We start from the raw sequence: 72,089 nt of genomic DNA, 5'->3' as shown, positions 1-72,089 counted from the left end.
AACACCAACAAAAAAATGCTTCAGGTTATGTAAAATTATTGTAGCTATGAGTAGTTTACATGACATAAAGTTATTTTAAGATAATTTACATGGCAGATATTGTAGGAGTTAAACATGAGTTTTAATTCAATTAGGATCCTAGGATCCTGGGTTCGAATCCCGGTCGATCGCTGAATTAATGCCAGGGGGATTGACTCAGCCTGTCATCCTTCCGAGGTCGGCAAATTGAGTACCAGTTCACTGGTAATTCCCTGTGTGTCGTAAAAAGGCGACAAACAGGGTTGGCGGCAGGAAGGGTATCCGGCCGTAAAACATTGCTTCAAAAAGGGGACCAAAAAAACAACAACAACCACGGTCCCAGAAAAAGGCCAACCCCCGCTTGCGGGCAAAAATGGCCTCTAAAGGTGTTTTTTTTTTTTTTTAATGGTGTGGAATAAAGTCACTTGAAAACAATGTACATGTCAGATATTGTTGTAATTAAGCTTGTGATGTACAGATAGATATATGCCATCTTGATTTAATTCCAATCTCCCATCCGCTCGACATAGGACCGTTAACTCAGATGTTTGTGAAAAATAACTGTTAATTTAAGCCTTTAACATGATTGGTGAAGAAGGAGTCACGTGACCTCTCAATTGCGCTAATCATTCAAAAACCAAAATAGTACTATACATCGTTTTAAAGGTAATTTTTACTGCTCATCTAACTTCACTCCCAAGGATGAAAAAATAGTTTGTAGAAAGAAGGATCCACGTGACGCCAACTACAAACCGCCACTTGACAACGGGTGAACCTCCAATGATTACCTCATCCTCACAACAAGGTGAGTTGTTGTTTTGCTCTTTGTTTGGGATCATACTGCTTTGAGCTCCCAAGGTTAATCACAACGAAACTTTCTACCATCAGATTTTTAACCACGATGTACCTGAATAGGGGTGTTATGCCGTGATGAGGATGTCATTTGGCCCGTTATTGTCATGCTGCACTCACGAGTTAATTTATTTATGAATCCAAGGTAATTTCTTTACTTCAGCTTCACTATTTTACACCCTTTAGACCCTTTCCACCCCTTTAGACCCTTTCCACCCCTTTAGACCCTTTCCACCCCTTTAGACCCTTTCCACCCCTTTATACCCTTTCCACCCCTTAGATCCCTCTAGAGTCTAGACCCCATATACCCATTTAGACCCATTACACTACACACCTTAAGTGTAATGGTTTCTATAAACCCTTTAAACCCCTGAGACCCTTTTCGACCCTTTACACCCCCTTTAGACCCCTTTGACCATCTACACCCCTTTAGACCCCTTAGACCTTTTTACACCCCTTAGACCTTTACACCCTTTCATACCGATTTCGACCCTTTTGACACATATACACATTTTTGTGACACTTTTCAGATCTATTGACTTTTTAAGAGGAATTGGACAATTTTGACCCCTTTTGCTCTTTCGTCCTCAGACACCTTTAGATCACATTTGGCCCTTTTAAGAGCCTTGAATCTTTAAACACTTTAGACCCCCTTTATGACCCTAAAATACTTTAGACCCCTTCGAAAATTTGAAAAGATTTCCTCCCAAAATCGGTTTTGCCGACCTTTTCTGTACACTATTCGCGTCGCATCATAAGTTGCAATGACGAAACCTGATATCTCAAAGTGAAACTGATGTTGAAACATGAAACTGAAACTACTGATATATGGAACATCGAATGGGAAACCAGAATGAAATAGCTGAAATGAAAGCTATGGGGAGTATAGAGAGAGGGGGAAGGTCGGGAGCTGAAGAAACGTTGTGAAGAGGGATAGGTGCCTGGAGGTGGTCGGTTGGTATGGAAAGAACTTTGGTGATCTTCCATCAGGCTGTAGGCCCAAAACATGCCTAAACCCATTTCCCAGCTGAGCTTTCATAATATCACCCTTACTCCTGAGCAGTACTTTGGAAGTAGAACAATTATAGAATGGAAATCTTAGCTGATAGAATGGAATGAGGTTGCTTCAGGTTAACAGCTTCACCCACTGCCACATATGCTCACTCAATATTTACACTGAATTCCCATTTCTATCAATACACACTCCAAAGGAAATCGCTCATTTCAGGTGAGACATCTACGAACCCCCGTCATTGACAGGTACCTTTGCTAGTACAGTATAATATATATAAACATACACACACATACACACACACACACACACACACACACACACACACACACACACACACACACACACACAGCTCTTCAAGACAAAAATCATATACTGGATACAATTTTTTTTTTTAAGCTTTATGTAGAAACATTTACAAACTGTATGGGACCTGTCAAGAGGATTGATGCATTCAGGACATGTGATATGTCATGGTATTGTGTCACTGTGAGCTTCAGAAAAAGGTAGGTGTCTACACAAACACAGGGCTTGACTCACATAAGAAGGTGGTTAGAAAGTCGGGCTGGTTGTAATGCACAACACCCACACAGATTGCGTTGAGTGTTACAAGGCAGATCACGATCCAGAAAAATGGCTGCGACTTGACAACGTGCCTCACAAAGAAGCGGCAGTGCTTCTCTTTCCGTCGCAAGTAACAAGAGAGCTGGTCGGGCTTGCCACCGCCTTTGAAGGCTGATCTCGCAAATGGGGAGCCTGTGAAAAAGTCAAGTGGAATACTAGGAAGTTGTTTGATTAGGTCAAGCTTAAGTGCCTATTGTTTCAGACTAGAGCACTAGAGTTGGGCACCTTAAACCAAATGAATCTTAGATGTTGTAGGATGTGATCGGATCCCATATGTGACATGCCACTAATTATTTCATCTCAAAAAGTCGGAAGGTTCTACTGATTTTCCACCCAGCTTTTGTAAGTGTTAATTCTGTATGCTCTTTTGACTAATCTAGTATTACAGTGATTCGGAACGACATATAAAAGTCCAAACATGGAAGAATAATAAGGTTTTATGTATTGAAAAGTTAGGGTGCCTTCACATACACGGATTATTCTTACGAGTCCTTACGGATTGCCAACTCGTAGTCAATCGCAAGCATCCGTAAATAACGGAAGATGATTTTTGACATGTCAAAAGTTGTTGCGAGTTGTGACGAGTTATCTACGGATACCAGCGAGTTATTTACGGATGCTTGCGATTGACTACGAGTTGGCGATCCGTAAGGACTCGTAAGAATAATCCGTGTATGTGAAGGTTGCATTATTCGTGGTTTTCCAAACGTAGCCTAAGATGGCCAATTACATGTGAAATGCAAACACGTGCGAACATGAATTTGTTTATCGTGTAGCAGCTGCACAGTAACCACACTCTGAGATAGCAAGCAGTGTAACCAACCTAGTGGCAAAGGATATCCAAGAATACCAGAACACTTTATGTCTGCAGTTTCGGGCAGAAATTTGAATTTGTTTAAGGTGGCTGCGATCGGCCAACTCTTAATTAAAGACAACTTCGATCTTGAACATCTTCTAACTAATGCCAGCGGATGGGACACCCGGCTTAACATGGGCACAAAATGACAGCCTCTTGAACAAGTACACACCACCCATCGCTATCACCAATGAGTGGGCCGATGAGTGCACCGGACTCCCCTATTAAAACCTGTGAAGGTTTTTATGTGTGTCTGAAGGAAGCGTGCAAGTTGATAAACTGGAAGGAGATAAAGTCATAACAAGGTAGACTGTGTTACCTTGTTACCTTCGGATGGATCATGTTGTAGTGAACCAGAAGATCCTGGAACATGCAATAATCGAGTGAGGGAAAATGGATCAGTGAAATGGAGGCGGATGTCATATGGCTTGGCATAATCCATATGCTTGCCTGTTGTCTCGATGAATGATCATTAATAATAATAATAATAATGCATTTATTTTATATAGCGCTTTTCAGGAAGCCCAAAGACGCTTTGACAGAGTGCAAAACATAACGCATAGCAAAACATAAAGACAATTGCAAAAAAAGAAGAATCAATAGGGAAATATTCAAAGCACAAAGGAGGGAGAAGGAGAGGAGATAGTCAGGGGTTAGATGCTGTGGGTTAAATGTTGAATGCAGTGTTGAACAGGTGGGTCTTGAGTGATGTTTTGAATGTGGTGAGTGAGGAGGAGTCTCTGATGGTGTGAGGTAGCGAGTTCCAGAGGGTGGGAGCAGCGATGGAGAAGGCCCTTGGAGAAGGAGAAGGCATTGATATCAGATATTTTGTCCGTGCATGGGGGATCAAAACTGGACAGATTCGTCCCTTTAAATATGAATCGGGGTTATCTATGTCTCGTGCTTCCATAGGAAACAAGCGAAACCCCTTGTTTGGGGGCTACAGCCCTCAAACATGCTACATGCTACAGCCTCTTGAACAAGTACACACCGCCCATCGCTATCACTTAATTGACCCTTTAAATACAGATCGGCTGTTGTAAAGCCAAACAGGTTGACAGCTCCTTAAAGTGCATCTCAACCTGAGGTGTACAAGACCATGACTTTGGCCAACTAAGGGAGAAGAATATATTTTTGGAATGTGATGAGACAATGGAACATGGAAAGAGTGCTTGGCAGAGGGATTGATTTTTGCCTGCATTTTTCAAGTTTTCCTCTTGAAGAACTTCAGTCATTGAAACTTTAGGATCTCACTATCAGCTACGATTTGTCTTGGGCAAACCGCACTTCAAAATTGGCCCCCAGAGACAGTTGCCGACAGGGTATCCTCAGTCATGCAAAGCCCTTCCTTGGCACACCTGAACTCTTGTCCACCTACAGGGCCTTCATCTGCAGCTTGGCGTACTGCTTTCCCATCTGGGCTTGTGCCCCTGCCTCACAACTTGCGCAGCTTGATGACATGGACACCAAGGCCTTCAATATCAGTGGAATCCCCCACAAAGAAGCTGAATATCTGGGTTCAGCACTTTCACATCACAGACAGGTCGGTGGCCTCTCTATCTTCTCCCACCTCCTCTCTGATGTTGCACCCTCTGATGTCTCAATGCTTTGTCCCACCTCCCCTCCCCCAGATTTCTGCAGGGTGCACGCAGTCCAGCAGCAACCCCCTTATGGTAAAACTGCCAAAATCCAGAATCACTGTTTACCTCCACTCATTTGTTCCTCTTTATCCTGCCTGTGGAACCACCTTTGTCATTCTCTTCAATCTCATTCTTCCCTCTGGGTATTGGTCTTCAATAAAGCTGTTCCTCACCATCCCAGATCATCCCCCATCCAAAACAATGATATTTTCTACCCCTTCATCGAAAATTTTCAAGTTCATCGGACCACCGACGGCCGAGATCAGTCAGGGAAAGCTCAAAATCATCCAGTTCAGTTAGGAGTAAACCTCCCCAAGCCCACCTCCTTCCAAATGTCTAAGTTTTTCCTTCCTGAGAATTAGCATCAGTATCCATTTTGGCAAACGCATGCGTCATTCCCTACACATCATTCTTCCATTATATGTTCTAGCTCCTCCCTGAGCCTTGGCCTTGTATACAAAAAGAAGAAGGAAAAAAGACACGATAATGTAACATGATGCCTGTGATGCACCAATCTGACAGTTTATAGTCAGGCCGGGAATCAAATCCAGACGAAACAGCTCATAAGTCCACAAATGTCTGCACCAATCTGTCGAATTTCAGCATTTCAATCAAATCTAAATGAACATTATTTGCATAACCACCACATTATTAGGGAAGAAGCCCTTTCTGTCACAATATCCAGATATCTTAAAGAGAGTGTGATGTTATAAAGTAAAATGTGTCACTGTAAGTACTGTAAATGTAAGCAAAGTTTCAAAACTACAAAATTATTTTCAGATTACATCAAACATGCATATATTATAATCAGATAACATTAAGTCAAAGTCTAACATTAAGTCAAAGAGTTGAGAGAGCTTTTCCTCAACAAATACGGGAATTTACTCACCAATAGAGGAAATGTCTGTAAACTGGTCATCCCCATCCTGCGCAGGCTGAATGATGTCATTTCGGCTCCGTAGACTAGCGGCACGCCGCAGAGCTGAGGGGATAATTTTTTAGTGACCAATATCAAAATAAGGAAAACGGTAATAGAAGAGTATTTTAAGACATGCAATTCAACACAAGATACAAAACTCCAAAATTAAACGTGCATTGAAAAGCCTTCATATAATGATACTGTTACGGACTCGGGGTTCGGGGTTTACGATGAGGAGGACTTCTTGGACTCCTCCAGAACTCCGGCCCTGCAGGCCGCGTGTCACAGATAAATCCGCCGCACATCGGGTTTGGCAAGCAACTACGGACGCCGATTGATACCATAAAACCTGGCAGGGTCCTCACTCTTTTACAAACACATTACCTTTCCGGTGGATTGATGATGCCAATTGGGGCATGTACACTCAATGCAAACTCATCTATTTATTAAGGTATAGTCAAACGGAACTGTGGTCAAGTCCAACTTGATCGTTATCAGGAAGGAAAGAAAATGGAGGACTTAGAAGAGAGAGTGGTGATTTCGAGAAGATAATCTGTGCCATTGAAAACTCATGTAATCCATTCAGATAAAGCCTCACATTTGTGGCAAGGATGTGGGCACATGCCGATGAGCAACAAATCAATCATTCCTCGGAAGAGGGTTGGGAGCTGTCAGATGGTTCCTACGATATTGTCTGGTTCAAGTGTATGCATCTCCCCGAACAGCTCAAGCTTATGACCAACTGGATAATGACAGTGATTGCGACAGTGACGATACCTGGTCTCTATCATCGGAGGATGAAGGTGACTGACCATCGATACAATTTCAGATGTCGATCATACCATGTACATCCATTTGCTGTAGTTTCATCAGGAGTGCTCGTCTTATCTGGCAGAACTTAGGAACGAACTTTGCAAATGTTGAATCACACCATTGAGAAATTTGTTCCCAAATGTATAATTTAACCAGGCCTAGCTCCCTGTTTATTACTCCGATGTGAGCATGTGCGCTCGGGACGAGATTCTGTACAATTTGCCAAACTCGGCCCAAGTACTGCTAAACTGTAGGTTCATGTTCCGAACAATGTTCTAAAGTGTTCAAAGTATAAAATTCAATTGAAATCAAGTAGTTTCATGATCATAGACTGGCAGACAGATAGAATGAACCAATTGCTTAACTCTGCTATGCTTTACACGTGTGGGGTATTAAGGCATATTTTTAAGGCATTGCTGCTCCACGAACACCACAGAATGCTGAAAATGACATATCAATTAAATTAAACAAGTCAAGAATGAAAAAGCATCATTCAAGTCAAAACATATAGTGGAGTCAAAATATGGAAAAATGGATGCGTACCCAAAAAAAATTGCAAGAAAACGTTTTATGGTATTTTCTTTTCTATTAGGTCTACAGAACAACATATTAAAAGTTTCCAAAAAATGGACTACCAGAACGGGTCTAAATATGAGGTTAGAAAAAGATGGCAGGGAATATTAGAACAGGTCTGATATCTACTGGTGAATTGAACACTTTCCAAGCACTTTAACCCTTTGAGGTTAATTATTTTGGGAGTAATATGACTTTCAGTGAGCTAATACATCCTAAATAAATAAAATAATGCAATAAAAAAAAAACTAAATTGCCGACGCCTGCGCGTCTTTCACGTCAGACCGGTATGGCAATGCCACCGTTGTCTTTGATGGATATGATGGAGGACCAAGTGCAAAGGACAATACGCATCAGCGACGAAGTCGAACTCTGGTTTCAAACAAGGTCAACATATCAGATACAACAACATTCGTTGGTAGAAAGGAAGATTTCCTCTCAAATGATATGAACAAACAGGCCCTCATCCACTTGATCTCTGAACGCTTGCGGCAGAAAGGCTGTCATATCCAGATATCCTCCAAGCTGAAGGAGATGCAGACCTGGACATCGTGAAAGCATCCGTCGCAATGACATCCTATAATTCAACAACCCTGATTGGAGAAGACACAGATTTGCTGGTATTGCTGCTGTATCAGGCAACTACGAAGGACTGCAAGGTCCTGCACTTTCGGTCAGACAAGGAAAAACCGAAGGTTTATAACATCAAAGTTCTGAAACGGTTGCTTGGTGACGATGTCTGCTCTGATCTATTGTTTGCCCATGCCTTCTCCGGATGCCACACGACTTCGAGAATCTTTGGGGTGGGGAAGGAATCTGTTTTCCAAAAAGTCAGCAAGGATGAATGTCTTGCGTGCCTGTTCACAGGTCTTTTGCGCACCAATGGTAGATCAATTTACTGTAGAAACCACTGGTTGTAAGGCGATGGTGTCCTTGTTTAACGGGACCCAATCTGACTCTTCAGCATCATTACGCTACAAGTTCCTTTGCAAGAAAGTGGCCACAGCAAAGACCTTCGTTACACCCGAAAGACTGCCTCCAACAACCTCAGCCACAAACCTTCACTCTCGGCGGACGTACCTACAAGTCATGGTTTGGATGGACAAGGAAGATGACATGGACCCTACTGAATGGGGCTGGGGTGTGCAAGGGGAGAAACTTATTCCATTCATGATGCACAATATCCCTGCACCAGACATTCTGCTCAAAATGATCCACTGCAACCGCACTACAGGATGCAGCATACTGAAATGTAGCTGCAAAAAACATGGCCTTGAATGCACCAGAGCTTGCGGACCTTGCCAGAAGGCAACTGCAGTAATGTGGCTACTGAGCCAGTTTCAGATGATGAAAATGAAGACTAAATATTGGGGGAAGGTACGTTGGAACATTCGCTCTACAGAGCGAAACCAATTTCTCGAGGGTAGACCGTTTGTGTAACTCTTTTGGTATTTTGGAGTATTTTTTGTCAGTTTTTGTTTTTTTGTCAATCGTACATTTTAGTTATTTTTACTAATGCCATATTTAGACCCTTTCTGGTAGTCCATTTTTTGGTAACTTTTAATATGTTGTTCTGTAGGCCGAATAAAACAAACAAAAAAAAATACCATAAAACGTTTTCTTGCTATTTTTTTGGTGTCATGTCGTATATTGATCCAACTAATAATCATCATAATCATCATAACATGTCAAGATATAACAATGACATAATCATTTCACTTCAAAGAAAGTGCAAAGTGTGCAAATCAAGAAGCGCAGCCAAACCTTTGCATGTAAAAGAGCATCAAAGGAAAATTACCTTCAAGAGCTGAGTGATCCTCTGCATCTCTATCCTCTTCTTCTAGTAGAACTTCCTCTGCAGTTCAGAATGTTAGACAACGCTAATGTTAGTCAGACATTAAATACAAAATGAATTATAGATTATATACAGTGCTGTGCAAAAGCTTGGGTTATTCCAATGATATTCATACTTTAAGGTTAAAATTCATCAAATTATCAGTGACATGTAATATGTGTTTGTTATTGCAAATTAAAAGCCATTGTAAATGTGCGTGAAACAAACTGCGTAAATAACGACAGCGTCATTTTATAGTATCAGTCAATAATTTATGTGTCTGCCCTTTGCCCTCTTGTGTAACATAACTCCATCACCCATGCTTCCTGTATACAACTAAAACACTCTTACACTGCGTTTACACGTTGTCCCCGCCTCTCGGGGACACTGCTTATCGCGCATGCGATCAAGACTCTTGTCCCTTGTCATCGTGTCTACGCGTACCCCATGAGCCGGGGAATAGCTCACGAAAGTTTGTTGACCTCATATACCCTCGAGTCTCTTCGCGCAGGCGCAAACGAGTGAGCGGAAGTAGTCCACTACGTCCGTGCTGCAAAGGTCATACCCGCGTGGCACGTACGGTCGATTAATCTGCGGTTTATGGTCAATTCCTTCGTCGATGGTCAATTAATCAGCGGTTTACCCCCTGGGGCCATCTTTCTCCCCGAGAGCCGAGGAGTTACCCTAACTTTTTGCCGGGGAATGATTACTCGATTGTGTCTACACGTGGGTCATTCCCCGGCTCTTGGGGAACTCTCCCTGCGAGACGGGGAGAGTTCCTCGGCTCTCGGGGAGGTATAAACATAGCCTTAGACGAACACCGTGTCAAATATCCTGAAGGACATTCCACAGTTCTGTAATGTTAGTTGGATTCCTTGTGTTCTTCTCTGTTTCCAGGTAATCCCACATGGCCTCGATGGGACTCATATCTAGACTCTGGAGTGGCCATTCCAACACTCGGGGCACACCAGCTGTCACCTTGTTCTTCAAATACTGTTTTAATACATTGGAAGGGTGTTTTGAACCATTATCTTGTTGGAAAATGAATGCTCTGCCGACTAAACGATTTCCACTCGGAATTATACGGTGCCGTAGTACAGTGCCTTCAGAAAGTATTCACACCCCATGACTTTTTTCGAATTTTGTTATGTCATAGCCTGAATTTAAAATGAATTAAACTGAGATTATTTTGTCACTGATCGACACATAATACTCCATAATGTCAAAGTGGAAATTTTTTATTTAGAAAATTTTACAAAATAGTTAAAAATGAAATACTTGTACAGAAATATCTAGTTTACACAGGTATTCAGTCCCCTGAGTCAACACTTCGTAGAAGTGCCTTTGGCAGCGATTTCAGCTTCGATTCTTCTTGGGTTTTCTCTGTATCAGCTTTGAACATCTGGATTTGGGGAGTTTCTCCCATTCTTCCTTGCAGATTTGCTCAAGCTCTGTCAAGTTGGATGGGGAGTGTCAGTGAACAGCAATCTTGAAGTCTTTCCACAGATTCTCAATGGGATTCAAGTCTGGGCTTTGGCTGGGCCACTCAGGGACTTTCACGTTCTTGTTCTGAAGCTATTCCATCGTTGCTTTGGCTGTATGCTTGGGGTCATTGTCCTGTTAGAACATAAATCTTCCCTGCAGTCTGAGGTATTTTGCACTTTGAAGCAGGTTCTCCTCAAGGATTTACCTGTATTTGGCTCTATCTATTGTTCCCTCTATCCTGGTGTTGGGCTAGCGGCTGGGGTGCCGGCTTAGGATCCTAGGATCCTGGGTTCGAATCCCGGTCGAACGCTGAATTAACACTAGGGGGGTTGACTCAGCCTGTCATCCTTCCGAGGTCGTGCTAATTGAGTACCAGTTCACTGGTAATTCCCTGTTTGTCGTAAAAGGTGACAAAAAGGGTTGGCGGCAGGAAGGGCATCCGGCCGTAAAACATTGCTTCAAAAAGGGGACCGAAAAACAACAACAACCACGGTCCCCGAAAAAGGCCAGCCCCCGCTTTGCGGGGAAAAATGGCCTCTAAAGGTTTTTTGTTTTTTTGTTTTTTTTATTGTTCCCTCTATCCTGACAAGTCTCCCAGTTCATGCCAGTGAAAAGCATCCTGATAGCAAGATGCTGCCACCACCATTCTTCACTGTAAGGCATGGTGTTAGATGGATGATGAGCTGTGCTCGGTTTCTGCCAGACGTAGCGCTTTGCATTCAGGCCAAAGAGTTCAATTTTCATCTTATCAGAGCAGAATATATTTTGCCTTATGCTCTCAGTCTTTCACATGCCTTCTTTTTTTTTTTCTTTTTTTTTACAAACTCCAAACGTGCTCTCATGTACCTTTTTCTCAAGAGTGGCTTCTGTCTGGCCACTCTCCCATAAAGCCTAGATTTGTGAGGTGCTGCAGAAACTATTGTCCTTCTGGCAGGTTCTCCAATCTCAGCCAAGGAACTCTGTAGTTCTGTTGGAGTGGTCAATGGGTTATAGGTCAACTCCCTGACCAAGGTCCTTCTTTTCCAGTTGCCCAGTTTGGTCGGATGGCCAGCTCTAGGAAGAGTCTGGGTAGTTCCATATTCTTTCCATTTCCTAATGATGGAGCTCACTGTGCTCTTGGGAACTTCCAACACTCCAGAAAATATTTTATACCCTTCCTCAGATCTATGCCTCCTCACAATTACATCTACGGAGATCTACGGACAGTTCCTTGGACTACATGGTGGAGTTTCTGCTCTGACATGTACTGTCAACTGAGAGACCTTATATGGAAAAGTTTGTTTCTTAATCATGTCCAATCAATTGAATTGGTCACAGGTGGACTCCAATCTCAAGTTTTAGAGACATCTCAAGGATGATCAAAGTAACTTGGATGTACCTGAGCTCAATTTGGAGTGTCGTAGCAAAGGGGGTGAATACCTATTGACTCAAGACATTTCAGATTTTCATTTTTATTTATTTTGTTTAAAAAATCTGAAAAAAAATAAACGTCCACTTTGACATTATGGGGTATTATGCGACATTACATTATGGGCAGTATCTGCTTCAGGTTGTGACAGAACATCACAAGAGGTTTCCGGATTGCAGGAAATCAACACTTATCGGGCACAACGCTTATTGGGCACAAACATTGAGTGGCTGGCAACCATGAGGCACTGTGCAACCCCTAAAACTTGATGTATTCTCAAATATTTTACAGGTGGAAGATTTACCTCAATACCAAAAAAATTAAAGGTTAGGAGTAAAACAATTCAATTTTTTTTTTTTTGACTTATTTGCCTAAGAACCACCCTACTATTAAGTTATTTTAATTATTCCTGAAGCCTGCGTTCATGTGGATTCATGCCATCATTCCCATGTAAATCCTTTTGGTTTGATTGATGACCCTCAGAGGAAATAAATTGGGCTGATTACCCTAATTAATAACTGACATGATTTAGGCATCATTTGGAATGCAAAGCACACTCTACACTCAGGTGCATTTTGCGTTAATTAGATTTAAGCATGGTCATCCTGTGGATGGATCTCCACTGCGGTCAGCCTCTGCGCCAGCTGTGGTTATGATTTAAGTGGTTGATGTGTGGGCTGTATATACACACGACAATATACATAAATGTAAAAAATATTTAGGGAAAAAACAAACACTAGAATAGTATTGTTTGAAAACAAAATTTTGGGTACACAATGTTTTTTTAGGGTTTTAATCTAACAGTTTGAGAGTCTCAGATTAGAGATGAAGGTTCCAATGACTTATCTCTAGCTGCTGCTGTAAAACATACCTGCTTTACAAATCCATTCCAAGTATCCATTAAGCTCACGCTCGATTTGCTGCTGCCGACGCAGACGCAGAAATTCTCGCCGGTTTTCAACTCGTTCACGTTCCTTTGCAAATTCACTGCAGGTCGACAGGATAATTAATCTTTCATTTTTTTGAAGCATGGTTCTAGCATAATTAAACAACTTAAGCTTTCCCAAATAAATCTCAATAAAGTTGTAGTTCAAGCATGTCATATGGTTTCCATCACCGAGCACGTGGCAGAAAAAGGTTTACTTTTCACTCAACTGCCAGCAACGTTTTCAAAAAATTAAGAGTTATAATTGGAAGACAAGGAGTGAAACAGCATTAACTTGAATAAAAAATTTGCTTTGACGTCACCCATGAGTCACCAAGCCATGAGCAGAGGTTTGGTTGGATACTAGAGTGTGAGAGTGTGTTGAGCAAAGTAGGGTGTCAGACTGTCATATATGGTTGACATATGGTACAGAGTACAGAGTACTCGACATATCATATATGCTCAGGTACAGAGTGAAGGCAGCATGGAAAATATAGAAGGGGGTTTGTGATGTCATCTGTGATAGCAGGATACCAGAAAATATAAGATCAGGGATTAGGAAAAAGGGTGACGGTTTGCTATAAGTTTGAACAAAACTGGCATATGCATGTCCGAGAAATGGTTGAGGATGTGTTCATCATCAGGGTTTTTACAACTAAAATGGCCGCCAATTAGCCATCTTTGATCGCATCGTGAAACAAAATGTGGTGCATATATGTCCCGTCATGTATCGCCTTTCTTCCAAGTATGAACAAAATCGGTCCATACAACTCCGAGATATGGTCGCGGATGCACGGACAAACAGACGAGACCAAATCCATAAGCCCCTGTTGCGGACTGAGTCCAATGGGGGCTAATAGCCAGATGAAGACAAAGATTATGATGGATGGATATAGTGGGAAGAGAATTGAAGAACAAAGGATTGAGAGAAGAAGATACAGAAGACAGAGGCGAATGGAGAAGGTGTAGACCGTCTACACGTAGGATCGTGGAGCCGACTCCTAACTGTTGGGATTAAGGCTCCAGAAAGAAGAAGGTGAAATGTTTTGTGGGTACCTGAAAATTCTGAATGTGTGACAAGCGCCCCTCTTGGATAGGACTCTTCAATAAAGTTTTGGTGTGCCACAAAGGTACCATTCCAGTGTCGAGGTGCAATATCCAGAGTGTTTCAAACGAAACAGTACAGTAGAAATTGAACACCTCTTATGCAAAAAGATGTCTTTCAGAGTAAAGTATTTATTGTCAGAGTATTTACTGTCAGTGTGACTGTATCTATTTACTGTATCTCACTTGAGCAAGTCAATTATACCTGCAAGTAAAGCATAGATATAAAATTTAATACCAACAAACACATGGAACGGAAGAATTTTGTTCAGTGCACTGTTACTTTTGAAACACCCTATGTTTGTGAATATTTTTATGGCACTGGAGTTCGAGCTCACCATGAGGGGGCTACTCCTCGGGATCTGCTCAACCTCCACTTCTGAGGTTACTGGTTGCGGATAACTTTGCTGTCCAGTAGGCTGCTAGTCAACCACGAACGCCAATCAGTGTACCAGATCTCCCAGGATGCTCTGCCTAAGTATCGTTTACCTGAAGATAAGGTGATTGACCTGACCGGGGATCGCTCCTCGATGCGTCTCTGCCTATCTATTTAATCAGTGGGGCCACCGAGCGGAATGGCCAGACAAGCACTGGCTATGTGATGGAACCAAACAGTTGGGGAATAACATCCACTAACACTCATGCAGATTATGCTGTCTCAATGAAGGAAAAGACACTGCAGAAAGATTGGAAAAACAATTAAATGGGGTATATTTACAGGTGGGTGAGGAGTGGTCATGGGGGAATGTTTATACAGGTAGTTTTATTGAGGGATGGGCAAACACATCATGCAGAGGAATATTTATGAGGGGATAGCAATATATAAGCAACAAGTAAAAGTGCTGTTCTTAACCCAGTCTAAAGATCCCTTTAACAATTCTACCTACATTAAACAAGACAATGGCGCAAATCAGACACACACCCAAAGAAACTTAGACAAGCAAAGAAGAAAGAAATCAGAGCGAGGCTTGAAGCCCTCTTAGTGGATGAAGAGGATGAGGTTCCCTCAACACCAAATCCAACTAAGCGTCTGAGATTTCATCATGCCGCAGAACTTCTCAGTCAATAACGTCAAGACCAACAAACATTTTGCCAAACATCTGCATGATTTGTAGGAAGGAAAACCTAAGAGAGGGCCACAATCAAAATGTGCAACTGCCAAGCTAGCTAAAGCAGAGACAAAGTGATGCAGGTAAGGATGGCAGTTGATGTAATAATAGGTTGTATTTGGATGGGTAAATAGTGAGAATGAGGATTAATAACTTTGTTACATATTACTGCCCCAGCCTTGAGATGAAGCACCAGGTGAATTTAAGGCAAATCCTAATCGATTGACAGTTTGCACAAGCAGTTATTCAATTTTGTGCGTTATCAACCTGCTCTGATTTTTTTTTTCCATCTATCTTCTTCATGTCTGTAACAGAGAGCAGCAACAATGAAGCCTCATATACTGAGGAAGATTAGAGACAAGGACTGTATTGCCATTGAAAAATATTACGGAACTTGTTATCGACAGTATACCAGAGGCTGAAACCTGCAAGTTAATATATTTTCCACTGCAGTACAACGACCTTTTAAAAATGCTGATTATTCACTTTATTTCTTTCATGAAGCGTGGGTGTAATTCATGTGCAAATGCTTACTTTCCTTCGTCAGACATCTACTTCAGAAATAGTGCATGGGTTCCAGAAGTCCTTTGACCTGTTTTGTGATGAAGTTGTTCAGCAGCGCATCATCGAAAATCAAGAAATCCCATGTTTGTCCAGCCTCTTAGATATATTCAACTTTATGGCTTGAAACCATGAGGGACTTGACGCATCAAGCTACAGGTCTGAAGTATATTGAAAATCTTGTTTTTATGCCTCCACCGACAAAGTCGCCGGAGGCATTATGTTTTCGGGTTGTCCATCCATCCGTCCGTGCTAAACCTCGTTTTTCTCAGCAACCACATGTCCAATTCAGACGAAACTGTCAGGGTAGGAGTGACACCCATGCAGAATGTTTCTATGATAATTCTGACGTCATAGGTCATGTGGTATGGCAGCCATCTTGGATTAAAAGCAAATCATTAAAAAATTATTTCTCAGAAACTGCTGAATGGAAAAATTTGAAACTTGGCACATTGTCAAGTACTCCCAATGGGGAACAAAAGCATGATAAAGCTGACATCATAGGTTAAGTGGTATACCAGCCAAAAATGTTTTAATCTAATTCCTTATCCTAAAAATCTGAAATTGCATGCACATGATCTATGACCCATTTTTATTGAAATATTAAATTTATGACATCATAGGTCACATGGTTTGGCAGCCATATTGGATTTAACCTAAAACCTTAAAAAAACATCTTCTCCCAAACAACCAAATCGATTGACTCGAAACTTTGTGTGTCATTGACTAGGCATGGCGATTAAAAGATGATCACGGAAACATCATTGGTCACATGGTGTGGCCATATTGGATTGAAGGAAAATATTAAATAATTATATCTCTGAAACCGCTCACCCTATCCATGCGAAATTTTACAAATATCATCTAACACCATTGTTGCATATAGTTTGAAAATTATGACATCGTAGGTCATGTGGTTTGGCAGCCATCTTGGATAGAAAAACGAACCTTTCTGATCAACACTAAACTTCACAAATGTGATCCCCTTCCCATACATATGCAGAGTGTACATTTGTGATGTCATATGTCACGTGGTGTGGCAGCTATATATTAGTTTGAAAGCCGATATTTAAAAAAAAAAAAAAACCTTCTCTGAAACCGCTTCACCGATCAATGTGAAACCTGTCATGGCTGGCGAAAATGTGATACTTGAAAACAGCTGAAGGGATTTAAATCAAACTTGTTTATTTTTAGGACAGTGAACGAGGGCATCTACCCATTGTGGGACTATGCAGAGGCATATTGGCGACAGTTGCATTGCTCTAGTTGCGTATGCTCTGATGCTACGTATGGAATTGGCTGGTAGTCAAGGTTTAGCTGACCTCTTCTTCCCCATTCTTTGTCTATCCCCACTCAGAGCAGCCAAAAATTAGTCGAGTTATGGTAAAAAAAATAAATGGTAAAAGACATTCTATAATTTAAGACCAGAGTGGACGAAGTACTTTAGTCACAAAATAACAGAATGCAAAATTATTACAAACATGGATTGTTACCATACAGGCGATGGAGTTCCTGGTTCTAAATCACTTTGCCCAATAGGTGACTTAAATACTTCTTCCACTCAGATCTTCAATTAAATCTGACTTTAAAATTAGGACAAGGTCAAAAAATGTATGTCAACTGCATATACTTTTTATTCCCAATTGATGTAGAATTTTATTCCAAAGGTCCCAGTCAGCTCTGAGACACAACTCAGACATTGGCAGAAAAAAGGAAGAAAAACCCCCTTAATGGTGGTTTGCTACTCCTTGACGTCTTAGACCTTGACCTCTCAGAGGGGTATATTGTAAATTTAGCATAAATGCACCTTGCTCTAGGCTATCTAGAGTTAGCAGTTTTGTTCCGATCAGGCAAACCTTATTTGAGATATGGTGAAAATGCTAAAATGTCTGTAATTAGCTCATGACCTTAAAATTATGTCAAGGTCAAAAAATTGAGAACCCCGCATACTTTTATTCCTATATTGATGCAAAATTTCCTTCCGAAAGTCCCAGCCGGCTCCAAGATACAACTCGGACATTGGCAGAAAAACATGTAAAATAAAACCGAAATTGTGGTTTAGTACTCCTAATGGTCGAAGAAACTCTGATGTACCATTAAAAATTGGGGGCACTAATAAAGGACTTTCGAAATGACGTATGAATGCCAATCGAAGCCTTTTGTGCATGTGCTGTTTCTGTGTATTTAGTGACTCGGTTATGCTCGCAGAGCACTTTTAACCTACCATTGCTAGTGCAAAATCTGTAATACAAATAGTATATTTAACATAATTTTCAGCACTTAGAATAGGGGTTCCCAACCTGGGGTGCCCGCACCCCCAGGGGGTGTGAGATGGAATATCTGGGGGTGCGACAAAGAGTGGCTTGTGTCCTTGTCGTCGTGTGTCACGAGTCATCACTCAGCCATCTGCCAGTGTGCCTTTTGAACATGACATAAAACTTTTAAGTTTCTCTTTCTCTCTCTCTCTCTCTCTCTCTCTCTCTCACACACACTACAAGAAAAAAAAAACAGAAAAGAAGGATGGGAGATCAACCAAGATTGTTGTCATTAAACGCGTGCTTCGTTGAACGGTGACTCATGAGGTAAATGCTCAAATTTTCTTCAAATTAAAGTTTGACCACTCAATAATATTAAAATTGTGTGTATTTTTTTTCATCAACCGCTGTCACAACGGGAACCCAACGGGGTCGTCTAGTTGATTTATATAATTTTTGATGTGGAGCTTAAATTGCTTCCCCATGACGAAAAATCACTGCACGCCACTGCAAACAACGTCTCAAACCAATAGTCAAACATGTTCCACTCCGTATACTTTATTCATTTTTTTTTTTCTCTTTTTTCAGCACAAACTCTTATCGTGTAGCAACTTGTTGTAACCCGTATACACCATTGTATACCTTTTACATATTTTTTATATTTTTTCTCGTATTAGCTCATATTTTTCTCTTTCTGTTTTGTCAGTCAAAGAAAGTGTCAAATGTGAGAAAATGTCAAATGATGAAGAACTGAAGGAAGATCTTATTCATTTGCAGACAAATCGAGCTCTTGAAATGCAATTTTAAAGCAAGACTTTGGAGGAGTTTTGGTGTGCAGCACTGGATATGTTCCCAAGACTTGGTGGAAAAGCACTCCGTGTCCTCATTCCATTTGCAACGACATACTTGTGTGAATTCAGTTCTCTTCAGATAAAAACAACAACTGGAGACATTCAGTTCAGAATTCAGTTCTCTTTTGTCAATCAAGACAAAATCTAGGAATCGCCTGAATCCACAGGCAGACCTGCGGATCGCAGTCAGCAAGAAAGTTCCACGTTTTGACAAAATCATGAAAGAGAAGCAGGAACAAAGAAGTCATTGAATTTTATGTTCACAATTGGGATTGATTTTACTGTTTCATTTTTTTTCTGAATAAATTAGAATCGAATTGCTCAATTTATATTTGCATTTCATGCACTGAGTTAAAATCTTATTTTTTAGTTCAATTTGTTCACCCACAGTATTGTAGGTGGTTCAATTTGTGGTTCAAAAATTTGACTTCTTCATCTTCAAGTGTGATATTACTTTTGTAGGGGGTGCGAAAATTAATCAAATATTTCCTAGGGGTGTGGGGCATAGAAAAGATTGGGAACCACTGACTTAGAAGAAAGCGTGGAAAATTAAAAACGAGTCACCATAATTGTTCTGTTCCTGAATGCAAATCGGTCTCATGGAAAAAGAGGAAATATGAGAAATATCAGTGGGTAAGAGGTATCGAGTTCCTATATTTTCCTGATAATACAATTATCAAGCAATGGCAGTGAATATGACACACACACACACACACACACACACACACACACACACACACACACACACACACACACACACACACACACACACACACACACACACACACACACACACACACACACACACACACACACACACACACACACACACACACACACACACACACACACACTTCTCCTTTTAGCAATAGATGCAAAAGGTTATTATAATTATCCTCACTAGAGGAGAGGGTATTGCATTTGGGTCCGTTTGTTACTTGCGAAAATCGAAGATCTTTCAAGTATATTGGTTGGTCTTGTGCGTTATTCTGTTTGTCTGTATGTCAGTCGCCTACAGGTCACAATTTTTAACCGATCTTCACGAAACCTAACCAAATGGTAGAGTTGGTCATAAGCAAGATGCCTATTGTTTTTAGGGTCAAAAGGTCAATCGGTCAACATAGGCCAAAGGTCACCGACTTTGTCGAATTTCTAAAATCTTAAATTTTCATCCGATTGACTTGAAATTCTTGGTATCTATGCAGGAGGACGAAAGTCATAGTCTTTAAGTCCTTGGTGCTTCCAGTCTTGCTTGGTCCTCCTTCCAGACCCTCACCAAGCACCAGAAAATGAGACTTAACTCCTTCGGAACAAAGTCTCTTCAGAGAATCCTTGGCTATCGCTGGTCGGACTTTGTGTCTAACGAGCGGATGCTGAGAGAGACTTAGATGAGATTTGTTACATGTATGGTCCGTGAGCGTCAGCTGCGGCTGTATGGACATGTGGCTCGTTTCCCGGACACTGATCCAGCTCACCAGATACTTTCAGCAAGGGAGCCTCGTGAGTGGAGGAGGCCAACGGGTCGACCGCGTGCCTCATGGTTGCAGCAGGTTGATCGGCATCTCAAGGAGATAGGGATGGGCCAGGCATCAGCCTGGGGGATGGCCAGATGGCATCAGCCGTGTCAGGTCACGGAGGCCCCTGGAGTACTGTCGGAAAGTGGATGCGGCGACGCGCTGCTCCGGCGCATGTTCCCATACCTGACATGACCTGACTTGAAATTTGAAGAGGATTTGCATATCTGGTCACTGAATTCAACCACCAAGTATTTCTGAGGCCAACATAGGCCAAAAGGTCAATATCGGCCAAATTTCTAAAATCCTCAATTTTCATCTGATTAACTTGGAATTTGAAGAGGATTTGCATATCTGGTCACTGCATTCAACCCACAACTATTTTTTTAGGTCAACATAGGCCAACAGGTCAACAAAGGCCAGATTTCTAAAATCCTCAAGTTTCATCCGATTGACTTGAAATTTTAAGAGGATTTACATACCAGGTCACTGAATTCAATCACCAATTATTTTTGAGGTCATCATAGGCCAACAACTTATTTTAGGAATTTCACAAGTATCGTGCTATGCATGACATATTTCTTGTTTGTTTGTCTGTTTGGTCGTTTTGTCTGTATTTCTATTTTGCACAGAATGTGCCAACAGAGGCCACAATTTTAACATGTTATCCTTTTTCAATGAGTACCTCTATACAGTATACTACAATTGGAGTGTGAGTATGTCTGTAAAGTATGTACTATAAAACCACACACAACAAGTCCTGGCGAGTGTCTGCAATCTTTGATTGCTCATTCTAGTTTCTCTTGTGACCCCAGAACCAAACAGAAAATGTATTTTTTATATCTTACTGCACTTGCAACCCATACAACTCACACTCCCACCCCAATTCCCCCATCCCCTCATCCCCAACATGATTAATAGTAAACATCGTTTTAAAGTTACTCTGTGCATCGACATGCCCCAGATATGACCTTCAAATCGGTTTTAAGAAACAACCAAACCATATATGGTGCTTCACTCTGAGAAGTCTGCCTGACTGTTGTGAATGACGGAATCCTCTTTCTGATTGCAGACTCCATTAAACAAGTCACCAAGCCTGCTATGTTCACTTAAAGTAATCCCACTCGGCTCAATGTCCACTTACTGGCAGTGATGGTCGAATGTTTCAGTATAACGTGTCCATCTATGAACCTTTGGGCTTGCACCGATCCACGCGGCCTTGGGTGTTTGCAGTACGGGAGCTGCAGACTATCAGCTGTTTCGCAACTTCAGAAAGTTCTCCAACTCTTTTGTTGTGCAGATTCACCCCCCCTTTCTCGCTGGAATGTTTCCAAGTACTTTTGGCTCCTTTTAGAAGCCGTGTTAGCTATTTTAGGTAACAATCCTTATCTCACACACACCATATACATCTGCTGCCCTGATGACCCCTGTTGCTAGGAGTTTCTGTGAATGCGCACTGAACATTCTGGAGCAGATGACATCATTTTGAAAGTCACATATTGTAAAAACAAGCCCTACATCAGGTATAAGCCTCCCCTATCCTATCCTATAGAGGGAAGTTTTAAAAAAGGCAAAATAAAAAGGAAAACAACATGAGGCTCATCTGCAATGCAGCTTCAAACTAATAGTTATCGACGCCATATTAAATAACAAAGAAAAAGAGAATCCTATATACACAAATCCTCTTTATCAATCACTGACTTGTATCAGGAGGGGGCGGGATGTGTCTGAGGTGTAATGTTGTACAATGACCAAACTACTTGTTCTTCAATGGCCCAAATTATTCCTATGTTCTTTGTGGGGTCAGGTGAGAAACATATTTTGCCTGTTTGGACATTTGACTGAAGCTAATTCTGACAGGACCTTTAGAGTTTGGCAATGGTGTCAGCGATAACAAGCTTACTCTTTAAAAAGGACACCTATGGGATGTTTACCATCCACAACAACCAGTGCTGGTAAACATGCCCTCCAGCTTAACATCGTTCCAATGGACAGCACCACATATCAATGAATCACCCTGCTTGTGAAACACCAGGATGACAGTTTGTCATTGGGCTGGGATTCAAACTCAGGCTAGAAATCCCAAATGCGAGTGCAATAGCTCTAAAATATGCTACTAGTTTTTGCAATGGACAAACATGATCACTCAATTAGAAAATATTTGTTGGTTGGAACATGCTTGTGTTTGTTTGTTTGAAAAGGCTATATTAAAGGAACATGTTTACCGTCATGCTTGTGGATACCGTCATGCCATTATGCTTGTGGATAGCCATTTCAATTTTCATTGCATATTCACAAAGTTCACAAAGAACCCTGGTGTTGGGCTAGCGGCTAGGGTGCCGGCTTAGGATCCAATGGATCCTGGGTTCGAATCCCGGTCGATCGCTGAATTAACGCCAGGGGGGTTGACTCAGCCTGTCATACCTTCCGAGGTCGGCTAATTGAGTACCAGTTCACTGGTAATTCCCTGTTTGTCGTTAAAGGCGGCAAAAAGGGTTGGCGTCAGGAAGGGCATCCGGCCGTAAAACATTGCTTCAAAAAGGGGACCGAAAAACAACAACAACCACGGTTCCCGAAAAAGGCCAACCCCCGCTTTGCGGGGAAAAATGGCCTCTAAAGGTGGTTTTTTTTATTTTTTTTATTCACAAAGTGTAAGAATTTGTAACATTAGCAGAATTTTTTTTTGTTGTGTGTTGTAATAAATGCTAAAGGAGTGTTGCCTTCTTAAAAGCAGGTAGATGGCTGCCATGGGTAAATGTGTGATAAAGGCCATGCCCTTCCCTCTTTCCCAGGGTAAGATATATCATGCCAAAGAAAGTACACTGTGTGTGAAGTTCAAAGGCATGCAGTGCTTCTCACTGTTACTGAAAAAGCTGAGAGACTCAGTGGGAATACAAACTGCAGGCCTTGCATGCCCATTGACTATTTTCATTGTGTGTATTTCCATTGTGTGTATTTCCATTGTGTGTATTTCCATTGTATGTATTTCCATTTTGTGTATTTCCTTTGGGTGTATTTCCTTTGGGTGTATTTCCATTGTGTGTATTTCCATTGTGTGTATTTCCATTGTGTGTATTTGCATTTTGTGTATTTCCATTGTGTGTATTTCCATTGTGTGTATTTCCATTGTGTATTTGCATTTTGTGTATTTTCATTGTGTGCATTTCCATTGTGTGTATTTCCATTGTGTGTATTTGCATTGTGTGTATTTGCATTGTGTGTATTTCCATTGCGTGTATTTCCATTGCGTGTATTTGCATTTTGTGTATTTCCATTGTGTGCATTTCCATTTTGTGTATTTCCATTGTGTGCATTTCCATCGTGTGTATTTCCATTGTGTGTATTTGCATTTTGTGTATTTCCATTTTTGTGTATTTGCATTTTGTGTATTTGCATTGTGTGTATTTCCATTGTGTGTATTTCCATTGTGCATATTTGCATTGTGTGTGTATTTGCATTTTGTGTATTTCCATTGTGTGTATTTGCATTTTGTGTATTTCCATTGTGTGTATTTGCATTTTGTGTATTTCCATTTTGTGTATTTCCATTTTGTGTATTTCAATTGTGTGTATTTCCATTTTGTGTATTTCCATTGTGTGTATTTGCATTTTGTGTATTTCCATTGTGTGTATTTCCATTGTGTGAATTTCCATTGTGTGTATTTCCATTTTGTGTATTTCCATTGTGTGCATTTCCATTGTGTGTATTTCCATTGTGTGTATTTCCATTGTGTGCATTTCCATTGTGTGCATTTCCATTGTGTGTATTTGCATTTTGTGTATTTCCATTGTGTGTATTTCCATTGTGTGTATTTCCATTGTGTGTATTTCCATTGTGTGTATTTCCATTGTGTGTATTTCCATTGTGTGTATTTCCATTGTGTGTATTTGCATTTTGTGTATTTCCATTGTGTGTATTTCCATTGTGTGTATTTCCATTGTGTATTTGCATTTTGTGTATTTTCATTGTGTGCATTTCCATTGTGTGTATTTCCATTGTGTGTATTTGCATTGTGTGTATTTGCATTGTGTGTATTTCCATTGCGTGTATTTCCATTGCGTGTATTTGCATTTTGTGTATTTCCATTGTGTGCATTTCCATTTTGTGTATTTCCATTGTGTGCATTTCCATCGTGTGTATTTCCATTGTGTGTATTTGCATTTTGTGTATTTCCATTTTTGTGTATTTGCATTTTGTGTATTTGCATTGTGTGTATTTCCATTGTGTGTATTTCCATTGTGCATATTTGCATTGTGTGTGTATTTGCATTTTGTGTATTTCCATTGTGTGTATTTGCATTTTGTGTATTTCCATTGTGTGTATTTGCATTTTGTGTATTTCCATTTTGTGTATTTCCATTTTGTGTATTTCAATTGTGTGTATTTCCATTTTGTGTATTTCCATTGTGTGTATTTCCATTTTGTGTATTTCCTTTTTGTGTATTTCCATTGTGTGTATTTGTGTGTATTGTGTGTGTATTTATACCAGTTCACTGGCAATTCCCTGTGAGTTGCAAGAGGCGACTAACAGGGTTGGTATCAGGAAGGGCATCCGGCTGTAAAACATTGCTTCAAAAAGGGGGACCACGGTGCCCAGAAAAGGCCAACCCCTGCTCTGCGGGGAAAAATGGCCTATAAAGGTTCCAAGCCATTGTGTGTATTTGCATTTTGTTTATTTCCATTGTGTGTATTTGTATTTTGTGTATTTCCATTGTGTGTATTTCCATTTTGTGTATTTCCATTGTGTGTATTTCCATTTTGTGTATTTCCATTGTGTGTATTTGCATTTTGTGTATTTCCATTGTGTGTATTTCCATTTTGTGTATTTCCATTGGGTGTATTTCCATTGTGTGTATTTCCATTGTGTGTATTTCCATTGTGTGTATTTCCATTGTGTGTATTTCCATTGTGTGTATTTCCATTGTGTGTATTTCCATTGTGTGTATTTCCATTGTGTGTATTTCCATTGTGTGTATTTCCATTGTGTGTATTTCCATTGTGTGTATTTCCATTGTGTGTATTTCCATTGTGTGTATTTCCATTGTGTGTATTTCCATTTTGTGTATTTCCATTGTGTGTATTTCCATTGTGTGTATTTGCATTTTGTGTATTTGCATTTTGTGTATTTCCATTGTGTGTATTTCCATTGTGTGTATTTCCATTGTGTGTATTTCCATTGTGTGTATTTCCATTGTGTGTATTTCCATTGTGTGTATTTCCATTGTGTGTATTTCCATTTTGTTTATTTCCATTGTGTGTATTTCCATTGTGTGTATTTCCATTGTGTGTATTGCCATTTTGTGTATTTCCATTTTGTGTATTTCCATTGTGTGTATTTCCATTGTATGTATTTCCATTGTATGTATTTCCATTGTGTGTATTTCCATTGTGTGTATTGCCATTTTGTGTATTTCAATTGTGTGTATTTCCATTTTGTGTATTTCCATTTTGTGTATTTCCATTGTGTGTATTTCCATTTTGTGTATTTCCATTGTGTGTATTTCCATTGTGTGTATTTCCATTGTGTGTATTGCCATTTTGTGTATTTCAATTGTGTGTATTTACATTTTGTGTATTTATTTCCATTGTATGTATTTCCATTGTATGTATTTCCATTGTATGTATTTCCATTGTATGTATTTCCATTGTATGTATTTCCATTGTATGTATTTCCATTTTGTGTATTTCCTTTGGGTGTATTTCCTTTGGGTGTATTTCCATTTTGTGTTTTTCCATTGTGTGTATTTCCATTGTGTGTATTTCCATTGTGTGTATTTCCATTGTGTGTATTTCCATTGTGTGTATTTCCATTGTGTGTATTTCCATTGTGTGTATTTCCATTGTGTGTATTTCCATTGTGTGTATTTCCATTGTGTGTATTTCCATTGTGTGTATTTCCATTGTGTGTATTTCCATTGTGTGTATTTCCATTGTGTGTATTTCCATTGTGTGTATTTCCATTGTGTGTATTTCCATTGTGTGTATTTGCATTTTGTGTATTTCCATTGTGTGTTTTTCCATTGTGTGTATTTGCATTGTGTGTATTTCCATTTTGTGTATTTACATTGTATGTATTTCCATATTGAGTATTGCCATTGTATGCATTTCCATTTTGTGTATTTCCATTTTGTGTATTTTCATTGGGTGTATTTTCATTGGGTGTATTTCCATTGGGTGTATTTCCATTTTGTGTATTTCCATTGTGTGTATTTCCATTGTGTGTATTTCCATTGTGTGTAGAAACATGTGAAGGCTATGCAGCCACATACACACATACATACATACACACATACATACATACACACATACATACATAGTGTTGTGGTTTTGGAATAAAGGACAATTCCCCCTCGTAAGTAGATGCACCACAACATGAAGCCTCGCGATAGTTCAGTTATTTCTTAGTAAATGTAAGCGTAGTCCTTTCATGTGTTTAGTTTTGCGTTGAGTAGGCCAGTGAGCTTAGGTGTTCTTTTGGCGATAGCATGCCATGTGGCAGGCCTGAACAAGTCTACCGAGGCCGAAGGGAGGTGCTGCAGGAGGAGTGGTCGGTAAGCACGAGCCGCCAATCAGGGCTCGAGGGGAGTGGCTAACCACGACGACCAGAGGCGGGGTTTGGAACATTCGAGTGAGACTTTGGGGCGGGGTCATAAAACCCTGCCCCGAGTCCCCCGACGGCAGATGAGAAGAGTTCGGGTCGAGACGGCAGTTGAGTGAGACGAGGTCGGTCAGAGTCGTGTGCTGAGTTACAGTTCCCTGTGAGACGAGTTACAGTTCCCTGTGAGAGTGAGTTGGGTTGAGCTTGAGAACGCGAGTGGAGCTGCAGAACGAGCGAATTGAATTGCCTATTGTACACAAACTTTCCCCGTGCCCTGCGCTCTGCGCTGTATTAATCGCGCGCTCGAGAGGACGACCCGTGCCGGGCCACAGACGCGCGATTTCCTCCTGCCTGCCTTCGCCTGCATATGTGCCATGAACATCAGAGAGCCACGCCGGGCGAGTTGCCCTGGAGGGACTGACGGCAAAGCGCGCTTGGCGCGCGAACGTTCTTCTCTTCTTTTCCCCGTGTGAGTGAGTGGGCCCTTTGTCTGGGCTATAAGTTAACATTGTTAAGCATCTGCTCTGTGTCCCCTTTCCTTTATCCTGATCATTGTACAGTAATAATAAATTTTGTTCTTCCTCTGATTTGACCATTCCTGTTCCTTCCATCCATTGGCTTCGCATGGTACGAATAGAACCGCTCAAATCAGGTTCCAATAAAAGTAACAGCACGAGTCACGTGATACGCATACCGGTTGGGCGTACTCGATTAAGCATGGCTTGTGCGAGGTTCGATCCCTGCTTTCGTGGCAGCGTGGGTGAAAGGTACATGAGAAGTTGTCCCGATACCCTTTCTCACGCTTGCTCCGGAAGTGGCGATTCGGCCTCGCGGACCCGAAGACCCAGGGGGGGGGGGGGGGGGGAAGGGGTTTAATCCCCCCTTTGTAACAGGAATGGGCTTCGGGAGATCGGCAACAATACATACACACATACATACATACATACATACATACACACATATACACAAACATACACGCATACGTACACGCATACATACATACATACATACATACCACATAAAAATTCAATACACACACACAAAGTACAAAGCCAAAATCAAATAGAGAAGACACTTAATCCTTACTTTGGTTAGTGAGGAAATCAACACCGGTGGTAGCAGTTTACAGGTTATAAGTCTAGCTCGATTGGCATAGAGCAAAGGCGCCATGGGTTACTGCCGACGGTAGGAAGGATCATCGCGTCCTATTGGTCAGTCACCACCCGCCTCAAGCTGGGCAGCCTCCAGCCAATAAGGTACTGTTCCACCAACGTCTATCTTCCCCTCTGGGTGCGTGGGAATTATCGTAAGGGAAACATATGAAAATCTGTTAACTAAATTGTTACCAAAAAATTTCTTCACCAATATGTTTGTAAAGGTGTGTAATAACATGTGTTAAAATGTTGAAGGTCAACTCCCGTGGGAAACCCAGAAAAAAAGCTGTTGAATTCGGGTACCGAAAAATTATTTTCGAAAAAAATTTTTTTTTTAAATCAGCCCTTAAGTAACTTATGAGGGGTCAAATAAGGGTTTTTCATGATTCTGAGTTGATTGTTAACATTTATATTTCACCACAGACACTCCTTTGTGGAAAAATAATTTCTAAATATATCTCATTTTCTACTTTGCAGGACATGGAGTCCAGCAATATGGATGAAGACGTTACTCCACCTGTGCTCAATTGCTTCATCTGTGCACGCTCGGATACATCAGCTGAAAGGCTCATACAGGCAACTCCAAAGGGATACTCAACTTTATTGAAACAAGCAGAAACTGTCGAAAATGTTACTGTTGTGGAACATATGAAGGAGGCTCAAAAGGAAGGAAAACTGAGGTACCACCAGAAGTGTAAAAATGATCTGTACAACAACTTTGTTGCAACCACCAATAAGTCAGCTCAAGCATCAAAGGCAGAGAAAGAGTCATCAAAGTTGAAGAGAAGACGCACTACTTGTGAGTTCAGTTCATCAACTGGCTGCAGTTCTAGAAGATCACAGTCAGTTGACCTCCTGTATAAGGATGTATGCATTCTTTGCAACCAACCAGCCCAGCTCTACAAAAATAATCCAGCACAAGCTAGAAAGAAATACAGAGTGCCAGATAATTTGACTGCAGATACACTGAAGGCAAGCTTGCTGAAGACAGCACGGAGTCGCGGGGATGACTGGGGCACTGAAGTCACTGGACGCCTGGAAGGGATCAACGACTTGGTAGCAGAAGAAACACTGTACCATTTGCGATGCAAACTTATGTTTGCGAGAGGTGACAGTTTGTCCAAGACTGATGAGGAAGGAAAAAGGAAGAGAGGACAGAGGAGTATTGATGAGGAGCGAGAGGCAGTTTTTATTGAATTCTGCGAATGGTTAGACTCAAAATTAGAGCATGGGGTAATGAACATGGACCAAGTCCATGAAAAGCTGCAGGAGTTTGATCAGTCACCAGAGAAGAGCCTTTCTTATTCAAAGCATTGGCTAAAGATAAAACTTCTAGAGAAATACGAAGACACCTTGTATTTCACAACACAGGAAAGAAGGGCAGATGTACTCTGTCTCAAAGATGGCACCGACAATATTCTGCGAGGGCATCATGCTAATCATGACCATGGAGATGGAAGACTCAGATCATAAAGACGGCACTCAAGTTCATATCCAATGATATTGCCTTGATTGATTTAGGTCCAAAGTCATACCCCACCACACACAGTATGACTGACATCGATAGTCAGCTGACACTTGTTCCTGCAAGCCTTCAGATGTTCTTGAGACCGATTGTCAAGACAGACGAAAGAGTTGCCGTTTGGGGGCAGAATTTTATTAAGGCCTGTCGACCTCGGTCTGGAGTATTGCCACACCAAATGGGGCTTGCCATACAACTTGATCATAGATTTGGGTCAAAATGGATGCTCAACAAGTTCCACCGGCTGGGATACACCGAGTCTTACACGGAGACACAAAACTACAAATACTGCTTCCTTAATAGTAGGAGTGGAGATGATGTTCCAGATACTTCTGGCACTCTTGACACCATTGTGGAGGAAACCGATGAACAGATCAATGATGAGGTTGCGGTTGATGCTGCACTTGAGGATCAATCAGTGATGACAGCCAAAGTGCCAGCCAGTGAAAGTGAATTGTCAAGTAATGATCAGGTGGTCTTTATGGAGGTTGGGGAAACAAACAATGCAGTCACTCAGTTTGTTGGAGACAATATAGATTTAAACATTGTCTCTATTCACGGAAACACTCCCTTTCACTCAATGGGTTGGATCGAAGTCACCTCTCCGGCACCACCTTTGCCAGATCCACAGACAACAGCAGCTTTCCCCCGGGTGAAGTTGAAGGCACTCGACAAAGCTAAGATCCTGAGAGGAACTGAAGTAAAGATTATTCCATTTACGAACAGGAAACAGATAGGAACGAACGCGATCATGTTTCTCCCCCTCGCTGAGCTTTCCTCCTCCCTGGCTCATGATCAGCCACTCCTCACTCCAGGTGACACACTCTGGGCAGCGGGGTGGGTGATCAAAGCCAACGATCCTGAGTTCCCACACTCCAACTGGAATGGCTGGATGAAGAGAATCCCTGCTAATGATGCAAAGCAGAGCACACAGATCGAGTTCCTCCCAGTTATTGAAGGAGACCCTAATGACCTCAACACCATCTTCACCACTCTGAAAGAGTGCATATGGCTCTACCTCCAACAGAGGGTGCAGCTGCACAACATTCACTCCGTGCCTACCTGCAGACCCGGGACTGGATCCTTCTACAGAGCATGTCTCTGAACCCCAGTGACTATGGATGGACAATAGGTGTGCATGGGTATGAGCCAGTTCCAACACTGGACCCCACGGCTCCTGAGGAGCTATTGCAGTTCACGAGCTGTAATTGTCATGGAGATTGCAGCAACCGGCGATGCAGCTGCAAGAAGAATGGGGTCACGTGCATCTCGGCCTGTGGAGTCTGTAATGGCATTACATGCAGAAACTGCAGTCATGATGTTGTTGAGTCTGAAGAAGACATAGACAATGACTGTTGAAACTTCTGACATTGTGAATGAGAAATAACTCTTGAGTATTATATATGTATGTGAAATAAAAGCTACTTTGTGTGTAAATGTAAAAGTGAAAATATAAATGTTAACAATCAACTCAGAATCATGAAAAACCCTTATTTGACCCCTCATAAGTTACTTAAGGGCCGATTAAAAAAAATAAAAATTCTCGAAAATAATTTTTCGGTACCCGAATTCAACAGCTTTTTTTCTGGGTTTCCCACGGGAGTTGAACTTCAACATTTTAACACATATTACACACCTTTACAAACATATTGGTGAAGAAATTTTTTGGCAACAATTTAGTTAGATTTGTGAAATATCTCATAAAATGCCCTTACTATTAGGGATCTTTATCCTGACAAGTAGACAGTAAGAATGTACCTGGAAAACAAAGAAAAAAATTATCTGGCTTGGTATCTGGAACCTCAGGACTATGTGTCCTGGTATGAATGAAGAAGACTAACTTTCAACATCAAATGTACATAAGACAGCACTGAATGATCAGGAGCTTAACAAGCTTAACATTGACATTGCTGCTCTTCAGGAGACAAGATTGGCTGACACCTGACATATTCAGAAGACCAACTACACTTTTTACTGGCATGGCAAGAGTGCAGAAGATCACCATCAACATGGTGTAGGCTTTGCAGTCAACAACAGAATGACGCAGTCAATTGAGACACCTATGGTGACATCTGAACATCTTATGTCTCTACGCCTTTCATCAAATGGAAGTTTCATCCCTATCATCTGCGCTTGTGCCCCAACTCTGTGTGCCAATGCTGAAGACAAAGATTACTTCTGTGATACACTTCATGAAATTCTCGAACATGTCCCTCAGGGGGAAAAGCTTTACATTCTCGATGACTTCAATGCACGGGCTGGAACAGACATGGACTCATGGCCAATATGCCAAGGCCATCATGGTTTTGGCAAAATGAATGAGAATGGGCAATGGGTGTTGAAGCTGTGTGCCCAAAAGGAGCTCTGTGTCACCATCACGTTCTTTCAAACATCGTCATAAAGTGTCCTGGTGTTACCTGAGGCCAGGCCACTGACACCAAACTGACATCATCACCAGGAGATGAGACCTGGCCAGCACTCTTCATACAGTACGGCAGATAGGTGCAGGAATTGTGCCTTTGACGATACAAGCATGGCATTTGGCACACAGTCAGAGTATGCCCTAAGAAAGATATTTGGCTCTAGGGCCATCGCAGATTCGTCCTTTTTTGAAAAATGGCCGCCATTGTTGTCACAGGACAAATCTGCGATGGCCCTATAGCCAAATATCTTCCTCAGGACATACTCTAACTGTGTATCAACTCTCGTGCTTGTATCATCAGTCACAATTCTCCCAAATATTTCATCTATCTGCCGTACTAATACGTGTCCCTACCACAGTGCAGATTGTGATACTGATCACTCCCTTGTCATCGACAAAGTGGAAATGCAGCCCCAGAAGCTTCACACTTCCAAGCAAGGAGACCTGCCAATTCCCAGCATAATAAATGATGACAAATGCAAGCAGTTTTTGGACACACTCCAACAGTCCCTACCTACTGAAGGCCTAACTGGCAATGTCGATGAAGTCTGGAAGTCACTAAGATTAGTCATCTACGTGAGTGCAGTAATCACATTTGATGAAGGAAGAGCGAGCAGGAAAGACTGGTTCGCAACCTTTTCGGGAGAAATGGAGCCAGCCATCGAAGAAAAGAACGCAGCTTACTTGATGCACAATATAAACACAAATGGCCAAACCATGCACGACTTGAAGTTAAGGCTAATGTGCAAAAGAAAACAAGTTTTTGTGCAAACAAATATTGGATCAACCTTTGCCAAGATTTTCAGATGGCCTGTGACAACATAAACCTTCATGCCATGTATGATGGAATAAACAGAGCACTTGGTCCGACCATCACCAAAGTTGCTCCTCTGAAATCAGCAGACGGTGAGATATTTACCGACAGGAGTAAGCAGATGGCTCGTTGGGTGGAACATTACCTGAAACTGTACTCCCATGAAATGGCTATTTCTCAGCCTGTGCTCGACGCTCTTCCTCAACTATCCGTCATGGATGAGTTAGATGCAGAACCATCATTAGCTGAGCTTGTGAAAGCAATCAATTTACTGGCAAAGCAGGAAAGCACCTGGCAAGGATGGAATTCCAGGAGAACTGCTCAAGTATGGAAAGCCCCACCTGCTGCCTTACCTATGTGACTTCCTCCTCCTCCACTGGAAGGAAGGATCTGTTCCACAAGACATGCATGATGCAAACATCATCACGTTGTACAAGAAGAAAGGCAATCGGGGAGACTGCAATAATTACCGTGGTATATCATTCCTCGGTGTTACTGGGAAGGTATTTGCCAGAATCATCCTGTAGAGACTCCAGCAACTTGCCAACTGAGTGTATCCTGAGGCACAATGTGGTTTTCGAGCAGGCTGATCCACCGTGGAGATGATCTTCTCAAATCTTTCATTACCATTCACAGTGAATGAATTCACAACTAATAAGTGTGGAAATATTTTTCGCGAAGAGAAAAATAAAATTCACAGCGCAAGATTTGCTTCTTAATTCATAAACACAATTTACAGTTGTGATGATCAAAGGTGGAAATTATATTAAACAATGAAAGGTGTGAGTCGTTATTCACGTGTCTTTAAATTATCAATGCCAAAACTTGCTAAACTTTGCCTCCAGATAATTCAGTATGATGATGTAGGTGCACGTGTCTCCAGGCCTGTTAGCAAAAGGAAACGTCCCAGCTGCCTTTCCTCCAGGTCCTAGTCATCACCACCATCGATTGCTATCCTACCGTTCTAATGAGCACTTTGGAACAAAATTGATTTGTGTGTGTTTTGCTGTGTGCTGTGCTAATCCTTGAGGTAATCAATTCCCTAAGCGTCTATCCAAGGATAATTAACCTTGACAAGGTTTTGAATGTACTAAATAATGTCCAGGTGTATGGGCTAGAGATGTAAAGCACAAGCTTCGGATGAGAAATTATAAGGGACCATCGATATCATTAATGCTATAATTTGAGAAATGTCTTTGTGGCTTTGTTTTGTCTTTTTGTTTGTGTATTTTTGTTTTGTTGTATACAATGTCGAGGCTCGCAGGGGATCAAGAACATATAACAGATTTGGATTAACACAACAAAAGTAATAATAGAAAGAGAAGTGGAAGGGAAAAGGGACAAAATACAGGGAGACTTGGATAAATTTAAGGGATGTGGGAAAAACTAAGGGCGAGCGGAGGAAATAGGAGATGGAGACAAGATGATTCCAACCGCAAAGTCTCAGTCAGGAAAAAAATTAAATTTGGAAAGAGTTGGCCTTGGGAATGGTTAACAGGGTTGAAAAGAACATGGTTTGGGATGGAGAATAATTTGAGATGGTGGTGTACAGCCATCTTGAAGTGCTGGGGAAAGCATGATTGAAGAGAATGTGGAAGTTGGTTCGACAGGTGGGGGAAAAAAAGGAAGAAATGAGTGAAGGTGGGCAGGGACTTTGGGGTGTGTTTGACTTCTATGCACTCATAAATTGCTCGATGGAATGAATTGAAAACTGGTTGAAATGAGTCAATATATATATATATATATATATACATACATACATACATACATACATACATACACACACACACACACACACACACACACACACACACACACACACACACACACACACACACACACACTGACCTTTTGAAATTTCTCCGAAAACACCGACTGGAAAACCCTCCCATCTACTTTCTCAACAATCCTCTCCCAGAAGTGATGTCGCTCAAGCTTTTGGGTCTCACTATCTGCCATGATCTTTCTTGGGAAAACCACATTTTAAATCTGGCCTCCAAAGCCAGTCGCCGACTGGGCATCCTCCATCGTGCGAAGTCCTTCCTTGGCACACCTGAGCTCCTCACCACATACAAGGCTTTCATGCGCAGCTCAATGAAATACTGTTCCCCCCTCTGGGCCGGTGCTCCTGCCTCACACCTAGCTCGGCTTCACGCTGTTGAAACCAAAACTTTCAGAATCATTGGAATCTCCTGCGATGAAGCTATCTCCGAGGGCCTTTCACTCACTCACCGCAGGGCAGGTTGGTGGTCTTTCTGTCTTCTACCGACTCCTCTCTGGCCTTGCTCCCCCAGCTCTCTCTGTGCTCTGTCCCCCAAATATTCCTACAGGTCACACAAGATCTGCCAGCAACCCTCTTATGGTTAAACTGCCAAAATCTCGGCTCTCTGCTCACCTTCACTCTTTCATTCCCCTTTTCTCCCGCCTCTAGAACAAACTCCCCCACTCCCTTCAATCCCACTCCTCCCTCCAGGTCTTTAAAACAGCTGTTCACCACCATCTCTTATCTTCACCCATCCAAAACCTTGATCTTTTCTACCATCGCTAATTCACCCCAAATACACTTTTTTGAAATTCCAACTTCTTTCCTGGAAGTCCTTGCAGTGTCCATATGTTTTACACCTCTCCCACCTCCCCCCCAAGCCCTCTCCCTCCCACAGTTCTCGATGTCCCTGCTCTCAAATGTTGTGTTTGTGTCCTTCCCCCTCTCTCCCCATCTTGTCTACCGCTCCCCTTATTTTGTGTTTTATGTGTCGGTTTGACTTTTTGTGTGATTAATGTTAGCTCTTTCACGAGCCTCTATCTTGTATACAAAAAGAAAAAAGAAAAAAAATTCGATTTTGGTAAAGTTTCTTGAAGATTGGTTTAAAATTGTGACCTGTAGGCAAGTGCAAGTGAGCAGACAGACAAACAAACACACGAACAAACACACACAAACCGGAGTGATCAACATACTTGTCAAAAACTTTTTTTTGCCAAGTAACAAACAGACAAACAAATGAAAAATCACTCAGAGCGATACTTGGCAAAACAGAACAAAGCAGAATGGCACGCAGTAGAGCATCCTTTTGACCTCACAAATAATTGGTGGTTGAATTCAGTTAGCAGATATGAAAATCCAATTCAAATTTCAAGTCAATTGGATGAAAATTGAGGCTTTTAGAAATTTGAAAAAGGTGGTTGACCTTTGGCCTTTTTTGACCTTTTGGCCTATGCTGATCTCAAAAATAGTTGTTGGTTGAATTCAATTTCACTGATATGTAAATCCCATTCAAATTTCAAGTGAATCGGATGAAAATTGAGGATTTTAGAAATTTGAAATTGTTGTTGACCTTTGGCCTATGTTGCCCTTTTGGCCTATACTGATCTCAAAAATAGTTGGTGGTTGAATTCAGTTAGCTGATATGTAAATCCTCTTCAGATTTCATGTCAATTGGATGAAAATTGAGGATTTTAGAAATTCAAAAAAGTGGTTGACCTTTGGCCTATGTTGACCTTTTGACCCCAAAAATATATAGGATTTTATCGGACCACGAACTCTACCATTTGGTGAAGTTTCGTGAAGATCCGTTTATAATTGTGACCTGTAGGCAAGTATAAGTGAGCGGACAGACAAACACACAAACAAACAAATACACAAACACACAAACAAACACACAAACACACAAAGCGGAGTGATCAACATACTTGCAAAAAAAAAAAGTTTTTTTGCCAAGTAACAAACAAACAGACTCAAAAGGAAATAGCCTCTCCTTGGGCGAGGGTAAAAATGGGACTGGACTATATGGAATTAAAAGAAAGGCATGATGATTGAAAATAAATAGTTGAAAAAGCAGAAATAAAAATTGGGAAAAAAAGAAAAATGAAATGTTACTACCACAAAGCTATCTGTCTGTATTTGTATAGGTACAATGGTACATAATAAATAGATAGCCACAAACACTCAACAATCAAATAAATATAGAATGATTGAGGTCAGTTAATCACGATATTGATTACGAATGAAGGGATGCTAAATAATTGGCAGAGGGAAACATCCATCTGGCAAAGGAAGTGCAGCCATTTCCACATGGGTTTCAACCTCACAGATGAAGTGCTCCAAGAGGTTATACTGACAAATACTCACCCAGACAGCACTCCCAGCACGAGGTTGAGCATGAAGAAAGAACCAATAATAATGAGAGGGATGAAGTATAGCCAGTTCCAGAAACTGCCAAATGCGTCGTTTGTCTGTGGGAGGCAACAAGTCGCCCTTGATTATTTATCCATGGCCCGGTGCACCATATTGGGGCCATGCATTTGTACATTTCATTTATTTCTTGTATAGCACATAGCTTCTTTTTAGCATTTTTTGGGGGGGGGGAGGGGGAGGTTGTTTAGGGGGAGGTGTGGCTGAGCTGCTGCTACTGCTGTTGATGCAGTGCTCCCTGTAAGTTCAAGCAGGGATTTCCAATTTTCCCAGGGTGCTGGCAATAACTTTCTGACACTTTGCGAAGAATACTGAACCATGGAATCCTTCACATCCACAAACTAATGCTGGCAGATGGCACACCCAGTTTAATGTCCATCTTGGTGACGACACACAATTTCTACCTGTGAAACACGAGGATGGCATTTTATATCTGGATCGAGATTCAAAGCAAGTCTGGACTGCTTCAAAATGAGTGTCGTTTGTCCATTGCTCAGCCTCGATTACTTCCAAATGCTCCCATTTTTCAGCATTATCTCCAGTTTTCATATACTCGGAGCAAAAGCCAATGATTCACCAGAGCCTGATTTATCAGCATTCAGCACATCTTTGCCACCATCTTCAAGCCCAACTGGGCCTACATACATCGCAGGAGCACTTTCCCTCTGCTGACACCACATATTTCTAAGGGCCAAAGTTTCACCAACAGGAACAGTTGTATGAACAGTCTACTAGACTATTCATGTGTTGCAAGTCAATTGCACCCATTCTTTTACAAGAGCAGTGTTCAAGAAGGTGTACAAATGATATGCAAGAGACGCACAAACTCATCAAAATGTAAAAATACATTTATATATTTTCTTTCAAATCAGGTATACTTGTCCAATCAAAAATATAATATAATAAGTTCCATTGTCTTGGACTATTGCGAGTATCTCATTAGTAGAACCTTTGGAAGGCATACGGTGACCTCAAAATGGGACACTTTTCTCTTATGCAAATGAGCCATGGACCGCACAGAACATATTCAGGAGAAATCAGCCGAGTTGTGATGAAACAATTAGAGGAACATAGGGATGCAATAACTCTTTGTACTTTGACTCAACAACCAGCCCTATATATTATATTTCTCTCCGATTCCCTCAGATTAGGGGTTCCCAACCTGGGGTGCCCGCACCCCCAGGGGGTGTGAGATGGAATACCTGGGGGTGCGACAAAGACTGGCTTGTGTCCTTGTCGTCGTGTGTCACGAGTCATCACTCAGCCATCTGCCAGTGTGCCTTTGGAACATGACATAAAACTTTTAAGTCAGTCTCTGTCTCTGGGTCTGTCTCTGTGTCTGTCTCTGGGTCTGTCTCTGTGTCTGTCTCTGTGTCTGTGTCTGTCTCTGTGTCTGTGTCTGTGTCTGTGTCTGTGTCTGTCTGTGTCTGTCTCTGTGTCTGTCTCTGTGTCTGTCTCTGTGTCTGTCTCTGTGTCTGTCTCTGTGTCTGTCTCTGTGTCTGTCTCTGTCTCTGTGTCTGTCTCTGTGTCTGTCTCTGTGTCTGTCTCTGTGTCTGTCTCTGTGTCTGTCTCTGTGTCTGTCTCTGTGTCTGTCTCTGTGTCTGTCTCTGTGTCTGTGTCTGTGTCTGTCTCTGTGTCTGTCTCTGTGTCTGTGTCTGTGTCTGTGTCTGTCTCTGTGTCTGTCTCTGTGTCTGTCTCTGTGTCTGTCTCTGTGTCTGTGTCTGTCTCTGTGTCTGTCTCTGTGTCTGTCTCTGTGTCTGTCTCTGTGTCTGTGTCTGTCTGTCTCTGTGTCTGTCTCTGTGTCTGTCTCTGTGTCTGTCTCTGCCTTCCAATCTTTTACACGACAAGAAAAAAAGAAAAAAGAAAAAAAAGAAGGATGGGAGATCAACCAAGATTGTTGTCATTAAACGCGTGCTTCGTTGAACGGTGACTCATGAGGTAAATGCTCAAATTTTCTTCAAATTAAAGTTTGACCACTCAATAATATTAAAATTGTGTGTATTTTTTTTCATCAACTGCTGTCACAACGGGAACCCAACGGGTTCACGGGTCGTCTCGTATATTTATATAATTACTCCCGCCAGGGAGTAATGCATTCGATCGTATCCGTACGTGTGTGTGTTCATGTGTTCGTGTGGTTGTGAACAAGATATCTGGAAAAGTTCTGAACGGATTTGGATGAAAGTTGGTGGGATGATTGCCCTTGGGATAAGGAAGAATTGATTAGTTTTTGGTGAGGCTCAGGATATTATTCCGGATCCAGGAATTTTTTGAAGGATTATTTACCATTGGAAGATAGGGCTCAGCAGCGGCCACCCACGGCGGGAGTATGCGCTCTACTGAGTGGCGTTCTAGTTTTTTATGTGGAGCTTAAATTGCTTCCCCATGACGAACAAGTACAAAAAGTTTTAATTAAAACAAAAGCCGCGTCGATGTTACACAATGCCTAGATGCAGCTATGCCTATAACGTCGATGTTATAGGCACAGGACATTCCTATTGATTCGATTACTTGATGTTATTTTTGTGCAAAGTGAAAATATATCTCGGCAATTTCCCGTGTGTGGCGACGAATTTTTAATATATCTCAGCATTTTCCCGTCTGTTATTTCAGGCGGTGTATGACTGACCATGCCGCGATTGAAAAAAAGATATCTCCGCAATTTCTCGTGTGTGGCGACACGTGAACGAAGCTATGCTCCTCTCCCCACATTATTGTGACGACGTATAAATTAAATATTTCATCGTGACGATTGTCATCAAATGGACGAATTTTTAATATATCTCGGCATTTTCCCGTCTGTTATTTCGGGCGGTGTATGACTGACCATGCCACGATTTAAACAAAATATATATATCTCGGCATTTTCCCGTCTGTTATTTCGGGCGGTGTATGACTGACCATGCCGCGATTTAAAAAAAATATATCTCAATGGACTTGAAGTTACAGGCCTTTGAGAATTCATTTCGTTCTATAAAGGGAAACTTTCATCGGATTTTCTTCACGTTTTTTTTCAACCGAGTCTAAAACTATGTTAGCGACTGTGAAAAATGAAATGATATATCGAATTTGATTTGAAAGAAAACTGTGTGAGAGAGCAAGACACCACGGGCCTACAAAACAGGCCTCAAAGCTATGCGAGTTAATAAAATGGTGGATATTTGTTTATATGAAGCCTCTCCCACAATGGGTGGAGCTATGGTTCCCAGAATGGGTGGAGCTTTGAGGTTTTGTCTTCTCTGCAAGAACAACAACAAGAACAAGAAGAAGAACAACAACAACAGCAGAGGGCACTCTATGAGCAGCGTCTGCGACACGGCTAAAAATCACTGCACGCCACTGCAAACAACGTCTCAAACCAATAGTCAAACATGTTCCACTCCGTATACTTTATTCATTTTTTTGTCTTTTTTCAGCAGAAACACTTATCGTGTAGCAACTTGTTGTAACCTGTATACACCATTGTATACTTTTTACATCTTTTTATATTTTTTCTCATATTAGCTCATATTTTTCTCTTTCTGTTTTGCAGATTAACCCTTCATCATGTCAAAAAGAAGGAAATGGAATGATGACTATGTGTGCTTTGGTTTCACTTGCATAACGGGAAATGATGGCTTGCAAAAACCCCAGTGCACTCTTTGTAGCGTTGTGTTTTCCAACTCAAATCTGAAACCATCCAAGCTTCAAGAGCACTTCAAGAACAAGCATGGCGGAGCTGATGTTGAAGGACATGATGTTGGGTCATTGAAAATCAAAAGAGCTCGTTTTGATTCTGAAGGAACTCTTCCAAAGTTGGGTTTCGTTTCTGTTGAAAAACCACTACTTCTTGCTTCACACCAAGTGGCACATGCAGTGGCCAAATCCAAGAAGCCCCATACAATTGCAGAAGATCTCATCAAGCCATGTGCACTGGAAATGGCAACAACTATCCTGGGCAAAGAAGCAAGAAAAAAATTGAACAGGTGCCCTTATCAAATAATGTCATTCACAACCGAATCAGTGATTTGAGTGAAGATATTTTGGACCAAGTCATCTCAGATATCAGAGCTAGTCCTCTTAAAATCTCTATTCAGTTGGATGAGTCAACTGATTTCTCCAGTTGTTGTCAACTCATAACATTAGTGAGGTATGTCAATGATGGTGCTGTGAAGGAAGATTTCTATTTTTGTGAAGATTTGAAAACAAGCACAACTGCAAAGGATGTGTTGCAGCTGGTGAAAGACTTCTTTGCCAAACATGATTTAGATATCAAAGTCATTGGTTCTGTGTGCACTGATGGGGCACCTGCAATGCTCGGAAATAAATCTGGCTTTTCTGCATTGATGAAAAAGGAGATTCCAGACTTGTAAGTTACCCATTGTTTTCTTCATCGGCATGCTTTGGCATCAAAAACATTACCTCCAAATTTGAAGAAAGTCCTTGATACTTGTGTGAAGATCATCAACTGGATCAGGGAGCGAGCTTTGAACCATCGCATCTTCAAATCATTTTGTGAAGATCTGGGAAGTGAGCATTCAGTTTTTCTTTTTCACACAGAAGTCCGTTGGTTGTCACGAGGACAAGCTTTAACCCGCTTCTTTGAACTGCGGGAAGAAATCAAAGTTTTTCTGGAAGAGCGTGAATGTGATCTGGTTGGGGCATTGGAATCACAGCAATTCGCCCAAATACTGGCTTACTTAGCTGACATTTTCACTCGTATGAACGACCTGAGTGTTTCTCTTCAAGGAAAAGGGATAAACATATTGAAGGCTTGTGAAAAGTTGAATGCCTTCAAAGAAAAGTTACGTCTTTGGCATCAAAGGATGGAAAGAGGCAATCTCTCAAATTTTCCTTCACTTGAAGAGATGGTTGATGATGCTGAATCCATAACTCCTACTGTGCGTGAAGAAATTGTGGCTCATTTAGAAATACAGTCAGAATCGTTTGATGGATATTTTGCTGCTAGAGACCTGAAGATTTCAGAAGAATAGATCATGAATCCATATTCCTACAATATGGAGAAAATGTCAAATAATGAAGAACTGAAGAAAGATCTTATTGATTTGCGGACAAATCGAGCTCTTGAACTGCAACTTGAAAGCAAGACTTTGGAGGAGTTTTGGTGTGCAACACTGGATATGTTCCCAAGACTTGGTGGAAAAGCACTCCGTGTCCTCATTCCATTTGCCAACGACATACTTGTGTAAATTCAGTTCTCTTCAGATTTCAGTTCTCTTCAGAAAAAAACAACAACTGGAGACATTCAGTTCAGAATTCAGTTCTCTTTTGTCAATCAAGACAAAATCTAGGAATCGCCTGAATCCACAGGCAGACCTGTGGATCGCAGTCAGCAAGAAAGTTCCACGTTTTGACAAAATCATGAAAGAGAAGCAGGAACAAAGAAGTCATTGAATTTTATGTTCACAAGTGGGATTGATTTTACCGTTTCAAATTTTTTCTGTGTAAATTAAAATCTAATTGCTCAATTTATATTTGCATTTCATGCACTGAGTTAAAATCTTATTTTTTAGTTCAATTTGTTCACCCACAGTATTGTATGTGGTTCAATTTGTCGTTCAAAAATTTGACTTCTTCATCTTCAAATGTGATGTTACTTTTGTAGGGGGTGCGAACATTAATCAAATATTTCCTAGGGGTGTGGGGCATAGAAAAGGTTGGGAACCACTGCCTCAGATAGTATGATGAGCATGGCGCTGCATTTGTTTTTTGTTTCACAAACCACATTTGGGAGATGGAACCCCAACATGAGGACAAGACCACTCACCGTCTTCTTTTTTTCCAGGAAGTTATTTTATTTTTTGCATAAACAGTCAAACAATGTAAATGTGTCAACTATGGTTCCGACTACCCAAAGTAAAATTGACTTCAACATGACCCGGTGTTTAACTAGTGGAGCATGTACTAACACTCAGTGTTTTGTCAAACCACTCAATTCAAACAAACAAAGGTTTTTTTTTTCCTGCATCATGCTCTTGACAGTATCGGTTCCGCCAGAGCAGTCTCTTGGCAGGAATTACAATCCTGGACGTGTCTCCACTCCAACGCAGGATACTCGACTGAGGGTGCAGGAATTTGGAATTGTTCAGGGTACTCCCCACTCTTGCAAAATACACCATGGGGTCTTTAAAATCAACTAACTAATGCTGGCAGACAGGACACGCGGTTTGATGTTCATCTAAGGGACGACACACACTGATGAATCCCCCTGTCTGCGAAACACAAATAGGACAGTTTAAAGGTGTCAAGAATCAAATTCCAAGATAGACAGCTCAGAGGTAAGTAGTGTGCATACCTGCCAGGCCACATATACAAGCAACATATGTAAAATGAAAATCAGGAGGATCAAGATCGTTGTATATGATTTAACGACAAGAACGCAAGGGGACTGTGGTGAAAATGAAGAAGAAGAAGAGCCTTCGTAGGTGTGGAGCATCTCGGATGCCTATTTATGGGCGAACGCTCGGTGTGCGAGAAAGTCAGCATCTTGTCTGCTGAATGAGTTATGCTGAGATGACCGCTGGATCTTATTGGTAAGGAGTGACTGGGATTGATGACTAATGTCTTAGCATGCTTGACTTTGCTTTATAATGCTTTATTAGATTTGTAGGACTGATTAAATTATTGTCTGTTGTGTAGGATGCCAAAGATCGATTTGAATAAAGCCTCGTATCTTGAAGTGAGGTCTGGAAGCTTTTTCAATACAGGGACTACATAGAGCAATGGACTGTGTGCAATTTGATCCTGCAGTTATCGCATCATTAATGAAGTGCATCAACATGTGAAGACCAAAGAGGCAAAACATTTTCTGCGTGGAAGGCAAATGCGGGTTTCATTTCTCACAACAAAGTGCCACCACTGGCAGAGTATCAAGTGAAATAAGTGCTTAGTCGCAGGCTTATTGTAGCCTTGTATTGCCCTCGCCAGAGGAGAGGGCATTGCATTTGGATGAGTTTGTTTGTTTATCCAAGCAGAACATGTTTGTTTTATTTTAATCGAATGAACACGAATCGGAATATGAATAGGAAGACAAGTCTGTCGTTTTACCGTAGCTTGGCTCCGAATTTGGCCCAACAGCACATGTACAGAGAGGAGTGAGATAATATGTTTTACTCTGTCTGCCTGACACTCAAACTAAATAGAAAATCATTCCAAACAGGAAACTTAATGTTTTAAAGAAACTTACAAAGGACACAAACAAAAGGTACAAATAACTAATGTGACGTGTTAGACAGGATGGTGTAATAGACACTGCAGTAAAATCTGGAATTTATTTATTTATACGTTATTCAACCTCTTTAACCCTTTATTTAAATTGAATTGTGGACTTCAAGGATGTAGAACACAAATAGCCTTCATAATGCTTCCCAAAACCATAAACCATAATGATGTATAGCATTAGACGGCATATCACGTGAGATAGTATAGTATTAGGGGTTCTATAAATCTCCTAAACTGCATCTCAACGTTGTCTTATTACAGTGTATAAGGTGATGTATAAGACTGCTTCAGTAGTGCTAAACTTCCGGATTTTTTTAAACGATTTTAACACGTCGATTGCCATCTCTTGTAGTATACACCACTCATTTCTCGTCCATTGTTGGGGAAACCCCACATTAGGAGAAAACTCTTAACAGGCAGTGGGACAAGATTTTCAATTCCGTATACCAGGTGCGAGCTCTCTGGAAGGACTATTTTATCACTAATTTGACGTTGGTATTACATCATTGGGAATAGCAGATCGTGTGCTAAGTACCATGTGTTGTTGTTTTTTTGGTACTTGTCATTACCCTTCAAATTGCACATATGAATGCAGATGAAGTGGCAAAACCTCTCATCAAAACTGATGAGTATCATAACGATTACATATATGTACACCGAGCTGCCAGCAGATAATTTGTTGGATTATCTGGAACTAGCAACGGTACCCACCCCTACGGGCGGGGCTTCAATTGGGAAGTCCAAATGAAAAGGCAAAATATCAGGAATTGAAGGCTTTTTAATTTTAAACGATTTATATAAACATCCGTTAAATCATATCACACGCAAATCATCAAAATCTAAACAGTATTTGTAGAATTTCAATAAAAGCCACATCACTGTTCATATCAGTAAATATTATTCCATCGTGTTTGGAAAAACTGGAAAATTTGGAAATTGGAAAAACAATATAGCCTATTTTACTCCAGGCGGTCCCAGGATTCCCCACCCAAAATTTTGTTGCGATTGGTTCAGCCGTTTTTGCGGTACCTGGGAACAGACAGACAGACATTTGGTGAATTATAGTAAGATGGCAGCATATTCTGTTTACAATACAATAGCATACTGTGCAGTGTATTGTGTTCTATGAAGTATTTGGTTTACCAATGTAAATGTGGCTGAATATTTAATTCTCATGAACCTCTCTGTCCATTCAAACCACGTACATATCAATTTAACCATCTCTCTCTCTCCATCTCTCTCTCTCCATCTCTCTCTCTCTCTCCATCTCTCTCTCTCTCTCTCTCTCCATCTCCATCTCTCTCTCTCTCCATCTCTCTCTCTCTCCATCTCTCTCTCCATCTCTCTCTCCATCTCTCTCTCCATCTCTCTCTCTCTTTCTTTCTTTCTTTCTTTCTTTCTTTCTTTCTCTCTCTCTCTCTCTCTCTCTCTCTCTCTCTCTCTCTCTCTCTCTCTCTCTCTCTCTCTCTCTCTCTCTCTCTCTCTCTCTCTCTCTCTCTCTCTCTCTCTCTCTCTCTCTCTCGCCCCCTGCTGGCCGTTTCGTGTGTTGGGCGTGGCAAGATGGCGCGTGCTCGTGCTTGTGTGTTGTAGCTCCTGGCTCGTGTTGTTTTTCATCCTCTCCCCACCAACCTTTTTACCTTTCCCTTTCCTTTGTTTTTTTTTCCTTTTGTACTCTTGTCGTGTATGTTGACCTTTTTCCTCCCTTCCTGCTTCGTTACCACCTGTCCCTCGTTTTTTTCTCCTCCTTCGAGACAGAGAGAGGGAGAGCCAGCACGGTAAGGGTTTGTTTGAACCACGTTTTTTCCTAACGTGGTTTAAACCGTGCTTTCGTTTTTAGTTACTTAATATATATATTTTTTTCTATTCTTTTTTTTTTGGGATTATACAAATCTATTTGCTTTCACTTCGTTTCTCCTTTGACGATATGGCTAATAGGAGTAGCCAAAGGCCTGCCGATCGTGTTACCGATGAGGGTTTATCGCGTAAGCACGGGCTGTGCCTTGTCCCGCCGGAGGGAGTTGAAATGGATGACATTTTGCTCGCGATTGGGGATTTGATCGACGTGAGTAACATTCGTGCCGCGTCTCGTATGAATCACAAAATTGTGGTTTTTGTTTCGCAAATAAGTCTGGCCGATATTGTTGTGCAGAATGGTTTGACCTTGGGAAACGATCTGTTTGTTCCTGTGTCGTCGATGGACACGCCGGCAGTTAAAGTCATTCTGAGCAATGTTCCGCCTTTTCTAGGTAACGAGGAAATCCTGCACAAGCTCGGTGAGTTTGGCACTGTCGTCTCTCGAATCATTAGGGTTCCTCTACGTACGAGAAACGGCAGGTTGAAGCACGTACAATCGTTTCGACGTTTTTGTTTTGTTGTTCTAAAAGACGCAGCGAAGCAGTTGAACACCTCCCACACCTTTAAAGTAGGCGAGCATGAATATAGAATCTTCATGGCGACCGAGACCTTGATCTGCTACGGATGTGGAGCACACGGACACACTAAGCAGTATTGCCCAGACGCCAAGAAGACGTACGCTACAGCAGCTGGGTCGGCCCCCCTTGTAACTGATGCAGTGCCCCCCGTTCATGAGCCTGGTGGAGTACAGACGTCCACACCAGAAGACCAGGGTGTGGAAAGTGGTGGCGGTGTTGCTGAGGTTAGTGCAGCAGGGGTGCACCCAGTCGATGTGGACAAGAGGCTGCAACCTCAAGAGAATATGGTCTTTGAGGAGGTATTGATGAAAGGCACCGAGGCTAAGAGGAACCTAAAACGTACCTTTTTGAGCGCCGAGGTGGAAGACAAAGGTAGCAAAGTGATACTCGTACAAACAAACAGTATCTCAGACTATCCTGATGATTCTCGGCAAGCTGGGCAGGGTGGTGACGAAACAGAGGAGAGTAGGACTTCACCCCTTGCTCTTGTTGAAGAAAATCAATGCAGCAGTATTGGTTGTGATGATGGCACCATTGTCCCTTGTGACAACGAGCAGTCCCAGGGCCTGAGTGACAACGGTTGTTGCTCACATCCGGTTGAAACGACCAAGGATGATGGTCCAAGCAGACCTATAATAGGCAGCAGTGGTGGCACAGATGTGCCCCTTGTGATGCAACAAGAAGACTGCAGTGGTGATGACACAGAAGGTGTGCCTGCTCCTGACACACAACAAAGGAGTTTCAACGTTGATGTGGTTAGGGAGCTGGATGAGGAAGCTCAAAGCCTTGTGTCTGTGAATGATCATCAGGGAGAAGAACAGATGGAAGCAACAAAGGAAAACGTCATCAGTTTCCTAAACGAGACGTTTAGGCAACGCTACGTTGTGATCAAAGACCATTTTCCCGATGTGAAAACTTTCATCAGGGCTGCAAGACCCCTCCTGCAAAGAAATGACCCAATGGAAATCTCGGAGGCCCAATTTCAGCGTCTTCGGAAAGCGGTCACAAAGGCGAATAAGGAATTGCAGGCGGAGGGTGAGTTACCTTTGTAAATGGCTTTGCGAAAGATATGTATCGCATCCCTGAATATCAATGGGGGTTGTACCCCCTTACGAAAAATTCAGACAATTCAGGCGATGGAGAGGGTGAAAGCCGACATCATCCTGATACAGGAGACTCATGCTACGAACACCCTGGTTGCTGAATGGGGAAAACTTTATCGAGGGCAGTGGTGGCTGAGTGGGTTTACCACACCCAAAGCTGGTGTTGCCATCGCCTTGAGTGATAGAATCCCTGCTCGGAAGATTGTCTTTAAGGAAATTTATAAGGGACATCTGATAGCGGTGGATTTCTATTGCAACACGCAAAGGATCATCATTGTGAACGTATATGCACCGAGTGAGCCCATGGAAAGAAGAGTGTTCTTTTCCACTCTGCATGACTTTGTAAAAGGACTGGATACAACCGCTTTCATCTGTGTTGCTGGTGATTTCAATTGCACTATCAATCCTTCCGTAGACAGGACCGGTCATGAACCCCATCCAGCTTCTATGAGGATTTTGGAGAACATCATCAAAAATCAGCATTTGAAAGATGTTTGGAGGTTGCAACACCCAACTTCACGGTGCTATACGTGGTGCAGATGCCATGATGGGAGGATATCAATGGCAAGGCTAGACAGATTCTACGTGAATAAGCCAATGCTAAATGTGATGGCCACAACCCAGATACTCCCAACTGGTTTCACAGACCATTACCTGGTTTCAATGGGTTTTAATTTGCCTCTGACCTCAGGGGGTAGTGCGTATTGGTCACTTAATACCCACCTGCTGAATGATATGAGATTCAAAGAGGCTTTTCGAGCCGTGTGGGAAAGAATTCGGTCCTCCAAATTTGAACATGCTAACCTTCGACTGTGGTGGGACCTCGCAAAGGGTCAGGTCAAATCGTTCTGTCAACAATATAGTCTTTATGCCACTAAATTGAAAAATCTCTCGATTGATTCATTAAAGGCTGAAATTGCAGCCCTGGAGGAAAACATTAATACGGCTGGGAAAGACACTACAGGTGACCGGCTGCTATGGACTAAAAAGGCAATGTTGACTGAACTGGTACGGCAGCGAGCAATGGGCACCCTGGTACGCATGAGAATGAGTTATTTAACGTTGGATATGCCAAATAAGGCCTTGTTTGGTTTGGAGAACTCTGTTAAAAAATCACAACAGATTCATGGGCTACGTGCTGCTAATGGGCCAATAGTGACCTCCCAACAGGAGATTAAGTCTGTTTTGAAGGGTTTTTATACAAACTTGTACTCCCCCCAGAGCATAAGTAATGAGACCTTGCAGGAGCTGACTACCGGGCTTCCAAGACTTGAGGAAGACCAGCAACGCACATTGAACATGTCAGTTTCGGCTGCTGAACTTGAAACTGCTATGCGGAGCTTGAAGGATGGTAAAGCCTCTGGGATTGATGGTTTGCCCGGAGAGTTCTATAAGACTTTTTGGAAACTTGTGGGACCTGACCTGCTTGAAGTATTTGATGAATGCCTTCATGTTGGAGAGCTTCCCCTGTCCTGCAGAAGAGCAGTCATTTGCCTGTTGCCAAAGGCTGGGGACACTCAACTAGTCGAGAACTGGCGGCCTGTCTCATTGCTGTGTGCGGATTACAAGCTTTTGTCGAAGGCCTTAGCAAACCGTTTGGGAACTGTGATCAGCTCTATTGTGCACCCTGACCAGACCTACTGTGTACCAGGAAGGTCAATTTATGACAATATTTTTCTGATAAGGGATATTATTTCTTGTAATAAGTACTTGCGTGCCAGTTTTGGGTTGTTGTTTCTTGACCAAACAAAGGCTTTTGATCGTGTTGATCATACATATTTGTTTTCTGTTCTGGAGCGGATGGGTTTTGGCGAAACTTTCATTTCCTATGTCAAGCTGTTATACACTAACACCTTCTGCATGATGAAAGTAAACAACAGTTTATGTCCCCCCTTTCCTTTCCGTCGGGGTATCCGTCAAGGGTGTCCCCTTTCTGGACTTCTGTATATAATTGCCCTTGAACCACTCTTAGCATCCATCAGGCAGCGAATAACTCAGGATGTGGGAGCCGTTTTTGGTTCAAGATTTGTGGTCACAGCTTATGCTGATGATGTATGTGTTCTGATTAAGGGCCCAAGTAGTGTTGCTGCGGTGCAGCGTTGCTTTAAAGACTACTCTGCGGCCTCTTCCGCCGAAGTAAATTGGGGCAAGAGTGTAGCCTTATGGTGCGGTTCAGATAACCTTTCTTTAACACTGCCACCGTCACTCCCACATAATCTAGAGTGGAAAACAGATGGAGTCAAATATCTTGGTGTCTATCTTGGCAACCAGGAAGTAGAAACGAAGAACTGGGAAGGAATGATTGAACAAATTACACACCGGTTGAAACGATGGGAAGGACTGCTGCGATCTCTTTCTTATAAAGGCCGCTCTCTTGTTATAAATAACTTGATAGCAGCAAGATTATGGCATAAACTAATTGCCTTGCAGCCACCCAAGGAGTTGATACCAGCCATCCAGCGGGTCTTGGTTAATTTCTTTTGGAATGGATACCACTGGCTTCGGCCGCAAATACTGTACCATCCTCGGAAGGAGGGTGGACATGGAATTGTGGAGGTGTCCACCCGGCTTATGGCTTTTCGCCTACAGTCTGTGCAACGTCTGTTGTATGCTGAAGAGCTGCCCTGGCGCTCATTTGCGTTTTTCTTGTTGCAACAAGCGGGAGGCCTGTGTTATGATAGGCACTTGTTCCTGGTGAACCTTGACCGTGTCAGCTTAGTTTCAATCCCAACTTTTTATCAGGGTTTGCTGAGAGTTTGGAAAGGTTTTGGGGTTCATCGTTGCCTTGAGGCTTATAATTGCCGGATGTTTATCCAAGAGCCTATTTTCTATAACGGGTTTTTTCCATGCATTCCTCATAGTCCGACTTTGATTAGGAAATTTACTCAAGGAGGAATTGGCAAAGTTTGTGACCTGAGGGATACATCTGGGACAAAATGGATGTCTGCTGGCAGGGTGGCGGCCATTCTTGGTTTAAGATCCGTGCGTATTGTCAGCCAAATTATACGCATCGTCAAGAGGAAGTTTAAGGAGTTAAATATTGGCTGGGAAGGTATAAACAATGTCGAGGATGTTCGGCTGTCTTTCCCTGAAATTAAGGTGCTCCCAGCTCTCCAGTCGAATGGTGAACTTGTATCTCATTTTCACTTGGTAACAAAGGCGGGTATTCACAAGCTCCTTCGAGAAAACCAAGCATCATCCTTCTCCGGAGTGGCGCGAGTGGCCTTGTGGTCCGAAAGGTTAGGGCCAGGGTCTCCTGCCACGCCACTGTGGCCTAATATGTACAAATTACCTATTTATGGGTTCCTCGCAGATATCCAGTGGAGACTAGCACATTGGGCTCTCCCTACGAACACCTTTGTTCATCACCTTGACAGCTCAGTGCCAGTAGCATGCCCCTTCTGTGTACAGAAGGAGGATCTCTTTCATGCCTATGTGAAATGCGAAAGACTAATACCTCTTTTCTTGATTCTCACACACCTTTTTGATCAGTTGTCTTTTCCTTTTACTTCACATTCTTTTATTTTTGGTGTATCTTTCAGACCCTCCTGCAAGGACTCTGGTGTCCTCCTAAACTTCTTAGCTGCTGTAGCAAAATATTCAATATATAAATCGAGGAAAATTAAAATTGATAATGGGCATGGGTTTGATGTTGTTCCTATGTTTAAAGGGCTGGTGTCTGCAAGAATAAGGTTAGAGTTTGATTATTATGTGGCGAATGAAAATGTCAAACTCTTTGAATGCAAATGGTGTATTAATGAAGCCTTATGTTTTGTGAATGAAACGAATTTGTACTTTTTAACATTAAGAACTGTTGTTTTTTTCTATTTTTTTCTCTCCTGTAAAAATGTAACTTGACCTGGTGTGTTTTTTTGTGAAATAAATGGTGTTGCAAATTCAATTCTCTCTCTCTCTCTCACCCTTTTACCCACCCACCCCCATCTTTAACATCGACAAGGAAATGCTATCAAATGAGGTTCTATACACGTACATATACATTGGTTCCCGAATCGAGAAAATCCATGACAAACCATGAATGGTAAGGCAAAATCCGCAAATGTCGAGGCAAATCCCATAAATGTTGATGAGAATCTGTGAATGTCGAAGGAAACCCAATGAATGTCGACGAAAATCCACGGATGTCAATAAAAATCCCGCAAATGCCGATAAAAATCCACGAATGCAGATCGAAACCAGTGAGTCACGTCAAAGTGGCCACAGCTATCAGCTGAGTTGGTGGTTTCGGGCCGGATTACCCCCTTTCCAATTTTGATACCATCCCCATGGGACTGTCTAATACAGCCAAGCATTATAATAATAATAATAATGCATTTATTTTATATAGCGCTTTTCAGGGAGCCCAAAGACGCTTTGACAGAGTGCAAAACATAATGCATAGTAAAACATAAAAACAATTGCAAAAAAACAAGAATCAATGGGGAAATATTCAAAGCACAAAGGAGGGAGAAGGAGAGGAGATAGTCAGGGAGTCAGGGATGAATTTGGTCCGGATGGGGGGGGGGGGGGGGGTCAGGAGGTTGGTACCAGCAGAGCGGAGGTTGCGGGTGGGAGTGTGTCTGGAGAGGAGGTCAGCCAGGTAGGATGGGGCCAGGTTATGGAGGGCTTTGTAGGTCAAGAGGAGGATTTTGTACTGGATTCTCTGGGAGATGGAGAGCCAGTGAAGCTTGTAAAGGGGACGGGGGTGATGTGGTCACGGGTCCGGGAATGGGTGAGTAGACGGGCAGCGGAGTTCCGAATGTATTGGAGTTTATTGGTGATTGTTGAGGGTGAACCATAAAGGAGGCTATTGCAGTAGTCCAGACGGGAAGTGATGAAGGCGTGGATGAGGGTTTCTGCAGCCACAGAGGAGAGGGATGGACGGAGACGGGTGATGTTTTTCAGGTGAAAGAAGGCTGTCTTTGTGATCTGTTTAGTGTATTTGTCGAAGGAGAGGGTTTGGTCAAAGATGATGCCAAGATTCCGGATGTGAGGGGAGGTGGATACTGGGATACCATCGATGTTGAGGGCAAAGTTATGGGTGGATTTTATGAGCGTTTTTGGGCCAATGATGATTATTTCAGATTTATCACAGTTAAGTTTGAGGAAGTTGATTTGAAGCCAGGATTTTATTTCAGTGATGCAGTTTGTCAGGATAGAGTGGGTGGCGGTGGAGATGGACTTGGTGGAGATGAAAAGCTGGATGTCATCGGCGAAGCAGTGGAATTGGAGACCATGACGGCGGATTAAGTGACTGAGGGGGGACAGGTAAAGGATGAAGAGGAGGGGGCCAAGAACTGAACCTTGGGGGACACCTTGGGGGAGGGGAGCAGAGGGGGATTTGCAGTTATTGATGGAGATGAACTGGCGTCTGTCAGAGAGGTATGATTTGATCCAAGAGAGGGCAGTGCCGGTAATGTTAAAGGTGGTTTCAAGTCGGGTGAGGAGGATGGTGTGATCGATGGTGTCAAAGGCGGCGCTGATTTCGAGGAGGATGAGAATGTTGAGGTTGCCGGCGTCAGAGGAGAGGAGAAGGTCGTTGGTGATTTTGAGGAGAGCAGTTTCAGTACTGTGGTTGGAGCGGAATCCGGATTGGAATGTTTCATACAGGTTATTGGCAGAGAGGTGATGTTTGAGTTGAGTGGCTACAGCGCGTTCCAAAACTTTTGACAGAAAGGGTAGGTTGGAGATGGGTCTGAAGTTATTTAGGGTGTCAGGGTTTAGTCCAGGTTTTTTCAGAATGGGGGTAACAGCAGCAATTTTGAGGGACGGTGGGACGATGCCTGTAGACAGGGAGGAGTTTATTGTTGCAATGATAAGTGGAGAGAGAGCAGGAAGGGAGGCCTTGACAAAGCTGGAGGGGATGGGGTCAAGAGTGCAGGTGGCAGTTTTCATTCCTATGAGGAGTTCAGAGAGGTCAGTAGGGGAGACTGGGGAGAATTGAGACAGGGGATGGCAGGATAAGGGGGGGAAGGTGGTTTGAGGGGGAGCGGGTGCGGCGGTGGTCAAGCTGTTGTAGATGTTTTCAATTTTGCGTTGGAAGAATGAAAGGAAGGAGATGCAGTTGTCTATTGTGAATGACTGGGTGGTGGTGTTCAGGGGGCTGAGGAGTTTGTTTATTGTAGAGAAGAGTGCTTTTGGGTTTCCGGAGCCAGAGTGGATAATTTGAGAGTAGTAGGCGGAGCGGGCGCGGGAGAGGGCATCTTTATAGTGTTGTAGGTGGTCCTTGTAGGCCTGGGAGTGAACTGTGAGACCTGTTTTATTGCGGAAATCATTATGACGATTGGTAATGTATGCCGCATTCCCAATTATAACTGGGTGATGCCAAGAGACAGGTGGTGCAGTTGGGATATGCGGCATTATATGTCACATCCAATTAGCCCTTAACTGTCTTTCTTAATCACCCCAGGAGAACCACGCCAACCAGAATTCACCCCGAGATTAGGTATATTTATTAAACAAATAGCACACGGGGAGGTGAATATACAAGAAGCAATACAAGAATAAATAACCAGTGCGTATTAAATAAATGCAACCCCTTACCAACTACTGATCATATGTGTCCACGATACAAATGAACAAACGGGAGATCCTTAAATATCCTATGGTTTAGGGGCCTGATCAAGCACACCACATGAGATAGATACAGATAAGAGGCAGGAAAGACAGGATATAACTGAGCTGTGCCAGCGTGGCAAAGCTGGTAAGGATGCAGGGCAGCAGACCCGTCGGTTCCCCTCTCAGACCCGCTCAGTCTGCCACCCCGGGACTTGAGAGCACACAGAAAGGAGGAGGAGGTGAGGCATGGCTGGCTCAGTGGGGGCGTGGCACAGCAAGACAGCCTGATAAACATGGCAGAGCCTACTGTGGTGCTTGGTTTGGGATACTCCTCCCATCCCCCCAGGTACGTGGGCTTTTAAAGTCTCTGGCCCCCACTTCTAGCCCTGACTTACTTTGCCCTCCCCTCTCGCACAGTATTAGACCAGAGACCCATCTGGGGACTGAGAAGCCCCTCACGACTCTTCATTCCGAAGCTCTGAGGTAACGGTCGCCGGCTGTACTCGCGTTCTCTCACCAATACTTGCGCCGAAAGGTTTAGCGAGTGCTTTAAACCACATTTTAAAAGACGAATAACAGAGGGCAGGATTTGATACTAGAACAGCACTTGGTCTAGCCTCCACCAGGCTGAGCAGTTTGGGTTTTGTTTTATGGTGTATGGATGGTGGTTTTAGTCATATGCATGAGGACTGGTTGACGGTATCTAATTAGACAGACTAGCAATGCATATCTAATATCCATTTAATTCATTAACGCTTATGCTGAACATTCACTAAGGAAATATCCACCTAAATTAAACATATTTAACCCCCTCAGACTCATTTCCACAACAACACATTTCTGATGTTGATGTGCAGTATTCTTTACAGAGCGTTGGTGCTGCCGAAGCAGTTTATTGGCAAGAACTAAACTGTGTGGTTTGCCACTGCCTCCACAGCATTGTTTAGTAGTCTTCTATCCTTTTGAAATGCTGAGCGTTAAGCAAGGAAGCAGCACGCACCATTTTTATTTTATAAATGACTCAGCTGGGGTTTGAACAACCGATCACCCGGACTCAGAGCGGTTGCTCTAACCATTACGCCACTGAGTCTGGTACATGTAGATATATTACACAAATATCTACACAGGGTGTCCATAAAGCCTTTGTCCTTTGTCAAATTTGATAACTTTTGATGTACACCTGATAGAAACAAACTATAGATGGTGCTTGAAAGCATATAACAATCCATAAAGTTTTTACTCAACACATTCAAATATTTAGGCTTAAACATAACTGACATATTTTGTAAAACCTGCTCTGGTTTTCTGCAACCTGACATTGTTCAATTTGATTTTCCAACTTGTTGAAAACATTCTCCAGTTGCTGCTGTGTAAATTCATGAATTGCATTTGTGATCGCAGTTCCAAGTTTATCCAAAGATTGTGGTTTTTATGAGTAAACAACAGTTTTCCATAGCTCCATAAAATGTAGTCCAATGGATACAGGTCAGGTGAACGAGGTGGCCAAGCAAATGGTCCATATCTACCGATCCACTTTTCTGGGAAGACATCATTCAAGAACCTTCGCACATTCGAAACATGATGACAGAGAGCCTGTCATGTTGCTGGTACAAGGTGATATGTGAAAGATTTAATCACAGTAGTGCAGGAACCAAGAAGTTATACAACACTGAAAATTAACCTTTACCACTGACTGTTGTTTTTTCCAAAAAAGGAAAGGACCAGTGATGTGTGATTCTCTAAGACTCTAAGTCCTAAGAGAACACCACACATCGATTTTGGTGAGTCTCTTTAATGTTGCAACAACATTGTTGCAAGAGGTTGAAGACATTATAAAATAAAGGCCAAAAACAACATCCCAAAAGTAAGCAGAAAGAAGAAAGCTAAATGGTGGTCAGAAGAAGCATAAATATTGCAGACAGAAGAAGAGAAATGAAAACACAAGGCACTAAAAAAGAGGACATTAAGCAGCAAAGTGCCGACTTCCAAAGACAAGCGAGGAAAAACAAAGGGAAAGATATCCTGTTTTGTATCGTTTTTAGCCCTATCTCCCAATGGTGAAGAATCACTTAAAATTTCTACGAGCCGGATCGGATCCAGATCTTCACCAAAATTTAGTCGATTCTTCCTTGTCAAACACACAACCTGTCCACCAAGTTTCGTCCAAATCCGTCCATAACTTTTTGAGATATCCTGCTATATGTTGATTTTAGCCCTATCACTCAATGGTGAAGAATCAATTAAAAATTAAATAATTCTAATATCCGAATTGATATTCAGATCTTCACCAAAATTGAGTCGAATCTTCCTTGTCAGACATCCAACCGGTGCACAGAGTTTCGTCCAAATCCGTCCATAACATTTTGAGATATCCTGCTATGTATCGTTTTTGGCCCTATCTCCCAATGGTGAAGAATCACTTTTAAAAATTCTAGTTGCCGGATCCGAATTCAGATCTTCACCAAAATCGAATAATTTCGCCCTTGTCACATACACTACCTGTCTGCCAAATTTCGTCCTAATCCGTCCACAACTTTCTGAGATATCTTGTTCACAAACAAACGGACAAACGAACAAACAGATAGACAGACGGGGGTGAAAACATAACCTCAATCCACCTTTGGTGGCGGAGGTAAATATTTCAAAGAAACATGCATAGAGGAAGAAAGTGGCAATAGAGCAGGAAAAACAAGAGATCTTTTAAAAATATCAGAGAGATCACAGGAAAGGTTAGGTCTAGAATTTGTGTCTTTATGAGTAAAACAGGAAAATACCTGACAGAAGAAGCACAGGTGAAAGAAAGATGGGAGGACGATACCCTAAATCTATATACAGGCGAGATAGAAATATGATAGCAACCTTTGACAAAAGAGAATATGAACAATAACAAATTTAGTGATCGACTGTGAGGTACGTAAAGCCTCGAAAGAGCTGGCAAACGGAAAAGCACCAGTTGCCGAAGAAATCCCAATAAACTCTTTAATGTCGTTGCGGAGGAGACAATCAAAATTTAGCAGCTATTTGTACACAGATCTGGAGCAAGATCGTATGGCCTCAAAGATGGAAGCAATCCGTCTACATGCCATTGCCATAGAAAGGGGATGCAAGAGAATGTTCAAATAATCAAAACATTGCCTCAATTTCACGTGATAAGATATTACGGAAGATCATTCAACACCGAATAGAAGACTTAATTAAGCGAGAAATGCTCGGTGAGCCAGCAGGTTTCAGAAAAGGTTGAGGTATGAGAGATCAAATCACAAATTTGGGGTGGATCATGGGAAAACCAATGGGGGTATCAAAAGAAGGTGTGTCTCTGTTTGATAGATTATAGGAAAGCCTTCATTTGTGCTGATCATTCATTGATATGGAGAGAAATGGGCAGTCGGAACACCTGATATGTCTGATAAGAAGTCTGTGCACTAAACGAGGAGGTACAGTAAGAACAGAGTATGGAGAGACCGAATGGTTTGGAATTGGAAAAGGGGTCAGACAGAAGTTAATTCTCCCACCTTACTTGTTCAATCTGTATAGTGAGTACATCATGAGGAAATCAAACTTGGATGACAGATCGAGGCCTCTGGTGTCACAATTGGAGGAATATGTACGGTATCTGTAATCGAAGCTCAGGTATGCTGACGATACCACTCTGTTGGCAGAACGTAAAGAGGACTTGAAGAAACTGCTGAACACAGTGAAGAAGGAAAATGAAAAGGTGATCCTTATTTAAACCTAAAAAAGACTAAAAGCTTGTCAAGTGAGAAGATCGACCTGTTCAGATTGGGAGACGATCAGGTTTAAATAATGGAACATTTCCTCTTCCTGGGTTCTAAGATTGAAGTGAGTGGAGAATGTGGAGGAAAAATTAATAGACAGTCAGAATTGACAAAGATCTGACAATGCAAACCAAGAGGAGGCTGGTGAATGATCTGGTATTTCCAGTTGCAATGTATGGATGTAAATAATGATGAAGAAGATTGACCTCAAAAAAAGATGAAGAAGATTGACAGATTTGTAATGTGATGTTAGAGACAAATGCTAAACATTCCATGGACTACAAGGACTAGAGAGTTAACGGAACATGTTTCCCTGTGCAGTATTCAGGCATATAATGCAATTGAAATAAAATAATGATTTGAAAAGTCCGATGAAACAATTCCGTAGGTTTAGTGGTGTTGACGCAGCGTCTTATACACCACCTTATTTAACATGTCCAAGTACTGCAGCGATAAGATGTTTTTGGAAGCGATAAGATGGTGATTTGGGTTCTACGGTGTTCAAGTATTTAAATAAAATGAAAAAAAATAGAGACTGTAATGGTCGGATAAAAATTAATTCTGGACGTTTACTACCATTTTCCGCTGTGTCGATTACATCACTGAGCATCATCATCATCACTGAGATAAGACGTCACATTAGTTCTTCGTGCCTGGTGTTTGTGCCCTTCCTGACCTCCTTTAAAAACAGTAAGTTTCTTGTTTGGAATGATTTTCAAGTTTGTGTCACAGCCAGGCAGGCATACAGAGAAAACAAATCATCTCACTCCTCTCTATGCATGTGCGATCGGGACAAATTGACAGCTAAACTGCCAAACTACAGGCTGCTGCCTGCCTATCTGAAGGTTGAGGGACGTCACAGCAAAGGGTGAAGTCATCAGGAAATGACCATGATCTTTCTTGGACATACCACAACTTAGAAATGTGGTTTGGATTTTCCAGAGAGTCAGAGAGATCGTTCATTAAGATTAGGAGAACAGGTTGGGGCCCATAACACTGCCATGGCGCACTCCAGCCTTGACAGGGAGATGAGATGAAAGGATTCCGTTGAGTGCCACATGGTGGGTATGAGAGTAGAGGAAGTCAGGAAGACATGTGTGGAGTTGGCCTTGGATTCCGTGGGGCAGAGAGTTTGGAGAGCAAGGCGGGATACCCGAAGGTATCAAAAGCACAAGATATGCACAGAGAGACAGATCTGGTCATGTCTGATATTGAGGGCCTCCATCCGTTGTTGGGAGGGTATAAACAGCATGTCCAAGGTGGAGTAACCTGGTCTGAATATGAATTGATGATCTGAGATGAGGCTGCTGGAGAAAAGGAATCATTTTATGTCAACTTTGATTATGGATTTGCACACCTTGCTGATGATTGAAAGTAAACTGATAAGTTTGTAGTTAAGGGGGTCAATTTTCGCACCTTGTTTATGTAATGTGGTGATGTTGGCATACCTACAAGCTGAAGGAAGATGATCTAGGGCAAATTATAGGGTGAAAAGAGCAGAAAGTGGTTATTGAAGAGAGATAGAGCAGGTTTTTAGGACACGTGTGCTGATGCCATTGGTCCATTTGCAGAATCAGAGTTGAGGGCTCACTAAATATTGATCAGGTGACACAACTTGTATACACATATTGCACTCACACACAAAGAGAGTCTGCTGGGATGATACAACAATTTATAGGATACGCATGACTTTGATAATGGCCTCCTTTGGTTTAATCAGCTGAATCTGTGCTGCAAATCTCCATTTTCTCCAGCTTTGTTGAATAACTTTCTCACTGATGAGAAAAGTTTTCATTTCAATCTAAATGTGCACTTACCTATAAAATAAAGTTTGCTTGCTGTTGAGCTTGAGTGGCTAAGCCTGACAACCCATGGATGCCAATGTTCGCAAGCAAGTGATGTGTGAGCATCGAGCTTGCAAACTAGATGAGAACGTAACCAACTTGAAGATGGCACTCGCAAGCTCCAGCTCCACAGCCCACACTTGGGTTATACATGCACCTCGCCTCTAATGGGTTGTTTTGCCATTTTATTTCGTGACGGTGCAACGTGGTGTAATGGTTAGAGAGCGTCCGCTCCGAGTCTGGGAGGTCAAACCCCGGCCGAGTCATACCAAAGATTTTTTTAAATGTTACGTGCTGCTTCTTTGCTTAACGCTCAGCATTTAAAAAGATAGAGTACAGATCGACAAACCACCATCGGTTGGTAATAATAGCACAGGCTTTGATGGACTTTATGGCTTCCTCCTGCATCAACGTTCCTTGTAAGGGAACTCGTATTGACTGCTGAAAGCGTATTCAAAAACAAACAAAATTGGAGCATGGCAACACCATGGAAATACGTTTGTAATACAGCAAATTTGGTCCTTTTTGCTGAAATGCAAAAAAAATGAGGCGTTCTTGGCTAACATAAAAGGTAATCTTGGTTAAACTTTTTGGTCATGACTTCAAAATCAACTTTCTTTTTTCATCACACCTCACCAGCCATACGGTAATTTTGTGAGCATTTTGGTCGATTTTTGGTCACAGCCATCTGGTGATCTTTGATTTTAAACATTTAGCTTATCATTAGGAGCAAATAACCTGCTGGTATACACCAAGACCAACACATTACAGCTTTAAAAGCTTTTTGTATGAATTGTTTTATAAATCAATGTTAAAAATATTATTTCATAGCTGACTAAAGCTTGTTCACTTTTTAAGCCTCCCCCGGTACTCCTGTAGGATAGGGGGGGGCTTATAGCTGTTGTAGGGTTTGTTTCTACAATTATTGCCACAAAATTTTAATGGAATCACAAAGTTTCTTCGGACCCCAAGGAATACTAAACCACCATAAAACAACAAAAAATACATTTATATTATTATTATTATTATTTCTTTGATGTTCCTGCACTCCCAAACCCATTGGAGGAGTACGAAACCACCATTTAGGTTTATCTCCCTTTTTTACTGCCAATATACGAGGACTTTCGAATTTAAACTTTGCATTAATAATAGGAATAAATATGTGGGGTTGATGGAATTTTAATAGACCTTGACCTAATTTTAAGGTTTTATTTATTTTAATTGACCCAATTAAAGAAATTTTAACATTTTCACCAAAACTCAAGGTTTATCCGATCAAACCGAAATTGCTCTCTCTTCATAGCATAGAGTAAGGTGTTTTTATGGCTAATTTAGATCATACGCCTCTGAGGTAAAGGTCAAGGTCAAATGGCGGTCTGAAAGAAATTAACGTGGTTTTTGTCATTGTTAAATTTTGCCAAGGCGGAATCTCAAAGACCGCTTGGCCTTCCAAGATGTTGTTCCATCGTAATTGTGGAACTGCACTGAAGTTGTGTACCTGATGTTTGATTAGTGTCCTTGACCTACTTTTTTTAGATTGTGACCTAATTGACAAAAAAACAAACACTTTGTTCATCATAACTTGAATAATTTTCCTCCAATTTTCATGATGTTGAGTTTTATGGATAGATGTTGTTGGTGTTGTTCCGTATTCAGCCTGTGGCTGCTGGTGGCATCATTTTCTGGAAGCACTGCTGGTTGCATCATTTTCTGGAAGCACTGCTGTGGTGTTGCTGCAGTGCCACATTACCAGAAAGCTGGTACTAATTTTTCCCACCTCAAAAGGATCACAGAAACACTCTGAAGTCAACCCAGCCCCTTTAACTGTTAAGCCAACACCAGGCTTATGTTGACTAACGAAAAGCCTCTTCACTATTCTCGTCTTTGCTATAACATGGTCTAGGCTCATGGAGGAGTTGAACGACAAAGGACAGCGCATTTACAAAACTACCAAATAGTATGGGATGGGGGGAGGTGGACACACATTGAGGAATGTGAATTTTCATTTCACAACACTAATCGAGATTTGGTATAACTAAACCAGACTGTCAGTGGGGGCATTGAGATATAAATGACTTTTGCCAGCACAAGAAATGTGCAAAGAGGTCTCATGTTGTGTTTACAACTGAGAAATGTATTTTTATCCTTGTTATAGGCTTTACATATATTCATGTTACTATTTATGTATATTGTTTCTTTGCATATACTCATATCAAATGAAACTGTGCATTTTTGTACGACACCTAATAAAACAAACGAGAAAGCATCTGAAAATGCACAGCCCATCTGCGTCCATTTGTATTCAGACGTCTTCTTCTTCTTCTGTAGCCTCAAAATAACGAAAACGGTTAAAAAATAAATACAAAATGAAAATTGATGATTTTATGCAGCCTTGACCTTTGAACTTTGGATCTAAAAAAATTATCAGCTTCTAGCTTTTCATTGGTGAACCAATTCTGTGACCTGCAAATTCTTAAAATGTACAGGTCAATTGGAGGTAAATTGACAATTTTATGCAACCTTGATCTTTGACCTTTTGATCTTAAAAAAACAATCGACTTCTATATTTTGATTGGTGAACCAATTCAGCGACTCAATATGCAAATTCTGTAAATTTCAGGTGAATGGGATGAAAATGGACGATTTTATGTGGCGTTGACCTTTGACCTTTTAACCAAAATATTTAATTGCCTTCTCCATACTCTCATAATAAAGCTTTGTTGAAAATTTGAGGACAAAACTCAAATGGGAAATTTAAATTTCAGGTCAATTGGATGAAAATTGATAATTTTAGGTGACGCTGATCTTTAACCTTTTGACCTTTTGACAAAATCCTTAATTTGCCTTCTCCGTATTATCATAATAAAGCTTTGGTGAAAATTTGATGGCAATAGCTCAAATGGTAAAAAGTTACGACCCGGACAGACACACACACACACACACACACACACACACACACACACACACACACACACACACACACACACACACACACACACACAGAGAAGTAATGACAAAACCATGTCTCCTGCTGTGCAGGGGACGGGCTAATTACATAACTATAGCATGTTGATCTGGATTTTCATTGATTAATTTTATGTAGATGCACATTATATTGAAGAAAATTTTAATAAACATGAAGTCACGAAAGAAGACAAAGCAAACTTGGCGTCCACTCTGAAGGTTGGCATACCTTGTTTTGAGAAGCACAAGAATGACAATTTTGAATCAGGTCGGAAATCTAACCCAGAGTGAGCTATCCTTTCAGCCTCATTATGAGGTGTCTGAAGTAACCATCCGAAGGACACTTGAACACCAAATTCTGGGCGAGTATCCAACCCAACTGTAACCATATCATCCCACTAAAATACACAATTTGGTGTCTGTCTACCTGTCTGTATGTCTGACCGTGACACATTCGGTCATTACCTATCCAATCTCCACCAAAAGTGCCAGGGGTCGACACAATGGAGGTTTTAGCCACTTCATTTGCTCCCCTCCCCCAAGGGTTTTTTTTTTCCATCTTGGACAAACTCTGTGTTAAGGTGTATGAATAGCTTATTGTGGCATTTCATGGGGCAAGTAAAAATTATAATAACAACAAACTATTCAGTCAATTCTGTCTTACATATGATTACCTTTTTGAACAGTCGCTGCTGTTGTTTAACACTATTGAAAAAAATCCGATGTCCTTGAGGCATTCAATGCTTATTGTTATGGTTTGTGACCTTTCTTTTCTTCTTCCTCACCCCCCTCCCCCCCCCCCCCCCTCTCCCCCTGTGAGTTAGACCAAGTGGTTTGGTCCATGGGAAAAAAGCCTATGATTGGCTGTGAGGCAGGGGAGGAACCAGGAAGGTGATTCAGAGGGGGGGGGGATGGGGGATGGGGGATGGGGGGAGGGGGCAGGGGGGGGGAGTGCGGGGAGGGGGGAGGCCATTTTGGAGGAGGGCTAATGGCAGAGTGCCTTTTCGTGTGTTTGAAGAGTTTTCAACAGCAATCTCTCCACCTGAAGGTTGTGTCGGATCAACCCCTGCGGCCACCTCTGTACCTGAAGGTTGACCTTGATTAAACTCTTGCTACCGCTGGGCCTGCATTGGGGCCTACGTTGGGGCCTGCATTGGGGCCTACTGCTGGGCCTGCATTGGGGCCTACCGCTGGGCCTGCATTGGGGCCTACCGCTGGGCCTGCATTGGGGCCTATGGCTGAGCCTGCATTGGGGCCTGCATTAAGGCCTACTGCTGGGCCTGCATCTGGGCCTACTGTTGGGGCCTGCATTGGGGACTACTGTTAGACCTGCATTGGGGCCTACCGCTGTGCCTGCATTGGGGCCTACTGTGGGTCGGCCTTGGGGCCTACCCCTGGGCCTGCACTGGGGCCTACTGTGGGGTCTGCCTTGAATGCAGTGCTTATTTAGAACTGTCGCTACAGCTCCTCCAGTTCGGATCCCCCAACCTGGCCTTGAGTGGATACTGGAGGATACAGTACCGCTCACAACCGTGTCGTCTGGGTCTCTCCTCTTCGGACCTCTTTCAGGACCACCGGACTGTCGGTCCTCCCTTGGAACTGACTACAGAAGCAGCACCCCCCAGCCCTGGCTGCCTACTCCTTCCCTCTCGTGCTGGCCCCAGCCCTGGCTGCCTACTCCTTCCCTCTCGTGCTGGCCCCAGCCCTGGCTGCCTACTCCTTCCCTCTCGTGCTGGCCCCAGCCCTGGCTGCCTACTCCTTCCCTCTCGTGCTGGCCCCAGCCCTGACTGCCGACTCCTTCCCTCTCGTGCTGGCCCCAGCCCTGCCCCCCTACTCCTTCCCTCTCGTGCTGGCCCCAGCCCTGGCTGCCTACTCCTTCCCTCTCATGCTGGCCCCAGCCCTGGCCCCCTACTCCTTCCCTCTCGTGCTGGCCCAGCCCTGGCTGCCTACTCCTTCCCTCTCGTGCTGGCCCCAGCCCTGGCTGCCTACTCCTTCCCTCTTGTGGTGGCCCCAGGCCTGGCCCCCTACTCCTTCCCTCTCATGCTGGCCCCAGCCCTGGCTGCCTACTCCTTCCCTCTCGTGCTGGCCCCAGCCCTGGCTGCCTTCTCCTTCCCTCTCGTGCTGGCCTAATCCGGTTTTTCCCTCTCTTCTCCTGTCTTTGTTTCCTTTTTCTTTATGTGTAGAAATAGATTTTGAGTGTGATAACCTATAAATAAAGCCAGTGTGATTGAATGCTTGGCTTGGTGTGTTTCAGGCCGTAACACTATCATGTCTGACCTGAGTCATCTCAGCTTGCTAGGCCTCTAGCCAGGCCATTATCATCTAAATAAAGGTGCTTAAATGGGTCTTTATGCATAAATGATGTATTAATTGCCTGTCCGAATTTTGTAGTCATCAGATAGGACATGGACTGCATATTAATTGTTATAATGTAGCGGTTACCTTATTGGGATATAATCCACGGGCACGGGCCAGTGGGGCTTTTGATGGTGTGGGCGTGGCGTGCGCGCGGTTGTTGGAGCCACGCCCTCCGAAGAGGGTTTTGGCGTTATAAAAGCTGGATGAGTTCCGGTCGCGATTTCAGTGCTGTTGGAATAAAGGAGCTTTGAACAGCTAAGCAATGTCTCGTCCTCTCGTCATCCGCAACTCCTACAATAACTTGTATATTGGGGCCTCATATGTGATATCTCCCAGCCATAGCTGCAAGTGTGATGCGCGATATAGCCCCCAACACTTGCGGCCAATTGTGACCTATATTTGATACATAACCCCATTCCTTGTATTGGTTTAATACTCAGTTTGGTCGGACGGCCAGCTCAAGGAAGAGTATGGGTCGTTCCATATTCTTTACATTTACTTGGGAACTTTCTACACTCTAGAAATTGTTTTATATCCTTTCCCAGATCTATGCCTCCTCACAATTCTATCTCTGGAGATCTACAAACAGTTCCTTGAACATCATGGTCGAGTTTCTGCTCTGACATGCACTGTCAACTGTGGGACCTTATATAGAAAGGTTTGTTTCTTTCTAAACTATGTCCAATCAATTGAATTGGTCACAGGTGGTGTCTAATCAAGTTGTAGAGAGATCTCATGGATGGTCAAAGGAAAGTGGATGCACCTCAGCTCAATCTGGAGTGTCATAGCAAAGGGGTTGAATACTTATTGACTCAAGACATTTCAGCTTTTAATTTTTAATTAATTTGTAAAAATTTCTAACATAAAAAAGAAAAAATCCACTTTGAAATCATGGTGATTAGTGACAAAATAATCTCAATTTAATCCATTTTAAAGTCAGGCTGTAACACAACAAAATGTGAAAAAGTCAAGGGGTGTGAATACTTTTTGAGGACACTGTATATACACACATGGCTGGTGAGTGTATAGGCTGAGAGTCATTGATTTGCACTCCCAGAAGTAAAATTTATTATATCCACAAATTAATCAATTCAGTCCAATGGTAGAGACTTAATTTGCCCACCTTCTCCAGGGGTTTTGTGTGAAGGTTCATAAATAGCTTATCACAACGTTTATCCAATGCCACTTACAGGAACATAAGTAACTAGAACGGCACTCGCTCGAGCGCATACCCCTGCCGGGCTGAACAATTTATGTTTTGTATCCCAATGATAGGCCGGGTCTGGATTCGGACCTGAACCAAAATCGAATCGGCTTGTTCTTGTCACCTAACCAACTCATACACCGAGTTTCGTCATAACTCGTCCACAACTTTTTTTAAATATCATGTTATATATCGCTTTTCGCTCGATCTCTCAATGGTGAAGAATCACTTAATAATTAAATAATTCTCGCATCTGAATCCATATTTAGATCTTCACCAAAATCGAATCTATTTGTCCTTGTCAGACACGCAATCGGTCCACCAAGTTTCGTTCAAATCCGTCCACAACCTTTTGAGATATCTTGTTCACAGTCAGACAGACAAACAAACAGACAGTGGTGAAAACATAACCTCCATCCACCTTTGGTGGCGGAGGTAATAACAACAACAATCATGATAATAACAGCAACATAATAATACTATTATTAGGACAAAAATATTAATCTATCTATAATTCCAGTAATCTCTGTGTGTATGTGTGTGTGTATGTGTGTGTGTCTGTGTGTATGTGTGTGTGTCTGTGTGTCTGTGACCGCTGTTTCTCGACAACCACGGGTCCGATATACTTGAAACTTGCCAGGTATATTGCTGGGGACCCGAGGATGTGCCTTTTCAAGGTTTCATATTAATCGGACAAGTAGTTACCGAGCTATGGCGATTTAGCCGTTCGCCGTTCGCTTTGGCTTTGCGAATGGACCAAACCATTTCATGTAAATAGAGGGGGGGGGGGTTCTGTGGTCGTTGCGAATGGACCAAACCATTTCATGTAAATAGAGGGGGGGGGGTTCTGTGGTCGTTACTGCCACGTGGTTTCAAAGTTTTTTTTTGTTGTTGTTGTTTGCACGCATGTTTTTTTGCACGCACGTACGGGCACCCACGTACGGGCACGTCCTAGTCTATCTATAATTCCAGTAATCTCTGTGTGTGTGTCTGTGTGTTTGTTTGTTTGTCTGTGACCGCTGTTTCTCGACAACCACGGGTCCGATATACTTGAAACTTGCCAGGTATATTGCTGGGGACCTGAGGATGTGCCTTTTCAAGGTTTCATATTAATCGGAGAAGTAGTTACCGAGCTATGGCGATTTATTTACCAAACTCCGCAAGCCGTTCGCTTTGGCTTTGCGAATGGACCAAACCATTTCATGTAAATAGAGGGGGGGGATTGTCACCGTACTCGCAAGCCGTTCGCTTTGGCTTTGCGAATGGACCAAACCATTTCATGTAAATAGAGGGGGGGGATTGTCACCGTACTCGCAAGCCGTTCGCTTTGGCTTTGTGAATGGACCAAACCATTTCATGTAAATAGAGGGGGGGGGATATAATTTTAGATATATATATAGTACGGGCACGCCCTAGTACTAATAATGACCCCAACCTGCTTCCCAAGGGGTTTTTCTGCCTTGAGAATTGCCATGTTAACCAAAGTGTGACAACTTCTGTTTTAGCATCAGTGCTTATGATGTCCATCGTGGTCTGATTTATTCAAGCAGCAATTTATTTGTTCTTCTTGTGGTCCATGGAATTTAAATATTTGTCTGAAATACCAGATTTCAAAACTGTCATTCTTCTTGATTTATTTTTCACTGTCCATGACTCATCTTTATATTGCAACCGGAAATACCGGTCTATTCACTAGCCTCCTCTTGATTTGGGTTGTTACATCTTTGTCTTTCCAGATCTTTGTCACTTCTTTCAATGTTGTTCTCCCCAACGCCAACCCCCTATGAATTTCTCCATCACATTCTCCACTCACTTCAATCTTAGAACCCGGGAAAAATCAACTTTCCACTCTTTAATTGATTGACATATGTGGGAAAATTACACGACCAGACCAGGAATCGAACCCAGGTCCTCTGGTGAACCGAACTAGTGCTCTTTCCACTATTTCCATGTGATAATCTCCCAGTCTGAACATGTCGATCTTCTCAGTTGACAATATTTTAGTTATTTTTAAGTTTAAATAAAGAGCAACTTTTCCACTTTTCTTTTTTTGCTATCTGCGGCAATTTCATCAAGTCCTCTTTACTTTCTGCCAACAGAGTGGTATTGTCAGGATACCTTTGATTATTGATACGTCTTCTTCTAACCCTGAATCCACATTGTTGTCATCCATGTCATCCAAGTTAGATTTTTCATGAAAATTATTGTAACCACAAATGAATCAGTCAATTTCATCCAATGATAATGGCATTAATGATAATATTAATAAATAAAAATAATCTTACTATAATTCACCAAATATCTGTCCGTCTGTCTGTCTGTCTGTTCCCAGGTATCGCAAAAACGGCTGTGTTTTTGCAACGAAATTTTGGGTGGGTAATCCTGGGACCCCCAGGAGTAAAATAGGCGAAATTGTTTTTCCAATTTTTCCAATTTCCAATTTTTCCAATTTTCCAGTTTTTCCAAACACGATGGAATAATATTTACAGATATGAACAGTGATGTGGCTTTTATTGAAATTCTACAAATACTGTTTAGATTTTGATGATTTGCGTGTGATATGATTTAACGGATGTTTATATAAATCGTTTAAAATAAAAAAGCCTTAAATTTCTGATATTTTGCCTTTTCATTTGGGCCTCCCAATTGAAGCCCCACCTATAGGGCAGGTACCGTTGCTAGTAATAATAATAACATGGGGGCTGTCAGGATGGCCAAGAGGTACGCACACTTACCTCTAAGCTGTCTAGCCAGGGCTTGAACCCCGACCCAGCTATAAACTGCCATCCCGGTGTTTCACAGGCAGGGTTATTAATCATTGTGTGTGCCGTCCCTCTGTTGGACGTTAATCTGGGAATCCCATATGCCTGCATTAGTTGGTGGACATTAAAGATCCCACGGTGCTCTTCGTGACGAGTAGGTGAGATATCGGCGGCATCATCGTGAAATTCCAACCCTAACCTTCGTTGAACGTCCGGCCTGGCCAGCTGGTTCGTGAAAAACTTAGGCCAAGCTTCCCCTGGCAACCACCTCAAGAACGTGGGAATAATCGTGGCCATTAAAGAAGAATAAGAAGACAATGATAATAGTAATTTTAATAAGGATAATAACATGGCCGAGTCTAAGGCATCATCGGATAAGCGAGTATGAAAATGTATAATTAAGGCAAAAAGGACTTTCAAAATTATTTATAACCACAAATTAATCGGTCAATTTTGTCCAATGATAATGGCATAATCTATCTATAATTCCAGTAATCTCTGTCTGTCTGTCTGTACGTCTGTACGTTTGTTTGTTTGTCTGTGACCGCTGTTTCTCGACAACTACCGGTCCGATATACTTGAAACTTGCCAGGTATATTGCTGGGGACCCGAGGATGTGCCTTTTCAAGGTTTCATATTAATCGGACAATTACTTACCGAGCTATGTCCAAAAAACGATTCAACCAATCAGAGAGCAGCGAACGATCGCGTGTGCCGAACGTGGAGGACACACTCTGCCTCGGATGGCACATTTGAGAGCGTATTCATTTATTTCACGTTTGCAAACTATGTTGGCGTTAAACTATGTTTTACAACTAATAAAAACGAATTTGCGATTCATTCGCTTTCCTGCGCGTTTGTGTACGCGATGGCGATTTCTTTACCAAACTCCGGAAGCCGTTCGCTTTGGACCGAACCATTTCATGTAAATAGAGGGGGGGGATATAATTTTAGATATATATATAGTACGGGCATGCCCTAGTCTATCTATAATTCCAGTAATCTCTGTACGTTTGTACGTTTGTACGTTTGTCTGTCTGTGACCGCTGTTTCTCGACAACCACGGGTCCGATATACTTTTAACTTGCCAGGTATATTGCTGGGGACCCGAGGATGTGCCTTTTCAAGGTTTCATATTAATCGGACAATTACTTACCGAGCTATGTCCAAAAAACGATTCAACCAATCAGAGAGCAGCGAACGATCGCGTGTGCCGAACGTGGCGGGCACACTCTGCCTCGGATGGCACATTTGAGAGCGTATTCATTTATTTCACGTTTGCAAACTATGTTGGCGTTAAACTATGTTTTACAACTAATAAAAACGAATTTGCGATTCATTCGCTTTCCTGCGCGTTTGTGCACGCGATGGCGATTTCTTTACCAAACTCCGGAAGCCGTTCGCTTTGGACCAAACCATTGCATGTAAATAGAGGGGGGGGATTGTCACCACTCGCAAGCCGTTCGCTTTGGACCAAACCATTTCATGTAAATAGAGGGGGGGGATATAATTTTAGATATAGATATAGTACGGGCATGCCCTAGTAATATTAATACTAATAATAATAACAATATTAACATGGGGGCTGGCAGGATATCCGAGAACTCCACACACTCAGCTCTAAGCTGTCCATCCTGGGTTAGAATCGAGGCCCAGCTATAAACTGTCATCCCAGTGTTTCACAGGCAATGTGATCCATCAATGTGTGTGTCGTACCTTGGACAGACCTGCTGGCATTAGTTGGTGGACGTAAAATGTTCCATGTTGTTCTTCAAGATGAATCGGCGAGCTATCGCCAGCACCCTGGTCAAATTCCAAATGCCTACCCTAACCTTAGTCAAACGCCAAGCGTGGCCAGCCAGTTCGTGAAAGACTTGCGTCAAGCTTTCCTAGGCCAACCCCACAATAACGTGGGAATAGTTGTGCCCATTAAAGAAGAATAAGAAGGCAATAATAATAGCAATAAGGATAATAACTCGTCACATGCTCATACACATGACCCCCTCCCCATACCCACACACTCCTGCCACCACCCCCCCCACCACCCCCCCCCCCCCCCCCCCTAGTCCGGCCACTTTCAGGGAGATATAAAACCCAGGGAAACATGACAAAAGGACTGTCATTGAGGACATGCTTTCCTACCCAAAGAAAATGAATGACGTTTCCAGTACTGACAATTCATTTATTTTCTTGGTATACGTAGATAGATCTTTAACAGTTTAAATCAATGGTTGTGGATTTAAAGTGCTAATCTGAAAATTCAGAAGAACAAACAATCAATCAGGAGGTATAAATGGTGCTTTGTAATACAGATCATTCCTAAAGGGAATTCATGTACTTTTGTATGCAGTGTGTCGAGGCTCACGGAGGAGCTAGAACACCGAACGGATCAGGACATAACAAAAACGAAAAGGACAGTGGAAGGAGAGGTTTGGGGGCAACACACGAACAACAGGATTGAAGGAAAAAATAGAAGAAGAGTTGGAGAAATAATGGATGTGTGGAAGAATGAAGGCAACGAGAAGACACAGGTGGTGAAAAGATGGAACAGCCACAAACACTCAATCACAGAGGTGATAGGAAAACCTGGAAACACGAAAAGAGGTGGACTGGCTGAGGGTTAATGGGGATAGAAAACATTATGGTGAAGTATGATCTGGCATCCAACAACTGTCTTGAAGCCCTGGAGGGAAGAATGACATTGAAGAGACCGAGGAAGATGGTTGCACAGGTGGGAAAAAGAGGAATGAAGACTTTGCGCAATGGCGAATGCCGAGTCGGTGACCATGCCTTTGGAGGCTGACTTTGAAATGTGGTTT

At 42.1% G+C, this 72,089-nt stretch overlaps 1 pseudogene; it reads left to right on the top strand.

Moving 5' to 3' along the window:
• The first annotated feature begins 40,597 nt into the window (after positions 1–40,597).
• LOC144893195 (protein FAM200C-like) lies at positions 40,598–42,736 on the top strand (annotated as a pseudogene).
• The last annotated feature ends 29,353 nt before the right edge of the window (positions 42,737–72,089 follow it).

This window comes from Myxine glutinosa, chromosome 8 (genome assembly GCF_964187855.1).
Source record: "Myxine glutinosa chromosome 8, kmMyxGlut1.1, whole genome shotgun sequence".
Lineage (NCBI taxonomy): Eukaryota > Metazoa > Chordata > Myxini > Myxiniformes > Myxinidae > Myxine > Myxine glutinosa.
This window is presented reverse-complemented; position numbering and strand designations above follow the sequence as displayed.